The 72,089-nt window shown below is 33.1% G+C and overlaps 4 protein-coding genes across 5 annotated transcripts in view; 2 read left to right on the forward strand and 2 right to left on the reverse strand.

Annotated features, from left to right (window-relative positions):
- Positions 1-2,536: 2,536 nt before the first annotated feature.
- Positions 2,537-24,328, reverse strand: LOC124836451 (WAT1-related protein At4g19185-like). Of its 2 annotated transcripts, none has more exons than XM_088104497.1 (7): positions 24,136-24,328; positions 12,860-12,922; positions 12,642-12,758; positions 12,194-12,479; positions 4,766-4,921; positions 3,192-3,343; positions 2,537-2,858 (listed from the first exon to the last, which is right to left on the reverse strand). In XM_088104497.1, the coding sequence occupies exons 1-7, from the start codon at positions 24,324-24,326 to the stop codon at positions 2,696-2,698; spliced, it is 1,128 nt and encodes a 375-aa protein (XP_087960623.1). In that variant the 5' UTR covers positions 24,327-24,328; the 3' UTR covers positions 2,537-2,695. The 2 variants fall into 2 exon arrangements, with proteins under 2 accessions (XP_087960623.1, XP_087960622.1); XM_088104496.1 differs by lacking the exon at positions 24,136-24,328 and adding an exon at positions 13,699-14,104.
- Positions 24,329-42,963: 18,635 nt separating this feature from the next.
- On the forward strand, positions 42,964-46,404 carry LOC124842220 (ABC transporter G family member 14-like). The gene is made up of 5 exons (XM_047318661.2): positions 42,964-43,289; positions 43,418-44,210; positions 44,547-44,717; positions 44,829-45,016; positions 45,593-46,404. The coding sequence occupies exons 1-5, from the start codon at positions 43,140-43,142 to the stop codon at positions 46,235-46,237; spliced, it is 1,947 nt and encodes a 648-aa protein (XP_047174617.1). The 5' UTR covers positions 42,964-43,139; the 3' UTR covers positions 46,238-46,404.
- Positions 46,405-62,409: 16,005 nt separating this feature from the next.
- On the forward strand, positions 62,410-64,171 carry LOC124845844 (uncharacterized). The gene is made up of 3 exons (XM_088104498.1): positions 62,410-62,578; positions 62,886-63,157; positions 63,798-64,171. The coding sequence occupies exons 2-3, from the start codon at positions 62,905-62,907 to the stop codon at positions 64,049-64,051; spliced, it is 507 nt and encodes a 168-aa protein (XP_087960624.1). The 5' UTR covers positions 62,410-62,578; positions 62,886-62,904; the 3' UTR covers positions 64,052-64,171.
- A 1,785-nt stretch (positions 64,172-65,956) lies between these two features.
- Positions 65,957-72,089, reverse strand: part of LOC124845843 (arabinosyltransferase XEG113-like) — a 6,862-nt gene continuing 729 nt past the window's right edge. Inside the window, exons 2-13 of the mRNA XM_047323029.2 lie at positions 71,682-71,981; positions 71,353-71,558; positions 70,852-70,957; positions 69,952-70,208; positions 69,647-69,782; positions 69,287-69,381; positions 69,149-69,202; positions 67,856-67,969; positions 67,046-67,144; positions 66,826-66,948; positions 66,573-66,659; positions 65,957-66,483 (exon numbers count right to left, since the gene is read on the reverse strand). Coding sequence (XP_047178985.1) covers positions 66,316-66,483; positions 66,573-66,659; positions 66,826-66,948; positions 67,046-67,144; positions 67,856-67,969; positions 69,149-69,202; positions 69,287-69,381; positions 69,647-69,782; positions 69,952-70,208; positions 70,852-70,957; positions 71,353-71,558; positions 71,682-71,981 — 1,745 coding nt within the window. The 3' untranslated portion in view covers positions 65,957-66,315. The remainder of the gene's footprint in view (positions 66,484-66,572; positions 66,660-66,825; positions 66,949-67,045; positions 67,145-67,855; positions 67,970-69,148; positions 69,203-69,286; positions 69,382-69,646; positions 69,783-69,951; positions 70,209-70,851; positions 70,958-71,352; positions 71,559-71,681; positions 71,982-72,089) is intronic.

Genomic DNA, 72,089 nt, shown 5'->3' on the forward strand with positions numbered 1-72,089 from the left:
ATACGTTTAAAACATTAAATAAATTTAACTTTGATTTAAAAAACTAAATTTATATAGCTTTCTCTCAAACCAAATGTTGTTTCTTCGTGCATCTTATCATATTTTTTTCTTCCTTGTAATTTTCAAATTTTACTTTCCGGAACATACTGAACCAATTTCAGAAATATTTTTACAAAAAACACTCATCAAGTTTGGAAATATCACCACCCATGTCTATTTCGGATCAAAGTTTCCGGAAGTCTATATTTTGTGATGAGGTGCATAAAGAAATTAAGAAGAAAGTGCCAACAAAATGTGTATAAAGTACATTTCTTTTGTATGATGAAAAAAAAAGGGTTAAATATGATTTTCGTCCCTTAAGTATCACACGATTTTGGGTTTAGTCCCTACTCGAAACTTTGATGGCTTTTAGTCCTTATAGTTTTGAAACTCTTACTATTAGTCCTTAAAAATGAAGGGCGTTAACTTTTGTGTGATGTGGCAAACGACAAGGATACTCTTATGCTAGCTTCCATCTTCACTCTCTGCCACGTTGGTTGTTTAATTTTTGAAATGAGATTAAGTATGTTTAATTTGGAGGGATCAAGCTCTGGATCAACCAAAGGGGAGAGAAAACCAATCAAGAGATTGAGGAGGTAGATTCTGAGGCCGTAAGAGACAACGTAAAACCCCTACATGTAAATAATACGCAAGACGTAGATGGATGCCATGACCAATGTCCCAATCCATCTGTAGGCGGAATGGGGGGTAGATTTGTCGAGATAGTACTGAAACAGCTTAGAGAACTCCTGCAAATATTGCTTCACCGGCGCAGACGACGGAGCAGTGCCACCGCTACTGCCACTTCCCTGCATTCCAACGGATTCTGACGCTTCAAATTTAGAATCCCAACAAACGAAAGCAATCGTTCACTGTTAATGTTATTTATCAAGGTTTAGGAAATAAGGGGAAAGGAGATTTGGGAGGGTGGTGAGGTTCACGTTTCTATAATTGTTTCCAAATTGAAATAATAAAAAAATTAGGGTTTTCTGATGTTGAGATTATGAGTATTGCCTCTACCTTGACCGAGAATTCATGGATGGAATTTTCCGAGACTGATTCCGCAGCACCAAACCCTATATCCCCAATCCTTATATTCACACGAAGAAGAGCAAAACAAAACCTATCAACTTACCTCCTCAAGAAGACGACCTTCAGATGTACCTCCTCAACTTTCTTTGCCCCCAACTGCAATGATGAAGAAGAACCCAACTTCTTAAAATTTCATTTATAAGAGATGACGAAGTAAGGTTCCTCCAAATTAAACATACTTAATCTCATTTCAAAAGTTAAACAACCAACGTGTCAGAGAGTGAAGATGGAAGCTGGCATAAGAGTGTTCTCGCTGTTTGCCACATCACATGAAAGTTAACTCCGTTCATTTTTAAGAACTAATAGTAAGAGTTTCAAAACTATGAGGACTAAAAGCCTTCAAAATTTCGAGTAGGGACTAAATCCAAAATCGTGTGATACTTAAGGGACGAAAAACATATTTAACCCAAAAGAAAAACGTGTATAAAGTGTTTATGTAAAACTAATTGACAAAAGGTGGAAAAAAATGTAAAAATGAAATGTATTAATTAAAAGATATTTATTATAATTGCTAACATGTTTGAATGTTAAGAATAAATAAAAATTAAAAACATCTTAAAAATTGTTTATTTTGATATGCTACCGTAAATTGCTTATCGTGAAAAGTGATAAAATTTAATGACTTTTGTTTACGTAATCACCCTTATCTTTTAAGATTTATTTAGATTAATGTTTGGAAACGATAAAATAACTAACATATCCATAAACGAATTATATAACAGGATAAAACGAGAAAAAATGTATAAAAAAAATTAAAAGTTGATTTTAAGTAATACATAAAATATAAATAATTGATAATAGTTATGAGAATTTTTTGACACGTGTGTCGAGAAAAATTTATGACAAAGTGTTACAAACCATTAAAATAATTTGAGTAAAAAATGTTTTGAAAACATTACATTTAAATGATTTCTATCCAATGCATGGTAGTTTAAATATAAAAGTTCAATAGATATATTTATTATGAAAATAATGATTTAAAAGCTTAGTAGTTGACTGAAAATAATTACTATGAACAATTTATAAAATTGAAAATTATGATAATATTCCCGGAGATTCGTTAAAATAATGTAATTTTCATGTTGTAATATTAGTTTAGTAGAAAACTATTCCGAATATTATCATAATGGAAATCACTTTTTATTTCTGGATTGCACAATTAAAAAAGACATAATGGAAAACTTTTATATTTATGATAGTGCAGGACGAAGATATGCAGGAGCAAGAAAAATTTGCCTTAAACCCCAATTAGAAATCAGTCCACAAAGACCTAGAATTTAAGCCCAAAATAATAATTTGGTTTATTGAAATAAACTTATTTTAAACCTATTCTTACTAAAAACAATTATCCCGCCACTTCTACATCTTTTTTTCTTTCTAATTTGACCTCTAACGGTGATTTAAATTTATTGTTAAAAACAATTCTGATGAAATAATTTGAAGCTGTAACCCAGTCCAATTTGTGGACAAGTTTATAAAAAATTTAACGTTGATTCTCTCTGAATTCTTGAAAACATTACATATAAAAACAAGAAAGAATAATGAGACAACTTTTTACATACCGTTAATCTGAAGGCTTAGGGGACATGGTGGAGGGGCCTGAAAAAATGTTAATTCTATAAGAATTCTTATCATGAGAAATAACTGCAGCAGCTGCGTGTCTTTCTCTGTAAGACGCCCAAGTAACCGCATACAAACCAATAATGATCATAGATCCCCCTACGACGCTGTTGTCATCAATAAAGAAATAAAAACAGTAAGAGACTTATTTCAATAAACTACACAAAAAAGCTTACTGAAATGAACTAAAAACAGTTTATAAGAATCGTAAATCAATTTCATAAGTTTAAATAAGCTTCGTAAAAACTCTTTCACACACCACCAAATTAAATGACAACTATGCATAGAAAACAAAGACGTGTTGGTTAATGAAGACAACTATGCATCTTTTCTGGAAAATAAAGCATATCGTGCTGCTTTTTGGAAATAGCATAAAGAAGTTGAGTTGGCTTATATAGAATGTAAATTGCACCAATAACTAGGAATAATAGGAGATATACCTTCCCATGTAAATTGGAGTTCCTAGAAAAATTCTGGACAGGAGAGCCGAAGCTCCTGGTTGAAGTGGGTTATAAAGAGCAACCATGGCTGGCCCCAAGATCTTGTTGCACCATGTAATCAGTCCATAATTAAGGGCAGATGCGATAAATCCCTGAACAAACAATGGAAACATCTGTAAGACTCTACATGTTTAGTCACTCTCATTCTATTTTTCCATTGTTAGGCATGATTTTGGCTTTAGAAATCGAAGAAACTGAATTGAGAGAAAATGTTTCAGAACTTTGTATGTATTTCATATTCCGACCACACAAACAACGAGATCAGTTTATTTAGGGTACAAAAAAAAAGCCAGTCAGCTTACCACATAAAAAAGAACTTTGCTACTCTAATATTGGCTTGGCAATCATTTGCAGAACAGAATTCTGGTCACCATTTGGAACTTAAACTTTTGGTGTCATCTGAATCCTAATTCATTGGTTCTGTGATTTTTATTTTTTATTTAATATCTATATATAAACAAATGCAACGAAACCAAAAGAAAAAAAATATTATAGATCTATAAACAGCACAGCATAATTTTCTCTATATGTGAATTTTTTAATAGTGCCCTCATTTCTATGTATGATGTGTCAAATCAAAGATATAGTCAACTGCATATGACATAGTGTTTATGATATTAATTCGTAAAATATATACAAACACATATTTGAGCTACATTGATAAATAGTAAAAGTTCAAACTTTTTAATAAAAAGTAATCTATGGGAAATATTATTGCCCAGTGATAAATGCCACTAGATTTCAGAATACGCTGGAGGAGTATTATTTGAAGGTCTACTATGAATTCCCCACAAAAGCAGGCTCAGCATTCAAATCAGAATCAATAATTCAGGAGTTTGAATCTGATCCAAGATCAGCGTGAATTCTTCATAGTATTAACAGAAAATGCTATTTCAATTTAATAACCAAGGCTTTCGAGTTTTTCAAACAGTATATCCTGGCAGAGTTTCTCTCAGCGTGGAAGAGGAGAAATATAGGTTACAAATAGTGTAAAGTCGCTCAGCAAAATTCAATCCAAAATTAACGTAGAAAATTAAGGAAAACTTATAAAACTGCATGCATGAACAACGTCTTTTCATTTTCCTCAAATGCAAACTTGGATGCCTTGATAAAAAAATACACAAGTGAGTATGCTTCCATTTGTAAAGCTTCAAAGAGAAGCAAGATAAACTTATCAAGGAAGAAAACTAAATTCTGTTATTATTTGATGAATTTAAGGATACAACAGTTTTTATACACAGTTAGAATACAAGGTTCAAAGTATCCGGACACTAACCAATTGACTTGGCTAACTAACTAGAGAGAGGAAACGGTAACAGTGCTCATGATAGGAGCCTGTGAGCCCTTTCTAACCACATGCTCAAAACGTCATTCAATAAAAATAAAATTGGCATTTGAGGTGTTCAAGAATGATACCGCACAAATGACGAATAAAGAAGGTGAACTAAGGTTACCAAAGATAACTAGTAATGGCTCATAATATTGAAAGTTGATTTGAAGTTCTAGCGACTCACCGCATAAATAACAGCAATCGTTTCAGACTGTGTCAATCTCCAGTCAGTTGACTCGTTAGTTGCAAAGAATGATGTAGTTACCATCAGAACAGCTCCAAAGAAGTATGAATATGCCGTGACAGACAGGTTTGCAGGATACTTTTTTAATAGTGGAGCCTGGAAATATTTCACAACAATAATTAACACATTTTTCACATATAACAGAACCTAATACGTAAATTGTTAAAATTTTTAGCAGAGTAAGCAGGGCTGATCTAATCATTAAGAAATTTTAAATGACAACTTGAAGAGCGGCTTTTCAAGCAGTAAATCATTCAATGTGACAGAAAGAATCACAACTTTGGGAAGGCATCCAATAATGAAAAATATTGGTGAAATCACAATATTTTTAATCGAGATGGTGAAAGGGAAGTTTTTATTGAGACTGTTAAAGAAAAACTAGCAGTTCTAGTTGGAGAGCCCAAGATCTCGTAGACACCATAATAGAATTCCATAATTCCAATGTACGACTCAAGTTCAATAACTTGCAATGGATCCTAAATCCCACAATGTTTCTTACCCTGCCTGTGCACTAGCCCTTTGACTAGTCCTAGGCAACACTGCAATGGCAGTGTCATCATTTATGTGGCTCACTAGCAAATGAGAGACGTGTTGGAAGGATTTGATACAAATTGATCAGAACTTTGGAGAACCATACTTTACTCCAAAAGGTAGTTGTTGAGGTTAGAGATCCTGAGGCTTATAAACCCCATACTAGAATCCTGTACTTCAATGTAAGACTAAGTGTCATACCTGGACACTGGATCCTAACAAGTATCAATCCCATTTTGTTAGAGAGAAGAGCTGCCCACAATTTTATTTACAAGAGATTGTGGCATGCATGGGTTAGCAAGTTATGGATACCAAATATAAAAGGATTCAACTTGATGATGGTTATAAGACAGCTGTTCAAGGCTCAAGTAGCATGGTTAAACTTCATATGGAGAAATTTGAGGCGGTGGTAGCTCTTTTTTTTTTTTTTTTTCTGATATGCATGGTCTAGAAGTCCTACATTTTATTTTCTGATATGGTTGGCTACACTTGAGGAAACATTGGTTGATTGGGAATTTTCAAGTTAATGGGGAAGAGGGTCAACCTCTGCGGGGACGGGGGAGGTAAAGATATCATTTGATTACACTAAATAAGGAGATATGATATGATTTGATAGAGAAATGTCTAATTAAATATTTTTCATTATTAGATATTGATTTTGTTCCTTAGAATTGTATTTCTTCTTCATTATAAATAAGACTACTCACGTCTGTATAACACACATAATTCATTATTTTCCTTCTTAGTTTTTCTCTTCTTAACAACATGGTATTAGAATGATGCTATCATCTATTACTTGTTTTGCACACTAATCCTTTTGACACTATCCAACATGCAACTTTTCAAACATTTACTTCAGTTAGATATCTCATATCGCCATACAAGCTGACTCTATGAGATTGAATTAGGTTTAAAGTTCATTTTCTAATATGGTATTAGAGTCTATCCTAGCGAATTTTGTTGGGCCTATCGTATCACCTATTATCGCCTGCTATTGAACCACCTACAAATATCTAGTTCATGTTCAAGATGTCCATTCCTCGACTTAAAGTTCATTTTCTAATAACTTCGAAAGCCTAAATGAATGGTTGAATGAATATTCCTTTCAACAGAGGTGAACTTTGATAGTAATAGCCCAGGGTCTTGTTGCTAGGGAGATTAGTACATGTTAGATGTTAAGATGTGTGTTTCTGTTATTTGGGCTTAGTCTATTCTGTATTAAGGGCATTGGCCCATATCTTACAATATAAATAAACTACCCTATGTGTATGCTAAACACACAAGGGATATTTTCTCCCAATCTTCTCTATTTCTCATATGGTATCTAGAGCACAGGAATAGTTCCAGTCAACTCCACGGTCTCAGGCACCCATCACTGCCGCTGTCGTCGCAGTCGTCGCCGCTGCCGCTGCCGCCGTCGCCGCCGCCGCCACCGCTGCCGCCACCGTCACCGGAGTTCCAGAATTGACCGGCAACCACACCATCGGAATCGTCTCGGCCGGGCGACCACCGTGGTACGAAGATCGCGGCGAACGGACCACTCACGCGCCTCCACGCGCCGCCGAGCGTGCCGGCGCGTCGCCGGAGCTTTCCGCCGCCGATCAGCACCGCCGTGATCGCCTCCTCGCCCTCTTTCTGGATCTGTGGTCGTTGCGTCAATCGGAGCACTTTGAATTTTTAGGGTTTCTCCCTCTCTATGGCGTCTTCCTCGTCTACAAACACCTCTATTGGTGGCTCATCTTCTGATCCCTCAATATATATCAATTATGTGAATGTACACTTGTCCATTGACAAGTTAGATGGCACAAATTATGCAACATGGGCGTCCGACATCAAACTTTGGTTGAAGAGTCAGGGGTACTTAGATCATCTTACTCAAAATGTGACTACTGCTCCCATAGATGACACTTCCCGCTGGATGAAAATTGATGCTCAGTTATGCATTGTTATAAAGTCCACCATTCACTCCTCACTGAAACAAATGTTTCGATCCTATGAAACATGTTCAGAAGTATGGGCACAAGCGAAGTTGTTATACACAAATGACACTTAGCGTCTTTATGGTGTTTGTCAGGACCTATTAACTGTTATTGGTCCGCGCAATCCTGGTCCCATGGCAGAATATTTGGGTAAAATTCATGCCCTTCTTCATGACTTTAATGATATATTACCTCCTGCTTCCACTCCTGCTGAAGAATTGGAACAACGATCAAAGTTCTTCATGTTGTTGGCATTATACGAACCCTCTGATGATGTTTCTCATGTCCGTGATCAGATTTTGGGTTCTCCTGTCATACCCAACTTTACTTCTACTTGTTCTGCTCTTTTGCGTATACCGAGCAAACCCGTCACTGAGACATCCCCTCATACTGATGATTCCTCTGTTATGGCTGCTCAACGTGATGATCGAAGTCGGTCTCGCAAGCCAAGTAAAGGACGTCCAAAATGTGACAATTGTGGCAAGTTAGGCCACAAGATTGATAGATGTTACGCTCTCCATGGACGTCCTCCTCGACCTGTAGCAATGGCAAATTCTGATCCACCTCCCCGATCACCGTCTGCAGACCATCCTACTTCATGTAATACCGTAGACAAACCTACAATCTTTAACGAATTTCTCAGATGGTATGAGGATCATCAACACTCTGGTTCCACTACATCTGCATCTGTTGCACGTACAGGTACACCTTTTGTTGGTCTAACTCACTCCCTCGGACCTTGGGTCCTTGACTCAGGCGCCACCGATCATATCACTGGTAACAAGTCCTTGTTTTCTTCCTTGTCATGTCTGAATAATTTACCCTCAGTAACAATGACTGATGGGTCTAGAGTCTCATCTCATGGTATTGGTACTGTTAATATTTTTCCATCCATATCCATTGATCATGTACTTTATGTCCCTGGGTCTCCCTTCAACTTATTGTCCATTAGTCGTTTAACTCGTACTCTTAATTGTGTTATTTCATTTACTAAAGATTTTGTTTGGTTGCAGGACCGGAGTTCGAAACACATGATTGGCACAGGATGTGAGTCTCATGGCCTTTATCATCTCCGCCCTTCTCCACATGTTGGCATTGTCATGGAGTCACCATCCCTTCTTCATGCTCAGTTCGGTCATCTTAGTCTTGCCAAACTACAACAACTTGTCCCGAGGTTGTCCACATTATCAAGTTTGTCGTGTGAGTCTTGTCAGTTAGGGAAGCATACTCGTAGTTCCTTTCCTCGTAGTGTCTCACAACGGGCGCCGTCTCCTTTTTCATTGGTTCATTCTGACATTTGGGGACCTAGTCGTGTTAAGTCTATTTTAGGTTTTCAGTATTTTGTTACCTTTATTGATGACTATTCCAGATGTACTTGGTTGTTTTTAATGAAGAATCGTTCTGAGTTGTTTTCTATTTTCCAATCTTTTTTCAATGAAATAAAAACACAGTTTGGGGTTTCTATTCGAAATTTACGTAGTGATAATGGCCGTGAATACCTTTCTCAACCGTTTAAACAATTTATGGCTTCTCATGGCATTCTTCACCAAACCTCATGTGCTTATACCCCTCAACAAAATGGGGTGGCTGAGCGCAAGAATAGACACCTTATTGAAACAACTCGTACACTTCTTATTCATGGTCAAGTACCCTCACGTTTTTGGGGTGATGCAGTTCTCACAGCATGTTATCTTATCAACCGCATGCCATCTTCCGTCCTAGATAACAAAATCCCTCATTCTATCTTATTTCCTCAAGACCCTCTGCATCCATTACCTCTTCGAGTTTTTGGGTCTACATGTTTTGTTCATGATTTTAGTCCTGGTCTTGATAAGTTATCTCCTAGGTCTCACAAATGTGTCTTCTTAGGATTTCCACGGTCACAAAAGGGCTATAAGTGTTTTTCCCTTCCCTCAATCGTCATTTTATCTCTGCTGATGTCACTTTTGATGAGTCTTCTTTTTACTTTTCACATCTATCTTCTAGTTCTGTACCTCTCCCTGTTATTGTTGATATTCCTCTTATATGTGATCCTCCTGGTGATGCTCCACCCATTTTGTCTTCTCCTTCTTTAGACTCTCATTCACCACAGGATCATCCTTCACCTCCACCCCTTCAGGTTTATAGTCGCCGTAATTGTCTCCCTCATGACTCACTTCCGGTGCCGCCTCATGTGTCTCCTTCGGCTCCAGCAACTGAGTCTGACTTGCCTATTGCCCTCCGTAAAGGTATACGCTCTACCCGTAACCCTTCCCCCCATTATACTGTTCTTAATTACCACAGATTATCTCCATCTTTTTATACTTGTCTCTCATCCATTTCTTCTGTGTCAATTCCCAAATCTGTGAGTGATGCCTTAACTCATGCTGGTTGGCGTCAAGCTATGATGGATGAATTAAGTGCTTTACAGGAAAGTGGAACTTGGGAGCTTGTCCAATTACCATCTGGAAAGTCTGTTGTTGGTTGCAGGTGGGCGTATGCTATCAAGGTTGGTCCTGATGGCACAATTGATCGTCTGAAAGCTCGACTGGTTGCCAAAGGCTACACACAGATTTTTGGTTTGGATTATGGTGATACTTTTTCTCCAGTGGCAAAAATGACCTCTGTTCGCCTATTCATTGCCATGGCCGCTCTTCGACAATGGCCTCTTTACCAACTTGATGTCAAAAATGCTTTCCTCAATGGTGATTTGCATGAAGAAATTTATATGGAGCAACCGCCTGGCTTTGTTGCTCAGGGGGAGTCATCTGGATTGGTATGTCGTCTTCACAAATCCTTATATGGCCTAAAACAGTCTCCTCGGGCCTGGTTTGGTAAATTCAGTTGTGTTGTTCAACAATTTGGTATGTCTCGCAGTGAAGCGGATCATTCAGTGTTCTATCGCCACTCGAGTGCTGGATGTATCTACTTAATAGTGTATGTCGATGATATTGTTCTCACAGGAAGCGACTATCTTGGCATCTCTCAGATGAAACAACACCTTTGTCATCATTTTCAAACCAAAGATCTTGGCAAACTCCAGTACTTTTTGGGTATTGAAGTAGCACAATCCAATGATGGTATTGTCATATCTCAGAGAAAGTATGCGTTAGACATCTTGGAGGAAACAGGGTTAATGAACTGTAAATCTGTTGAGACACCTATGGACCCTAACATCAAACTCCTACCAAATCAAGGGGAGCCTTTCTCAGATCCTGAACGGTACAGAAGACTAGTTGGTAAATTAAACTATTTTACTGTTATGCGTCCTGACATTTCCTTCGCAGTTACTGTGGTGAGTCAATTTCTAAACTCCCTATGTGAAGACCATTGGGATGCAGTTGTTCGCATACTAAAGTATATTAAAAGATCACCTGGAAAAGGTTTGCTATATGGCCCTAACAACGATACAAAAATCGTTTGTTATTCAGATGCTGATTGGACTGGTTCCCCTTCTGATAGGAGGTCTACTTTTGGATATTGTGTCTCTATTGGTAGCAACCTGATATCTTGGAAAAGTAAGAAGCAAAGTGTTGTGGCAAGGTCTAGTGCAGAAGCAGAATATAGAGCTATGGCATCAGCTACTTGCGAGCTTGTGTGGCTTAAACAATTGCTTAGTGAATTGAAATTTGGAGATGTCACTCACATGATACTTATATGTGATAATCAAGCTGCTCTCCATATTAGCTCTAACCCTGTCTTCCATGAGAGAACCAAACACATTGAAGTTGATTGTCATTTCATTCGAGAAAAAATCATATCCGGAGATATCAAGACTGAGTTTGTTAACTCAAGCAACCGGTTGGCAGACATATTCACTAAGTCCTTACGAGGACCTAGAATTGATTATCTTTGTAACAAGCTTGGAACATATGATTTATATGCTCCATCTTGAGGGGGAGTGTTAGATGTTAAAATGTGTGTTTCTGTTATTTGGGCTTAGTCTATTGTGTATTAAGGGCATTGGCCCATATCTTACAATATAAATAAACTACCCTATGTGTATGCTAAACACACAAGGGATATTTTCTCCCAATCTTCTCTATTTCTCATAGTACAAAAAGCACTAGTTGTATAAGTTTCTGTTGACAATATATGCTGCCGTTTCCAAGAAACCCATGGGGTTACCACTTAAAAGAAACAAGGAACACTCAATCACCATTTTTCAAGGACAAGACAAGGCGTTGTAAGCATGACCCTACCACCACCCACATCTTCATAAAAATAAAATTCTATCCACCATTAGTATATTTACAAAATTCTAACAAAATTAATAAGTATTCTTTGTTCTTGTTTATGAAGAATCTAGTCACGTTGGTTCTTGTTCGTATCTTACTTTTCCAATAATTCAACCTCATTTTTTGCTTCACTTTTTTTTTTTCATCACATTACTCTACTATTTTGATTCATTCATTTACTTTCAAAAACCACTTTTTCAATTGTCATCCAAGCTTGATTTTCTTGTTCAAACTCGATTTTCACATCCGTTTCAAAGTTCTCAACGTAAGGAACCACTTTTCACCTGCAGTCTCCACAACTGTCGTGGTGTAGCTGCAAACAGCTTAATAAGATGTAAACATGTCTACAGGGTTGAAGCAAGTCAAGACAGTATCACTAGCTTAATCCTGAAAATTGGACCAGATCTCTAAACATAAATGGCTAAGAGGATCACTCACAGGTTTTCCAGATGAACCATCTGGTTCACTACATACACTATGATTATTAGAGAATAACGTCATGTGTATAATGCATGGAATTGGCACTTAACAAATAAATATCAGTTAATAGAGATAAGAAATGACAGTGATCACTACCAGTTTTTTTTCTTAATGCTTCCTGTAGTCAACAATCATTTGAAGAATATAAAAAGGAGATGAACCTGAATGGTTAGAAAAGCAGCCATGCACATGCAATTCCCTATGAAGCACAAAACTCCAAGATGAAATTGATCAAATCCGAGATCCAGTAAACCACCAATTAACCATCCAGAAGGCTCTGGTTGACCTTTGGCACTTATTTCACTGTGTGATACAAAGTCTGTTTCTGAATATCCTATCAATGCCGGACCACGATACAAAACCATCAGTACAGCACCTAAAACACAAGAGAAAGTTCCTCCAACCTTGGCCAAACCTTCATATCTTAGCAAGTTCACTCTTTCTGTACTGCATGAATAAGTTTATCAGGTGCACATTACTCTATGTCCTGTTGCGTCTTGATTTAATTAATGTATAAATTTCAGTGCAACAATAGTGAGGAATTGTGTGTCCTAGAAAAAGATAAACTGACAAAATACACGTGTAGAAATTGAAGCGAGAGAAACTGACCCCATCATCACAGCCAATAGAAAAGTAAAGACCGGAGTGGCTGGCTGAACCGCAGCAGCATAAGTTGGATTAGTATAGCTTAAGCCAATAAGAAACAAAAGATGGTTGCCAAATATCCTGATCATGAACAAAGAAGCCAAATTACTATTGCATCAATAAAACACTATAGTTCACGCATAAACAATACAGAGAATATGTCACTATATCCATAACCTTACCCAGTTAATCCAAGAAAGAAGAATGACATGAGAAGGCGTTTAGTTATCGGTGGCCTTGTACGCCTACAAACCAGACATGATTAGGAGAACGATGCATCAGAAGTAAAGCAATGACGATGAGAAATGGGTATAAAAGAGCGTAGCAAGTTAAAATTTCATTTCTAAAGTTTAAATATAAAGCAGTATAGCACAGTTAAATGAGCAAAGAAAGTACAATAAAATTAGCTGTAATCTAGGCAAAAATTGACCATAAGTATGAGCATTTTCAGAATCAAACTTGAGATGTTGACAAATAAACCTCGATCGTGATAACCCTTGGTTATTAGTTAATTACTGAAACATACTATAAACTATAACTCTAGATGGAAGATAGGCCTACATTTTAGGCATACATAACTGTATAATTTGATCAATTAAACACAGAGAGACACCACTAATACGGACATTTAGGTGGGGACACCAATAACACACCCTTTATTATTATCAGTATAAATTTATGAAAAATTAAAGTTTTTTGAGTTTCACTTCTTACTAATGAAATTCACGGGTAATTTTGTAGTTTCCAATGAGTTTTGACCAATAGTCGCAAGTGGGTTACAGAGATTATGTTAGAAAATGGTACTGCCGGCTCCCCTCCTAACAATCAAAGAAAGTAGAATTGATGACAGACGTATAAACGGGGGACCAATAGAACACACAACCAATGATAAATGCATTGCATAAAGCACATTGAAAACAAACAACCAAAACAATCAATTCACTTCCCCTTTCAGAGCAACGCGAACATTCAGATAGATAGATAGATAGAAATAGATAGATAGAGAGAGAAAGGGAGGTACTTTTCACGGATAAAAGCTAGGGGAGCGAGAATAGCGAGGGCAATGATATCGCGGAAGACGCAGAAGACGATTTGGTTGACGCCAACATTAAGGGCAACTTTGGTGATGACGTGATAGCCTCCGTTGAATAACTGCACCATTGCCATGGCAGTGTGGGCCTTCCATATCTCACCCCCTGACACTGCTGCCATTATTATTAGCTTAGATTTGATTAGATTACAATACAAATCTCTCTACAGAAGAAGGACACAGTTGACGTTCAAGATTGGGGTTTGATTGAAATTGAATTGAAAGCGTTGAAAATGGATGCCACAAAAGAAGTAAACTATGTTGCCATTGCTGATGCCAAAGGAAAGACCCCCAATCTCTAACTAATTCTGTTTCTGCCTCTTGGTCGGTCCAAGTGTTTCAACACCATGTTTTCTGTTATTCTTGTCTTAATCAATTTTCCATGACCAATAGTACAATTTTTTATGGTAATAAAAAATTAAAATTAATTATTATAATAATTATCAATTTATTATATTATTTATTATATTGATTTTAAATACAAATATTATTAAAATTATAATTTTTTTTCCAAAAAGTAATTGCAAAAATAAAGTATTTTATTGATAATATAGATTATTATTTTAAGTTGTAAAATGTAAAGTTTTAAAAGCGAAAAGAAAAGTTAATGAATTTTTAATATTTAATGTAAATAATTTAAATTTAAGGAAAAGTTATTTACATAAAATTAAATTTGTAACTGTCTATTTAATAAATTAATAAAATTAAAGAAATTAGAATAAAATTAAAGTAGAAGGTATATGGTATTCGTAAACAAGATGAAGTTTAAGGATGAATTAATCCAAAACTTAAATTTAAATATTTAAGGAGAAAAAGTTTTGAAAGATTAAATATATTTTTTTAGAAAAAGGAGTTTATAATTTTTTTACTGAATTTTCTATTATATTTTAAAATATATTAAAATTTTTAAATATATTTTAAAATGTCAAAATTAATATAATTTGAAAGTCTAACAATATAGAAATAAAAACTATAAAAATTCCAATACGATATTTAACTTTATTTTACACTTGTTATATGTTTATTAACCTCATAAATTATTATAATGTAAACATAAAATCTCTTCCTATCTACTGTACATTACTCATAAAAATGAAAATAGGAACAAACCTATTAAATTATTAAAACTAATGTTCATTAACAGTCAACCTAACATACGGGTTTAAATGATCAAAAGATTAAACATAAGTATTAAATTAGTAAAATTCAAAAAGATTCAATTTTAAAATATTGTTTAATAAGTTAAAGTTATATAATATAAATTGATATTATCTTGAATTATTGTGAAATTTTCAACAAATATATTTATGATAAAAACATCAAATATTGGTATGGACGAGATCCTCCAAAGAATAAAATATAAATGACTTTAATAATATATTAAAATAATAAATAATAAAATGAAATTTATTTATATAATATTTTTGTATTTATATTAAACTTGTAAAATACTAAAATGTAAACATAAAATCTCTTTCTATCTACATATACTTTACAAATCAAAGTAAAACTAAGAACAAACTATTTAAAGTAATGTCCACTAATAATGAACCTAACATACATTGTCTATAGTTTAAATTATCAACAGACACAAAAGTTAAGCAGAAGAGTTAGAGAAGCACACATCAAATATCTAATCTTCAGCTATATGCTTAAGATTTTCTCCACTGTCTACTCATTTTATAGCAAAATAATATCTTCACAAACAAGAATGTCCTACATAATTAATACCCATTGTCAACCAAAAAAGTTAAAAGGAATAAGACATCCTTATAATTAATAAAAGGAGAAAAAATAGTCACCAACTACTCTCAAGTGAAGGTAAGCACAACTTAGGGTTTCTTTAAAAAAACTAAAACGTATTTGATAATTGTGTTGGTAAAATAGTTTTCAAAATTTATTTTCATTTTATGTCTCTAAAAGTTAAAAAAAAAAGATAAATTGTGTTTTCTATTTTAGTTTTCCATTTTGTTTTTCAACATGCCATCAAAACTTGTTACGTTTTTTCAAAAATTCGAACAACACAAATCTCCTTATTCCCTTTCTTTTTTACATTTTCTCATCTCTCTGAAACAATTTTTAAACTAGATCTTCAAACACGTAACTTTTCAAACTTATTCTTAAGAGCCGTTCTTCAAATTGATTACCAGAACCTTTTTTTGAAAACTAAAAAAACACATACCTTAAAGTTCTTATATGATTTTAATTAATTCCACAAACATCTAAAATGTAGGTTACTGGTTTGAGACCTACATATTAAGAAATTTATATTAAAATATGTGGATGTGAAAGCATGTATGTTTTAAATTTTAAATTTGAGTTTTAGAGTAAAATATATTTAATTGTATAATCAAATTAGCTTTTTAAATTATAAAAAATTATAAAAGTAAGTCTTGTTATGATATCACTATTGGAACAAAATTTACACCTAAAATTAAATAACACGTATAGAATTGCACTATCATAGAATATGCTATAAAATCATTTCCATGACTCTCATTTATACATTTCATTTAGTTTTATTATTTCCAATTTAAAAACTTTCACCCTGAAAACAAATTCATTAACGATGTAAATTAAGTATAGGTTAGAAGTCACAAAAAAAGACAATGATAAATTTGTAAACATAATAATTTTGTTTTATGATGATTATGTGGAGACAGTTGTTAAAATCGAAAATAAAGAAAATAATAATAATTTTCTATTCAATTATCATTAAAATGAAAACAACAAATAGTTAATCAAGAAATCGTGATTAAAAGTAAAAAAGTAAGACTACTAAGAGAGTCATTAAAAAAAACAACGATAGTTAGTACTAGAGTTGTCATTGTTTGTGTTATTGTATGTTTTGTTTTCTATTTTCTCTTTCTATCTTGTGTTGTTTGTCTCTTTTCAACGAAATGTTTTTTCTTCATTTTCTTCTCTTTCCTTTGTTCTCTCATTTGTCTACCGTTCTTTGATCACCTTTGTTATTGTTTCATATTAACAAGAAAACATAGACGAAGATGTCAACAAAGAATTCACAAACTCACGCATCTCTATGTTGTCATTGTCTGTTTGCTAATTTCTATGACAATATTTTCACCTTCCCTTCATTGCCACCCTCATCAACTCTAGACACAGCCACCCCCCACGCCCCATGGCTGCCTCCTCCATCTAAAAATCGTTGTCCCATCTCCTTTTCATTGTGGGTTAGTTTTCTTTCTTAATTTTGGTTTATTTTTTTATTATATTTATTTGATTGTAAACTAGATAGAATGTCATCATTTAAAATACTTACAATAACAATTTTAATCTAAATTGTCATTATAAGTAGAAAATAAAAAAAATTAAAATTACCGTTATAAGTATTTCAAAGGATGATGATTGTAGTCGTCATTAATTATTTCTAATTTATAATAACAATTTTATTAATGACAAATTCTAAACCATTGTCAAAAACTTCTCTTAACCGTCATTAAAGGTTTCGTTTGTAATAGTGTTTAACAAGCGTTTTCCAATTGAGTATTTATTTCTTTTAAATTCCTAAACAAGTAAATAAATAGCTTACAAATTTACATTAAGTTACTTAATAAGTTATAACTATTGCATTTACACAATAAATGAAATATAAAAATAATATATTTATTTATACTATTATTTTCAAAAAAAATTTTAATAATACTAATTAAGTAAAAATAATTGTGCAAATGTTAAAAAAACTAAACTCAATTTTTAAGATTGTTACCTTATTAATGTTTGAATATTGAACTGTTGATATGAAAATGCACATTGATATTTATGATATGTTTGATAATATTATTTTTACTTTGTATATCAAATGGTGATCCTCGTACCATTTGAATGAGAAAAAACTATAAAGGATACTGAGATTGCAATTGAAAAAGGGGTATAAGCAAGGTAGGTTTGGATTTTAGTGACACTTAAGTGAGGCTTTGGGGACTATAACTTAATTGGATAGGGTAAGAAAGACTTAGTACATGTAGGTGCAATACCGGTAGACTTGAGTAACTCCAAGTCAAATGTTCATTGTCCCAATTTGGAATTGATTTATAGAAAATTTGTATCCCGTAGAAAAGGATTAGTGGTAGGGGAGCATGGAACTTTTAGGATCCAAAAATTCCTCATTTCTCCCACAATTAGAAGGACAATCCTTAACAACTTTTTTGAAAGATATGTTCAGTTCTCTTAATAGGGTCACCGTTGAGGCTTGCTCAATTGGCTTACATACTAAAGAAGCCTTTTTCGATGAAGAGAGGAGAATAAAAGAATCTGATCACATGCAACGATAAATGAATAGGAAAAAGGCTTATGTGGACAAGTTTAAACATCTTTGAATGCAAGTTAATGGACGAGAAGAAAAATATGCAATCTCAATTTTAATAGTTTTCTAATGAGATGAAACAACTCGAAAAGGACAATGCATATTGGGTTGACAAAAAGAAGAAATGGAAGGAGGTTGAGAATGTTCGAAATTCAAGTGTGAGTCTAAGTCTCACATTGGATAAAAATGAGAAAGTGGAGTAGTATATAAAGGTGAAGACTCATAATTGAATTTCTAATAGAAAAAGTCTTAGAAATTGCTAACACTTTTAGGATGATGGGTTTTGAATGAACAATTGAGGAGGTGTGATCTCTTCATCCAAGTATAGTTCTCTCATTCTTAAATCCATGTAAAATTATGGGTAATTGATAATTGGTAGACGAGTAATGCCCTAGTTTTTACAAGTTCTTATGACTTCTTTTTATCGTGGTATTTTTACTTCAATTTTGAATTTACCTCTATAGTTAATTCAATTACACTTTTATTATGTTAAGTTTTGGTGTCATGTTTATTCAAATCATAGTAAGATTTGATCCGCATGATAACTTGTAATTAATTTATTTTTGTTAATTATTCAAGTTGAAGTTTGACATGTAAAACACATAATGAGTAACCTATAATATTTCTTTTGTTAATTATTCAAGTTGAAGTCGAACATACAAAATGAAAAAAATAAATAACTTGTAGTTAGTTTTTGCTAATTACTCAAACTAAGAGTGGATATGTAAAATGCATGATGAATACCTTGTAATTATTTTTTTCTTAATTACTGAAGTTGAGGTCAAACATGTATAATGCATAATAAATAACTTATAATTACTTTTTCATTAATTACTTAAATTGAAATCGAACATGAAGAATGCATAATGAATAATTTGTAATAATTTTTTTATTAATTTGAGGTTAAATACACATATAATGAATAATATGTCATTATTTTTTGTTACATAAGTTGAGATTGAACGTGTAGAAGGCATGATGAATAACTATAGGCTTGTGCAATCATTAACTTTTTTTTTTCTATTACCATATAATGGATGTTGCCAACTAAAATCATTGCAGATTTTCTCGTTGATCTTAGTTTTTATATTGACTAAGATTATTGTATATTTCCTCGCTGACTTTAATTTTTCCAAAGTCATTGTAAATTTTCTTGTCAACTTTAGTTTTTATTTACTAAGATAATAGCAAATTTGCTCGTTGACCTTATATGTTTTTACAGTTGTGGTAGATTTCCTCATTAACCTTAGTTTTTATGTACTAAGACGGTTGTAAATTTCTTCATGACGTTAGTTTTTATTAACTAAAATCATTGTAGATTTCCTCATCAACCTTAGTTTTTCTAAGGCATTGTAGATTTCCTCATCAAGCGCAATTTTATGAATTAAGACTGTTGTAAATTTTCATGTCAGCCTTAACTAAGATCATTGTAGATTTTTTCGCTGACCTTAGCTTTCTAAGGTTGTTGCAAATCCTCTCAGCCTTATTTGTTACCAACACCATTGTATATTAATCGTAACTTTTTCTAACTACGATCGTTTGTAGATTTCCTCATCGGTTTACTTTTAATTTTATATTTTTTTGTTGCACTAGTAAAATGTATGAATATTAACTCGTGTATTTGGCATCGGTTTCGTTGCAATCGAAACATAAAATGACGCGATAACACTTTTGCAATTATCGCAAACATATATGTCTCGGTTCAAATAAAACCAAAGCCTAAATGGGTCTATGACTTCAGTTCTATAAACAACTGAAGTCAAATCCCACTGTAAATTTGACTTTTCAGTTGACTCGTTTTTAAATTAGATCTATGACTTTGGTTCTCTAAACAACTAAGGTCATAGAGTCTTAATGCTTTGGTTATGCCGTGAATCAAGGCATAAAATAACAGACCCATTTTTTTGTTTACTGCTTTGAGTTTTTTGAATCGAGACAAAATCATAACTTTTTCTACTTCGACTTTTGAACCGATGCCAAAAGTCGCATCTTTTCCAAAACAACCACTATTGTATCCCTTGGTTGCACTAATGTTAGTCTTAGATTTTACTAACTAAGATTGTTGGTTTGATGGTGCTTTGTTGAAGTGAAGATTTTTGTTGGTGTTGAGTGATTGTCACATATCTCTAGCTTATAGTTTAGCGAACTGTTTTTCGTTTCTGGAGATTAGTATCCTAGGGACAACCTACAAACAATGTTCTTCCAAATAAAATTTTAACCTTTGTCACAAATATCATGGCTAGTGGATTAACTTTTATCCACTTTTGTAAGTACTCAATGGCTTTTACTAGGAACTTCAACTGTTGAGCTACTTGTGAAAATGGGTCTGGTATGTCAAGTTCCTATGTATGGAAGGATCATGAGACATTGCTGGAATGCAGATTCTTGAAAAGGATGTACATGAAAATCAATGTGTTGGTGATACTTGTTATATATTTTCGCATATGTCATTCAATCTTCCTTCTAAGTTGAGCAATAATAGCTTGCTCATTTAATTTTACAAACCAATTATCATCTCTGAATGTGACTTCCACAAAGTCCTGAATGTAAGTCTATTGATACTTTTTGTGCTTTCTGCTTAGTAAGACATCTTAAAACAAACAATGAATGTCTTCACTGAAATAAACACCCATCTATTATCATGAATCAAGCAACACTCTTTCTGATCATTTTAACTTGCATTGAATCAACAAGTTCCATTCTAATTGTTAGGTATCATATATTGGGCTTGTTTGCTACTTGTAGCACCAACACCTCTTGTTCTTCAAGTAAGACGCATGATCACTAACCAATTTGAATGTGAGGCTGACATTATAATACATAAGCATGTATAAAAGTTTGAAATACCCAATTAGAAAGAACCTTTACACCTTTACATAACTCAACTACCAAGCTAATTGTGGACCCTTCACTTGGAATTCACCAAAAACTTTCCCGAAGACAAGTTGAAAGTCTTTACTTGCAACGAGACATTTGATGCCCATCCATGTAGTGAGAAACACTATAGCACCAATGTCTCATACTTAGCTTGAGGATTGTTTGCTCTAAATAGACTTGTTTAATGAGAACACCATTTAGTCCTTCTAAGATTATCTCTATCCTACTTTCCTTAAGATTGAAATTGTTATCTACTAATAAAATTCATCATGACTCCTCATTTTGCTTCGATGGAGGCGAGTAAGGTGAGTTTTGTATGCTATAAAATTTGATAGCACCTAGCCCATGATAGCTCCTTGTGGTTGATACTTCTAGTCATATTTTGATAACTCGTTTCATCTTTTAGTCATTTATCCTGGAACATTCTTTTAGCTTTTTCATAATTTGTCTAGTAGACAAATCAATCATCACCACTATTGTATAACTTTGGAAACAATGTCGTAACTGTTTGACTATGACAACCACAACAAGCACTGTCTTTTCTATCTTTTGATATTGGAATTTTGTCCCTTGTAATAGGTATAGAAAGTGAAAATTTTATACCTATTTTGACAATAATAGATATAAAAGTAACTTTTTATACTTGTTCTAGGAATATCAAGTATAAAAAGTCAACCTTTTTACACCACTTGTTCTAGAAAGAACTGGTATAAAAGGTTGAAAACTTTATATACTGCTTCTATACCTATTTAAAAACTGGTATAAAAGTCTTTTTTAACTGATATAAAAAGTTATTTTGGCATAGTGATTGTTGAGAAAAATAGATATCCCATCTTATTTTTTATACCAAAATCGAGCTAATGGTCTGGTCGACCACTGTGATGTAAAGGCGCAAATGATTGTCCATCTTGAGCTTTAACTAGACAAAGGAATTGGCCAAGTATTACTTTATTTTTTAAATGCCTCTTCACACTCCTTTGTCCAAGAAAACTAATCGCTCTATCAAAGACATTGAAAATATGAAAATACTTACCACATCCTCAAGACAAGAAATATGATGGGAAAGTCATACAACCTATTAATTGTTGCACCTATTTCACACTTGTAGAACTTTGCATATTCATGCTAGATGACTGCACGTTTACCCGAGCTTGTTTTACCCGAGCTTGTTTTGATTCTCCTTTATTTGAGTATAAATCCTAAAATATTTCCTCCCTTTACTTCAAAGACACATTGGTCAGTATTGAGTTTCAACACTACTATCAATTGATGGTAGTAAACAACTCCTACAAGTTGATCAGATTATCAAAGGAAGAATCTGACTTCACTGTATCATCAACATAGCTTTCTATATTTCTCCATAACATGAGTTTCCGGATCTTGTTCATTAAATATTTATATTTGTGGGTAGTCCTGACATTTTTTAACCCAAACAACATCACTTAATAATAATAGTTGTAGATAATCCTGACATTTTTTAACCCAAACAATATCACTTGATAACAATAATTAGTGATTTTCATCATGAAAAATATTTTATCCTAAAGATATATTTGGATTTGATTATACTCTCAATATGCATCTATAAAACTTATAAAATTTGGTATATTGTATTCCAAAACATTATCTACTAAATTGTATATGCGCGACTATGAATGCGAATAAATTGGACAAATATTGTTTTGATCACGCATACATCATTTGTCACTTGCTTTCTTCACCGTTATAATGTTAGCCAACCGTTTCAGAAAAAGAATTTCTTGAATATGTTCAAGAGCAAGGAGATTGGATGTTTATTTTGTTGCAACCTTTTTTTTTTCATTGAACTTTCATCTCTTTTGAATGATGGGCTTGGTTCGGGAATGCACATCAAACCATGACAAGGATCAAGATCTAATCGAAAGTTTATTTAACATTAAGTCAAAACCTCCTACATGGACCGAGCTGCCAAATTATTAGAAACAAGAGTATAAGACAATTTTATAGACTCTTTTTTTTCGAATAAAACTCCTTTTGAAAAGAAAACAAAACTTACACAAATATATTCAGTATCGAATAATTACGTGCCTACCTATTTTCTGCATCAGACTAAAAACATACTCATAAAGCTGATTTTGGAGGCACAATGGTTTTCTGACAAGATAAAACAGGTCGGAATTCGAAGTATATATAAAACTAATTAAAAATATTATATAAACTATTAAAGCATATTAATTTATATTATTAAAATTTTTGTATTATTATATTTAATCTAACAATTATTAATTAATTTTTATCAGTTTACATAAAATTTAAAAATTAATCATTATTAAATTAAATTGATGTTAAAAAATAATAAACATAAAGTATTAATATTAAATTTAAGTTTTTAAATTGAATTATTAGTAAAAAATTAATATTTTTCTTATTATTTTTAATGGTATAGTACAATTAAATATTTATTATTATTATTATTATTATTAATTGAAAAAAATTGTAAATGACAATTATTATTAATTAAAATTTATTATTGTTACCAACAGTATAAATTTAGCATTAATTAGAAAAAACAGTACATCATTAATATATGTTCATAAATATATTAAAAAAGCGAAATTATAAATTTATATTGTTATCAACAGAAAATTCCTTTTGAAAATAATTTATTCGGAAAAATAATTCTAAATTTATATTTCTTTTTCTGTGAATATAAGTGGATAGGGATTCTTCGTGAGTCAACTCATCTAACTGAATTTAAATATGCTAGAGCATTGGATTGATTGAATTTACTTTGACTAACCCAATTAAATTTTAGTTACAATAACGAGTTCTTAATTGGATTAGTCTTATTCAACCATACCTACAATTAGTAATAAAACAATTGATATTGTAATTCAAAAAATGTGTAATGCTATCTACGACGGACAATCCACTTAAAAAGAAATAGGCAACAGAATAGTCTAAAAAATTTCACTGGAGTTCGTGGAAACGGATCATCGCAGGTGTTATGATAATGCACGCATCTAAGACTCGATTTGAGAGAAGAATAATCGATGAACTTGTATTTATCGATCACTCCGAAATGAAAATTGAAGCAAAATAATGGAATATGAAAGCGCAATCAGTTACAGCACATGGTTGGATGTTGAAATGCATAAAAAAAAAAAGTGAGTGAGATGGAGAAGAACCTTTCGTGGATGTAAGCGATGGGAGCGAGAATGAGGAAGGCGATGAGATCGCGGAAGACGCAGTAGACAATTTGGTTGATCCCAACGTCAAGAGCCAATTTGGAGATAACGTGATAGCCTCCGCTCAATACCTGCACCATCACCAGCGACGTGTGTGCTTTCCATATTTTACTCCCTGAAACTGTTTCCATTATGACAAAATTCTGGGTTTGAAACTCCGTCGATACACAAATATCTATAAACAATAAACTAATTAAATAATTAAGTAAAAGTAAATAGGATTGTCATTTCTGATTATGAGCCGGCTGAAACATAACTCAGTTCCGTGTCTGCGCGGTTGAACCAACTATTCTTTTAACAACTTTTCTTTATCAGTATATTAAAATTATAGGGTTCAAATTACGTGAAAATAATAAAATTAAAAAATATAGTTGTTTTGACCAAAAATCGCAAAAAATAAATTAACTTAAACCGATACGATATGCATTCATAATGACCAAAAGGATATTTTTAATTTAATGAATATATGTTGACAATATATATGCATTTTAATTACACATATTTATTCACGAGGTTAAGTATAATAGTATCTAATATAATGTATATACATATTCTGTTGTTAGGAATATTAATTTGATTTTTTTTTAATAATCGAAAGATGAGAATAAAATTAGAAGTGAATTTTTTTTTATTCAAAGTTACTTTTAAAATACACTTGTTTTATTTTTATTATGTAATTTCATTTGTTTATACTTTAAACTATTTTTTATTTAAATTTATTTTAAGAATTAATTTTAGTTAGTCTTATTTACAATTTCAAAAATATAAATCAAGCATATTAATGGACATCCGTAAGTTTCAATTAATATAAAAAAATGTTGATACTTAATAAATAATAAATAACGAGATGAACTTTTTATTGAATGAGCAACGTAAATGGAAATATAATTAATGCTAATAAGTGTAGTGCCCACGAGCCTAACTTTTGTTGACTATTATTTAAACTTATTTATATATAGAATTAATATTATTTTTCAGTTGACTACTTATATATTTATATATGATTTTTCTTTTACTTTAGTTGTTCTTACAAGGTTAGATATTATAAAACTATTTACTAGAACAGTTGAAGTTTCAAATCTAATCTTGTTATTTTGGATTCCCAGTCTTCATGAATAAAATTCGTAGTCAAAACAGAAAAGAAACTTACGATAAGAGAATAACAAAAATGGGTGACACAATAATAAAAGCCTTTGCAAACTCAGTTCACATGGCATGTTAAAGGGTGTCACTCCCTCCACCACCACAACTTGCTTCCTCCATCATCCCATTCCCCTTTTACCCTTTTTTTTATTTTTTCATTCCTATTTTATCCTTATTAAAATTTTAGGGTTAATATTATTTAGGGTTAAATATGTTTTTAGTCCCTAAACTATTGACCGTTTCTGGTTTTCGTCCCTCTTCCAAAGTAAGGTACAATTTAGTCCTCAATCTTTAAAAAACGTTCGTTTTAGTCGAAAAAACGAACGTTTTGAAGACTAAAACGAGGACTAAAAACAAAATTTTGAGGACTAAAACGAACGTTTTTCTAAAGAATGAGGACCAAATTGTACCTTACTTTGGAAGAGGGACGAAAACCAGAAACGGCCAATAGTTTAGGGACTAAAAACATATTTAACCCTATTATTTAAAATCTCACGTGAACATTCATTCTCTTTATCATTTTTCCCTCTTTCTCTTTATTATTTTTCTCAGGTTCACTCTTAGGTTCTACTATCGTTGGTTGTCTCTCATGTTCCACTTCTTCTTCTCTTTTATAGAATTGTGACGTGAGAGTGTGGTGGACTTTGTGTTTAGTAAGATTGAAAGTGGGGAAAGCAATTCATCTTCAGCCGTGAGTGGGGTGATGCTTCAAGGTGCTGGTTCAAAGGCGTGAAGGTGCGTAATAAAACCCTAAAATATAAATCGTAATCATTATATTATTTATTATTTATATTTTACAGTTTTTTATATTAATTTTAAAGATATTTAAATAATATAATTTATATTTTTTGATATATTATTTTTGAATATATTTTGATGCATTTTAATAATGTATTTTTGAGGAGGAGGCATATCAGGCCTATGGAGAAAAAATGAAAGATGAGAAACGGATGTGATGGAGTTTGGGTGAGAATCTGAGAAGATTGGGAGGTGAGTGAGAAGGGGCAGAAAGATAGATTTTAGGGTTAAAATAAATAATTAGGATTAAAAAGTAAAAAGGTTATTTTTGTAATTATAAAAGGTTAGTTTTGTAATTCAAAAAATAAGTAATAGAATTGGGGAGGTGGAGGGAGAAAATGTGGTGGTGGAGGGAGTAACACCCCATGTTAAAAGCTCAAAGCCCAAACACTAATACAGAGTCTCGCAATTTTCATGAGTAAAATAATTGTGGCTTTTGCTTTCTGCAGTCTATCATTTTCTTCCTGCACCTTATCATTTTATTCCTGGAAAAAGTATGTCGAGAAAAGTTATTCTGAAATAGTTGTGAGTGGGAAACAAAATCCGGAAAACTGTTTCCAGTAGAGCAAATTACTATACCAGAATGATGCATCCGGAAGTGATTTACAAAGGATTCGAAAATGAATTCCGTAAAATACGACACCACTGTCGCTACCCTCTACTCTGATAGACAAATTCGTATGCAATTTGGCCGCTGGCCGTTGGCCTCTTCTCCGTTGCAAAAAGTGCAACTCACACCGTGGAAGCAGCTACCACCGTCAAGTCAACCTTCGAGGAGATGCATCTGCCACCGTCAAAACTTGGAGGAGATTCACGTTGCAACTGCAGGATTAAGATTAAATTGTTAGAAAATTAGGGTTAAAGTAAAAAATTTTAAAAAGTCATTTGTGATATTTCACATGTTTGATGGGTTACATGAAGAAAACAAAAGATTGGGTGTCCGAAGAAATACCCAATAATTGTGTATGAAATTTTAAAAATTGGGCCATTATGATCATATGGAAAATAAGGATGGTTTTGTAAGAATTCTAAAATCTGGTAAAGCGTGGTAAGAATGACTTTTTAAATTTGGTAAGTATGAATTGAATTTTGAAATTCAGTATTGTATGTGAGATTTGATGAGATGTTTATGGCCAATTTTTTTTTATGTTTGTTTAAAAAATCATAACACTGTTTTAGAGTGATGTGTGAAAACCAATTTGGTGCTTAATGGGAAAAAAGTCATTTCATTATAAAACAAGGTATTGTCATAGGCCATAAGACATCTGAGAAGGGAATTGAAGTGAATTCGACCGAGGTGGAAGTTATTTCTAAACTCTCTCCATCTAACAATGTCAAAGGAGTGAGAAACTTTTTAAGTCATGTTGGTTTGATAAGAACCTAATATGAGTTATTTTGATATCAATTTGACATTTGTTTTATTTTGATTTTGTTAAATATTTGTAGAAATCATCTTAATTTTACTTATTTTTGTAAATTCTGATGAACATAAAGACTCAAAGGAGAAAAATGAAAAAAATAAAAGAATTTTGGCAAACTGACTTTGGTATGGCTTAATTGTGATACTTAAGGCCTAAGCCACATGAGAAACCTATCTTGGAGGGAAACTTCAAATACCGGACCTGAGCTAAAGCCATAAAGAATCCTTTTTCTAGAAGTTCTCTCAGGAGTTACAACATAAGAATGAGATGCCTGAGTCATAAAGGAACCCCACATTGAAAAGAAATCTTGATTGTTGAAGCCATGATGTCATCGCTAAAGCCACATCTTGGAATGTTTATAAAAAGAGAGTTTGCTCCTCTCTTTAAGTAGGGACTTCTAAACAGATTTTGTAAAGAGACTTTAGAGAGTTTTTCATACACTTTCTTTGTACTTTAAAGATCATCATTAATGATAGGAAAGGATGTCTCTTTTTGATATTGAATTCTTATCATCCATCATGAGGAGCTAAATATCATAAGTGTTAAAGTGAGATGTAACCCTTTAAAATTCTCTTGTAATTGGTAATGTTTTACATTTGAAGAGAACTTTCAAGACATGAATAATTGCATATTTGTAAATAATAATTTATCAATACAATAAAGGGATATAGTGATTAAATCTAGCTTCAACACGTCTTTATTATATTGAAACCAACATTTTAGTCAAAATTGTTTTTAACACCTTTATATTACATTAAATCAATAATTTTATGTGTCAATTTGTCTTTTATTCGTCTTATACAACCCAGTCACTATTTTCTTAAAGTCAAACATGTCCAAACATCATATATTGTATCAAATTCTTATGAATACGATACTTGTTGTATTACAAATAATCTATTATACTTATTAAAAAAATTGATTATATTAAAAGTATTAACAATACCATCAATCAAAAGATGAGTCAGTAATATCTCCTTTTAAATATGATAATAGGTTGTTAATTTTCTTTCAAAAAAAAAAAAAAAAAAATATATATATATATATATATATATATATATATATATATATATATATATATATATATATATATATATATATATATAAAAGTTGACAACTATGTGACTTTTGCAATGATTGTTTTTGAAAGTTAATCTCCAATTTCTAGATTATAAGGGTGTTCTTCAAAAGATTGATGTAGATGTTAACCAAATATAAAGAATATCTATGAAATCAATGGAGTAGATTGTATATACCACTAGCAAAATATATCCTCAATATCATTAATATATTGATACCTTTTAATTGATTTGAGAGGGAAATTTCCAATGTATTAATTACACGGTAGTTCCAGCTTGCAAATGGATTCTCAACTCAATGCTGACATGAAGAAGATATGAAAATTCAAAACCTAGAAAACAATTTGATATTTTATGATAAGTTTTCTACTCAGTATTTGCTAATAACAGGACTATGGTTTCCTATCATCTTACAACTTATTCGTGTGGACAAGATGCTCTAATCAATATTAAAGAATTATGAAATTGTGATAAATCATAAAATAATGACAATGGTCAAGTCGAATAGTGTCTATTATCTTGATCCGAAAAAAAATCCACCCGCTATCTATACGAATAACTGTTTAAAAAATACTCGTAGATAGTTGTGATATTCGTGAATATCTGCAAATATTTGAAAAAAATATATATTTATAAATTATTAAAATAAAATTTAAATAAAATTACAAAAAATATATAAAATAATATAAACTAAATTAAATATGAATTAAAAATTAATTTTAATTAAATTTAACCTTATAAAATATAAATTAATTTTAATTTTAATTAAATTTAACTTAATAAAATATAAATTAAATTTTTATTTTTACTTTTTGTGGGTAGCGGATATTTATGAATACGGATAGTATAATATTATACTCGATCTGTTTATAAGCAGGTATTAAAATATTCACTACCCATAATCCGCAAGTAATAAATATTTGTGGATACCAACTATCCATTGTAGATTTTATTCACGAATATTTGCGGATGCGTATTTTTTTGTCATCCTATTTCTAAGTTAGTGGCCTTAATATAACATAGTCTATATTTATTATAAATTTATTTTCTAATAAAAACTATATTATACATCAATAGAAAAAATTTTAGTAATTATTATTTTTTTATTCCCTCTTTGTTAAAATAAGGTACGAAGGTTATTACCTTTACAATTACGATTCGAAAAATACAAACATATTGTAGATTTATATATCTATCTATCTATGCGTTCTTAAGTAAAATGAAACTATCGAGATAATAAAGTGAAAGGGAGAAGTGAATAAGCCACTTGTTAAAATTTGTAGAAATAATAAAATTACAAAAACATATATGTAAAGAGTGAAACTTACATAATTTGATGGTTTCAAATAAATTTGAATAAATGATGTTTGTATTGGTTTATTAGTCCCAGCTTAGACAATTAATCATAGGTTGGACAATTAATATTTAATTTGGAGAACAAACCAACGAACCTAACTAGTTATCAAATAATATCAAATAAGTTGGTCAACCGTACATCAGTTTGGATGGTCGACCATACATTAGTCCAGATGGTCAATCCTTAGTTCGAAAAGTCATCAATGAATCTGGTTGACATCAAACAAGTCGATCGATCATGCACTAGCTCGAATAATCAAGCACCAGTTGAAAGAACAAACTATTGAAAAAAATGATCACTTAACAAATTGTTTGGCCTTGAATTAAACCAATCAAAATGAAGGATATCATAGTAGATTAACCTTAAAATTGATTGATTAAAGTATTATTTCTCACAATTAGATCGTAATTAGACCAACATTAATCAAAAGTCCATCACGAAACTATAAATAAAGGTTTGAGTCAAGAAAGTAGGTTACATACATTAACTATTGTATTAATTGATATATGTCAAATGTTGAACTGACTTTAATATCAACATACCTTTTATATATTTTTACTCATTAAACTTCTAACAACATATTACAACTTAGACATTTGATCTCGACTCCACACCCGAAAAAAATATTGATAACAATTTTTTTAAAATGGTTACTTTTATTTATTAATTTATTTATTTTCATTGTTGAGCTGATTCAATAAAACAGTTTGAATACAAGCATTGAAAAGATCCAAAACCAAGGAAAAGGAAGATAATATACTTTTTCTCTGATGTACTAGGAGATGATATGAATTGTACCTAAAAACCATAACATGATAGAATCCACATGTAGGATAGGGTTTGTACGCGCCATGGATATATTTAAAGATAATTACACTGTTGAGAACAAAGCTAATAGCAAAATGAAATGATTTAAAGTGAGCTTTATTAAAATTGAGTAGAGAATGATGCAATGGTATTTAACTGTGTATAGGTTATTAGGGGCTGCGAATGCAATGATGGGGTGAATTAAGATATGGAAAGCTGCGAAATCTTTCTTTAGAATTGCTAAATATCGTGTCATGTGCCATCCCACTTATGAACTAGTTGCAAGTTTTGCTTTTTCAACAGCTAGGTAGCACACTGACATTCAATAATGCACGTTAACATCTGGAAGATTCGTGAGTGAAACGTTGTGCATGTTTGAGTAGATACCAATTGATTAATTGATCAATGATAGCCAAAATCAAAACATTCCCTTTGGCATGGGTGGTGGTGGAGGAGGACCATATCACCTCATTCCAACAGCAAAAAGAAAAGAAAAGAAAAGAAAAAGGAAAAGGAAAATCCGAGGAAGAAACATTTGAAGATGAAACAAAACGCACACGCGTGTTTCTGTGGGTTCTACTTTGTGAAACTTTTGCAGTGCTACCTGGGATTTGCCCCTCATTATTATTTGGTGTCAGTCCTTTTACTTATTATCTTCTCTCCTTCATTCCACACATGCATGGGCCAACTCAAGGTGTGCTAAACATGTGTAATACACGTTCAAAAAGAGGGAACACGTCTATCAAATATCTATTGCTCCAATATTACAGGGACCAAATGCCACAACATCTTCACATTTATCTAAGTACCATAATGCATCAGTTTCTGCCTCAATCGATTGCCTCTGTTGAACAAAACTCAACGCACTACACATACATACCACCATTTCCTCTCCTCAACTTTACCACTGTACGATAGTGCCCCATGTTCATCAACCTCCATTATAAAATACCAGTTTCTTTTCTCCTTTTTATATGCATCATTAATTGTTGAACTTTAAAACCTGACTAATTAATTTTAATACATGAAAATTCAAGTATTGATCTAAGTTTTACATTGAATAAAAGTAAGAAAGTTGAATAATATATAGAAAAGAAAACTTATAAATTTATTATCTTAAATTTTTTAGTTAAGTATAGTGTTGATTAAATATTTATCTCATTAATTTGTATCTTTCTAATTATTATCTTTCTCAAAAAAATCATTAATAGTATAGAACCAGTTCATGAAAAGCACTTTCAACACTTAAATTTCTCTGTAGAAAATCTTCTTGATGAAAGTTATTCTCACTTAAATTTATTTCTAATTGAACTGGAATCTCCCACTAATTCAACTTAAATTTCTTTATTTCATGAATAAATAATGAATGTTATGAAATTGTTAAGTGACATCTTGTCTTCTAATATTCTACAAATCTCATTGCCAATTAGTGATGTGTTGTCCTCACATAGCTGATTAACTTACTATCACATTAATTAATTATCTATATATATATATATATATATATATATATATATTGAAATTGAAATTGAGACTATTAATTAAATGAATTTAAAACTTCGAAAGAGTTTAGTGGTGGTGCAATGAGCTTGGGTTGGCCCCGTCATTTGCATTATTAAAGTGGGTTTTCTTTAGCCACTACATATATAAATTACTAGATCTCCACGAAACCTATCATAAGCGATGTAACCCCTTAAAAGGGACGCTTTCATTAATTTCACCCTAAGCATTGAACGATATTTTTCACAATAGATAACTCCACTTATATTTTTTATTATTATATTATTATAACATAGTTATTAAATGATTGTATTAGTTGTTAAAGTATATGCTTTTTCATATTTCAGAACTTTTACATGTCAAACATGTATGTGTGAAACTTGGACGAGCGTGCCAGCCGTATCGATTCAATTGGATGCACGTGCCAAGAGTCTTCGCTGAACTGGCACGGGTGTATTTTGACCATAGAAAAGACAAATATAAAGTATATATATTATGTGATAGGAATTTTAAAGATATATATTAAGATCGGATTGACGATAGATTTAATATGATTGAAGTAGATTCTGTGAAATTATCAAGAAGAAAAAATATCCACTTGTCACAATCATGGGCTTCAAGTTTAGATTGATTATTCAATTTCCACTAGAGGATTATACCATTGCTCTTAAAAGAATTTATCATCTTTCTATATAAAGCAATAGTGTGTAAGACCAATCTTTTTAAAAGTTAAATGAAAAAATATATAATAAATAAAGAATAAACGTTTTCATATTTTAAGTTGAGAAATCATATTATATATAACTAGTTATATTTATTTGTTTAAAAAAATTCATTTTTCTGAACTTAAATTTTATGTGACTTTTCTATAAGTTTCTTGATTTCTTTTTTTTTCTTTTTTCAATAGTTGTAAATATTACTAGGAGTTGGTTAAATATAGTCAATCCAAATTAATATAATGGATTGTGTTTGTCTATTGTGACTTGGATCATCTTGACCTATTGTGACATAGATCATCTCAACCTTATTATGTTGTAGCAATGATGAAAAACTAAAATATATTACATAGATCATAAAGAGATTAATCATATTAATTAATTGTATGCCCAAAGTCCAACCAAGTAAGAATCCATAAACAAGTTATAAATAGCATTGTTCATGAAGTAAATGACTTAGTATTAATTATTATAACATTTACTGCTATTTGACTTAGTTGCTAACTTGAGAATGAGAGTGTCTTATGTAAACATATCATTTCTTGGTCTTGAAGAGACATTGACCTAGAACATCTCGACTTGAAGACGTGAAGTTGGAAGTACACCCCTTTTTAGTTTGAGGCTACATCCAAGTCCTATGACATTTTGGTTTGAAGAGAAAGAAGTTTTTGCTAAAAGAAATTTGAAGGGTGTTTATAGGGTGATCTTAGCCTTGTAAGAACATTGATGTTGTTTGTAAAAATGAAAACTCCCATAATCCTCAATTGAGAGACAATAGTTCCACATTGCTTAGAAGTTGAGACTTAAGGTAGTTTAAATACTCCTTCCTCTTACAACCCTTTGATACACCTTTTAAAGATAAAATCACGACGGAGTCCAGACTAAAAAACGGACAATACCTTCGATGTAGTGATTAATTCTAACGATGTTGATAGATTTGAGGTTAGAACAAAGTTGAAATAGTAAATGCATAAAGGAAGAAGATGAATTTAGAATAGTTAAGGTTGTAGTGATATTTTTTACTTTTGAATGGAATATTTAGAAGCTAATTAGTTTGGACTTTTTTTAAACTTATACTTGTGTCTATAAATTTTGAAGTGAGTGGTAAATGGTAATAAATATTAATTAAATTAATAATTTTAAGTTGAATGGGTTGAAAATACTAAGTAAGATGCATGTAAATGAGTTAGTAGAACATTTATTATATTTTACCTTGTATTGTTTTTATTGAATTAAAATATCTATTCAAACCCTTGAATTTGATAAGAAAATTGAATTGAGTATATTGTAGTTATTGTTTATGAGTAAATATCTATACATGATTGTATTATTGATATTGAAGTATACATAATGTTACAAATGATAAAGTAATATTTTGTAGATGAGAAAAAATTAGGTCATGTCACTTAAGTGATGGAAATGTTGCTCAAACAATAACATTAAATACATGTACAACAATATCATGGTTGATAGAGTAAAGAAGAGATCAAGTTAATTCTCTATCGTGTAAGAGTTTAAGTAAGAAAGATATTGAAATCGATCACTTCCAATAGTTTGGATTTCCAAATGCTCATTTGAAAAATTAAAAGATTTGGAGGTGATTGAGAGTAAATTTTGAAGTAAAGTTTGTGAGAGATTAAATGATGTGATAGATTAAAAAAAAATTTCATAAGATTTATCAAATTGTTCTTAATGGTAAAAATAATATGAAATGATATTTATGAGTAATATATTTTTTGGTAAAAAATATTTAAAATAGTAGAATTTAAAAAATAACAAATAATTAATACAATACATTTTTTAGGATTTTTTTAAAATAAATAACTATTATTTATTTATAATTATTTAATAATATTATTATTATTTATTATTATTATTATTATTATTATTTATTAACCGAGGGACGAAATTGGTTGAAATACTAAAAAGTACCAGTTGCCAAGAGCACCTCCTGAAATTGAAGGATACATAAGTAAAAGCATAAACAATATTCTCAAATCCCCTCCCTCATGACATAATACGCAAATGGATGGATTTCTTTGTAAATCTGCGCACCCCCTCCATCATAACATAATACGCGAATGGATGGATTTTCTTAATCCATGTTTGCAAATATGCATAATTCATTAACATTAAACTTAGCAAATCTTTGAAAACTCTCGCTCTACTATCTCTAATAACAGTAGCATAACATGAGTATTCATATCTTTTCTATTAAAAAATTCAAGTGATTATATATCTCACTCAAGTTTTTAAAACTTTATATATGATGAAACTATATTTTATTTTGGGTTAATAATAATGATAATATATTATATATTTATTGTGGTGACTAAGATATATATATATTCTTATCAATATACAACGAACGATGTGATGATTGAATTTGATGAGAAACACGTATCTTGAATGAGAAATGACGTATAGATGAGATAATATTATTGCTCAAATATGTCCTTATTGAATATTGAAAATCATGACTTTATTAATAATAATGAGAATATTGCAATGAAGTATTGTAATTGCATTGAGTTAATAAAATGTGATATTAAATTTTAATACGAGGTTAATTTTTGGTCAATTATGTGTTTTCGAGAATATGTCATAGTTTCACAATTCTTAGATTAAGCAACTAAGTGTGTAAATATTATTGTCCTTTTCAAATGTTGTAAATATAATTTATGAATCTATGTAGAATTAAAAAAGATACCCATTACATATGTTGTATATACCTATTAATTTAAGTTGTAGTTTATTGAACTTAAATTAATTTACTGTGACCTATTTTATATAAGAGCGGGGTAATGCTAATTTTATGGAACATTTTATAACTGCTTATAAGATAAGATAAAAAAAGGTTTTAATGTTTTCAAAACATAATGGACATACGTGTATGGAATAAGAAGGGGATATGCATGGATATTAATATTTCTAGAGTAAGAATTTTTTTTAATCATAGTTTTTATTTCAGGTCACTTTTTTTTTTCAAACAGGTCCTTTACTTTTTTTTAATTGAATTCTCATTGAAAAAATGAAACAATTGAGTTAGTTCCGTACTATTAAAGAAATAGGTAAGTTTGTGATTTTTTTAAATATTTTTTAAATATTATTTTAATTTTTAAAATTTTTGAAAAAAAAAATTATTACGTGTCAAGTTGACATTGTATCGTATAACCATGACAGTATGATGTGGTACTGACAGTGTCACATGTCATTGTTATACCACTCTCATTATATTATTCTCAATTTGATTCTTATATTTTTATTTTATTTTAATTTGATCCTGTTTTTTTTATTTTGTCTTAATTTTGTTTTATTTTAAAAAAAAAATTTCCTCTCTAAATTAAAATAAAATTTAATTTGTGTATAAATTTTTATAAATATTTTATTAAAATTAATATTTTTATTAAATATTTTTAACAAAATTAAATTTATTTATACTTTTAACAGGTTTAAGATAAGAATTGACTCACACCATTCACTTTTTAGTAAGTGAACAATTATGTATCCTGCTCCACCAGAGATTAATATAGATCAACTCTGTTGACTAATTTGATTTGTTATTGCAATGAAATTTATATATTTATCTATAATATCATCAAAGTAAATTGATTTGACTAGTCTATTAGCAATATAATTAAAATGAACAACGTTATCATCAAATTAACATGATTAAAATTAGTATAAAAAACAATAAAAGATTTTTATTGATGAATTATGGATCAACTTTGGTATAAAGAATAATAAAATATTTTTATTGGTAAATTTTGGATCAACTTGCTTCCAATCTGCCCAAACATATTTAACTTTTGAATTAAATGAATAAGATTTAATTTGATCCGTATACAAAAAAATTTAATTTCTTTTTTACAACTCAAACATGTGATGAGTAGGTTAATTTACGGATTGAAACTCATTTTAACACCTATATTCTTTTAATATAATTTTTTGAAACTCTACTTTATTAAACCAAAAAGTTATCAAGAAAGCATAAGTTTATATATTTTAAATCATCAAGAGAAAGAAAGAAATAAACTTTTAAAAAAATTCAACAACAAGAAATAAAGTTGCATTTTATAGCTTAAAACATCATCACTCAATGTTATTGTAAAATAAAATTTATATAGAATACAGAATATTCGTCCATACAAATAAAAATTAAAAGACAAGCTTTGGTTGCCTATCTTATGAAATGAATGTGGGTATGTTTGGGAAGAGTCAAGCTGAAGGGAAATAATGATAAATAAATGAAAGTTCTCTCTTATCATTTGAGGGAGTTTGGGAGGTGTTGGTGAGGGGGCAAAACATCAACTCTCTTATATTTTTATAGTTGTGATTAACGTGTGTATATATATGTTTATAAACTAAATGAAATGAGTTGAATTTGATGAGAATACTTGAAATCAGAAACCACAAATAAATGACATGTTATTCTTGTTCAAATATGTTTTGCTTATCTTTAGTATTGATGTCCATTACTGAAAAAATATATATTATAGATATATTTTCATTATACACTCTTATTAGGTTAATTAAATTAATAAAATAAAATTTAATTAAATAGTATCTTCCAACCCACATTCAAATGACCTCATTTAGTTCATACTCACTTAATCATTCAATCATAATTAGCTAATTATTTACATAATATATATTAATGAGTAATTGATTTTAAAATAATTCAATTAATTCCATAAATTTGACATGTGGGTTTTGATCAGTATGCCTTCTTTTTCGACATTGACACGTATAGTGTACTACACACGCTGTGCGTTTTTCACAGGGCAAACAAAATCTGGTGGTGAAACATGATAGCTATTATCTGAAATCCCCAAAAATCTCAGTGAAAGCTGCAACACATTTATCCATATTCTTCCACTCAAGTAGAGTCTTAATCTATGTCAGGGATATTAGACCTAGTTAAATGCCACAATGAACCAATTTAGTTATCCATCATATTGAAACAAAAGAATAATATTACTTTCTAGAATTTAACAACTATTAACTGATACTTTTTCTGAGAGAGGATTTACAAACTAAATATAATACTAATGATATATCAAATCATCACATAAAAAATTAACATCATTTTCAATATAAAACCATAAGATAATAGGTTTTTATAGTTTTTTTTTCCTTCAGATCAAATATATTTTTAGTTATTTTTAGTTTCTAAATGCAAAGAGTTCATCCATGTTTTATAACATAATTGGTTACCGAAACTTAAAAAATGAATAAATATAGTCTTTCTAATAATAACATGAAATTTTTTGTGTTAATAGTGTTTTAAGTTTACTTTAAGTCGTTTACACAATCTGAAACATTTTAATTCAAATACGAACCCAAAATACAGTTTAATATGTAAAAAGAACAAGTTAAAGAATAATTAATTTTTAGAGTTTGAAGATGAATATATCAAAGTTTGAAACAAAAACAAAATTCTAATTTCATGTCTAAATTTAAAAATTAAAAATATATTTAACTATTTTTTTTATATTCAACTTTTTCATTTAAACACGTGTAACTTAACTCACTCATTCTTTAACACGAATCTTATCAATAAACTAACCCCTTTTGAAATCTTGAAGTAAAAGGAATTACACATTGAAAATAATCCGTATTCCACATTATATGGTTATCAACATTTATTTGTTTAAGGTTCAAAATTCATGGCTGGTGTGATCTTCCCTATATTATAGGTTAGGATATTACATATACCCTAAACCCAAAAGAAACAAAGAGAATCCGTGGGTGTGGAGGTTGAATATGGAAGTAAGAGGGAATGCATAAGAATATGACGAAAAGTTCAGGGTTCTTGAATAGTGGAAGAAAAAGGAAAGCGGCTCTAATGATGCATCTATAATTAATACACAAGTTTGATAATGGGAAATACATCATCAATAACCAAATACTCACAGTGCCCTACAAAAGGTAAAGAGATATTAATTAATTAATTTTATGGACAGAAATGGGAATCTTATTCATAAGTTTATGCCTTTAAACATTTTTTCTTCCCCTATTCAGCTTCCTTCCATACTAAAAATGTTAAAAGAGGGAATGAAAAAGGGTGGAAGAAAGGAATAGTACAGTGTACGTGTACAGCAGCTTGGGCGGTGTAGAATCTTATTTACTTCCCTTTTGGGTTTGGAAGGAATGTTGAAAATTATAGATCATAGCACGTAACTCTTAAGGAGATATAATAAGAATCGCATATCTATATCAGAGAAAACAGCATCATTAAGTTCTTCTTCCCATCTTACAAAGTTTCTATACATTATTAGTATATAATATCCACGGATCCGGCCACTAGTTTACGGTTGGAAAGCTTTTGCATATCAAGCTTTTCACAAATAATCAAATTGTTTATGTCGTAACTCAAAATGGAAATGCTGTGTTAAACATGTGCTTTTTTCCTGTCTTCTTCTCTCTTTCCAATTTCTCTTCCTCTCTTTTATATGTTATGAGCTCTTAAATTAATTTCCTAGTTATATACGTATAAAAATTGATTTAGTAAAAGTCTTAATATGATGTAGCTTGTCATGTTTGTTTGGAAAATCATTATTAGGGAAGGGAGTATAAATTTAATTCAATTTTTAAATTAACTTAGTAAAACGAGGTTTATCTCTTCTTATATATTAAATATGAAAATTGAGAAATGTTTACGGGATACAATAGATTATCAACTTCGATGAAGGATAGATTTTTAATGATACATATGACAAGCTTGAAAATTGAAAAAGGTTTAAATGATACAAAGCAAACTCGATTAAGATAGATTTGTAATGACTAATAATATACTATATATTATTTTGATACTATTTGTCTTAATTTATTTACGTATATAGAAACATGTAACGATAATTATAAATTAAATTTAAAGTTATTGTTCAATTACTATACCGTGTAATTGAATCTACGTAAATTGATATCCGTTAACATTGAATGACGTTTTAGGTGATAATTCTTTATTATTTTTTTTTATTTTATATACACTTGTATCAGTTATACATAATTTCTTTTTCATTAATTGCGTGGGCCAGACGATATTGAACCAATTTATTTTATTTATTTTGTTCAAATTTTTTCGTCGATTAAAGATAAAATCAATTTAAAATATATAAGTGTGTACAAACCTCATTTTACAAGCCGATTTTTTAAGGTTTGATTAGGCTTGTCACTTCTTAACATGATATTAGAGTCATTGTTAAAGCCTATCATAGCGATATTAGTTGTTTGTTGGACATATTGTTCTCACTCTCTATCGAATCATCCATTAATATTTACTTCCACGCTTGAGATGTATATATTTCGAACATGAGAAGATGTGTTCGACTAAATATAATACCCTAATTGAGTGTGAACCTCACCTTACGATTTTATAGAGTTAATTTGAACTTAATGTTTATTTCTTAACATATTTTATCAACAATATAAAAAAATCATATATATATATATATATTAGGCGTGTTTTTATTTAAAAAGAACTCCCGATCCAACATTTGAAATAAAATTTTGGAGAGAAAACTTGTGGATCAAAGAAGAGGTCAATAGTCATAAGAAGGAGGAATAGGAGAAAGTATGTGGTCTCTTTTATCTTTCTCGAAAGCGCCGCGATTACCTATCTTTGATTTTATAAAATTTCGTACTATTAAAAGTTTTGGTACCTACCTAATAATACATATTAAAGCTGTTTAATTTTTATTATTTTTTATTTTTCAATGGATGGCCACCACACACAGAAAAGAGGGAGAGAGAATATAGCGCTTTTAGTTTGGGCTTGGACGGTTCTTTAGTTACTGTTTGGCCATATTAGCAGCTCAAAAGCACAAAGGAAAAGACAAAATCATGGTATGTAGTAAGACATAACGAATCATCATCACCATCTCCATGTGTGAGAGAATTCAAAATCTAGTTTCTTAAACATTGGTTTTTCAAAAAGTTCAGTACTTTAGTTCCATTACTGTTCATATGCAACTGTGGTGGTGTAGCAGTGGCAAATGACAAACCAACCACACACCTCCGACTCTCCAATTAAAATTTTCTCTCCCTCAATTTGCTATTATCCTCTTTGCATCTCTGTGCCTATTCCACCACAGAAAAACCTCACAATGGTTAAGGAATAATTAAGCAAGATACCAAATGCATAATTGTAATTATTCAAATGCAATAGGTATCAAGAATAACAAAGGTAATTTCACCCTACTTTATTTCGAACCAGAATGAATTCAATAATATTTGACATTCTTCTCATACAAAAAAGTCTTAGTAGTCAATTTCTACAACCATATATTTTCCTTTAACTAAAACTTAATCCAGATTCTACTTCTAACATCTTTAACTGTTACCAATTTTTTTATTCCGACTCATTGTAATCTTCACCTCTGAATTAAGTTGTCAAGTTTCATAACTTTCTCATAACTTTATTCCAACTAACATGCAATACTTTATAGTGACATTTTTTTCCCCTTTTGTTTTCTTTATTCAGAAAACAAGTTTTTTTAGTCTTTATATTTTAAAAGTAATTAAACAGATGAAGAAGTGTAATTTTTTAGTTATTAGACGTATATTCTTATATTTACTGGATCGTGTGTGATTTATACTCACTGAACAACAAATGAAGATTGAAAGAGAAGGAAGTGGTGAATAAAGAAAAGAAGACTTATCCTCAGAAGAGATATTATGTCTTGTTAAGATAAATTCGATTATTGGAAGAAGATAATATGTGTTTAATTTGGACTCCAAAGTGATGATATAATAGTGGAATAGCCAAAAGTTTTAATGCAGAAGATATTTAAAGTTTCGCCCCACTTACTACATTATAAAATCTTATTTATAAGAAAAATTAAATATGAAGGTAGTTTGCATGCATGTCTCTGAACTATTATGTTAATACTCAAAACTATTTTAAAAGGAAATATTATAATTAAAAAAAATTGTGATATTAATTTGACCGCAGTCAACTCCATTACGAAATGTAAAAAAGTGATTAAAAGACCATTATGATGATTTCAGTCTGCATCCTAAAGTATTTAAAAATTTTATCTGCGGGGCATGTCACTAAAGAAGCATTTAAGACAGGTATAGTGCTGTGTTTCCGTTTTTATGGTTTCGTATTTAAAATCACAAACTATAACAACCACTATCATTATTGCATGACATACTGTGTTAGAAGTATCTGGGGCAAAAAAAAAAAAGACACAGTAGAAGAAACGCTGTTGTATTTTCGTGAAGTCGTATTCGTACCCTACACATATTCCCGTCGTTTTATCTCACCAGTTTCTTTTTTAATAATAATTTAAATCCCAAATACAACATGCAGATTTGAGTCTCCATTTGTTTTCTTTTCTGACAGTAGAAAAATGTAAATACTTCTTCTGTAGATATATCATCTCTTCCCCAAAAAATAACATTTAAAATATGCATATTTCTGTGTTTCTGTCATATTTATCATGTGTTATATGGGTGCTTTTAAATCATTAATAGTTGATGATATTTATGTAGTCTCCAAATTACTGTTTGTTTTTCTGTGTGTTTAGTAAGACTTTTCCTTAGGCACCTTGCCACTGTACGTATAAACGATGTCGTTAGTATCAATGGAGTATCTTGTGCCAAAGTGGTAGTTATAATAATACTCAGCGACTTGTCTTGGTTTCGGATCAGCTTCAGAAATATTTTGTGCACCCTTGCTCAGCAAGGAAAGGAAAGCAGATTAAAAGAATACTGTGATACGATGTAATAAAGGTGATGACTTGAGGAAAAACGTTTGGTTATTGGTACACACTCCCTCTCTTTAGAAAAGATAAAACGAGAAAAAGTAAACAAGACCGAGATCATAAGCAATGGTTCAGAATTCATAGTTTTTAGGTGTGAATTAATGGTTCTGTTGGAATAATTCTGAGATTAAATGATGGTGGACTCCACCATTCATGCGAGTCCTGAAACAGTATCTTAGTGCACAGTAACATCTTAGCTTCTGCTATATATATATATATAGAGATGTGTTCTTCTCATCCACAACGGGAAGCAAAGTTAAAAGGAGCTTCTTGACTTCTCTCACACACACCTCAGTTGTGACTACTATCACCACCACCAAAACATTACAAACCTCTCGCTTTCATTAGCCATGACAGAAAACTGCATAGCACTCAAACCAGACCACAGCAACAGTCACCCTCAGGAAGGACCCCCCAAGATCACGACTCAGACTGTCCTTCCCATACAAACAAACGACCAATCTTTTCTTAAACTAGCTATGTACCCCATAACTTTGAAGGTCATTCCCTTGTCATTATTTTGTAGTATATTCCATTACATTGATTCTTCACCATCATATATTTCGTTCATGTGGGGCATTATTATTTAACTTCTTTTTGGCATTTTCTCCGTTGTTTCCATTTCCAGTTTGAAGAGTTGGTGTACAAAGTTAAACTGGAGCAGAAGGGTCTGTGTTGGGGGAGCACAAGGAGTTCCACAGAGAAGACCATACTGAAAGGAATCACTGGTATGGTTTGTCCGGGAGAAATAATGGCTATGTTGGGGCCATCTGGGAGTGGCAAAACCACACTTCTCACAGCCCTTGGAGGAAGGCTTAGTGGCAAACTATCTGGAAAGGTCACGTACAACAACCAGCCTTTTTCAGGAGCCATGAAAAGAAGAACAGGTTTTGTGGCTCAGGATGATGTGTTATACCCCCATCTCACTGTGACCGAAACACTACTCTTCACTGCACTTCTCAGGCTTCCCAACATCTTGACCAAGGAAGAAAAAGCTCAGCATGTTGAGCATGTAATCAGTGAGCTAGGCCTGAGCAGGTGCAGGGGTAGCATGATTGGAGGCCCTCTATTCAGAGGGATATCAGGAGGGGAGAGAAAAAGGGTGAGCATAGGCCAGGAAATGTTAATCAATCCAAGCCTGTTGCTGCTGGATGAACCCACTTCTGGCTTGGACTCTACAACAGCACAAAGGATCATAACCACAATCAAACGCTTGGCCAGTGGAGGGAGAACTGTTGTCACCACCATTCATCAACCCTCTAGTCGCCTCTATCACATGTTTGATAAACTGGTCTTGCTCTGTGAAGGATGTCCCATCTATTATGGCCCCGCTTCAACTGCAATGGCCTACTTTTCTTCTGTTGGTTTTTCCACATCCATGATTGTCAATCCAGCTGACTTGTTGCTTGATCTTGCCAATGGTAATATTCTTTCTTTTTAATTCAATCCAATCACTGTTTTACATTTTATTGTGGATAAAATTATTAGTAGTAGTATTAGGAAGTCATGATTCCGTATAACTAAATTTTATATAGGTATATATTCCTGAAGATTTGAGTTTAAAGTGTGTCAAATGATAAGGCTTTGTTATTGTATTATGGAATCATGGCCCGGCCTACTGGAATTATATTTTTGCCCGAGATGAATTATGAGACCCCCACTTTCAACTATCTAAGTTTACTGAATTGACTTGTTTAAAAGAACCATATTTGTGTGTTGTTAAATACAGACAGAGTTTTGACAATGAGAAACTGCAGGAATTGCTCCGGACTCCTCCAAGCTTGCAACTGAACAAAGTGAAAGCCAGGAGGCAGAAAATAAGTTGGTTAGAGAAGCCTTAATCTCTGCTTATGAAAAAAATATAGCTACTAAGCTGAAAGAAGAATTATGCAGCTTGGAATGCGAAGTCTTTAGGAATGCTTCCACAAGTAAGTGTACTAACTTTTCAGTGAAAAACATTCAGAGGCATATGCTTCAAAAGTTACTTTGGTTAGATGAGTATTACAGGTCTGAATAAATTTGTTGCTCAATTGATGCAGGAAATCACATAAAACCGGAGCGATGGTGCACAAGTTGGTGGCATCAGTTCAAAGTGCTGTTGCAAAGGGGGCTGAAGGAGAGAAGGTTTGAAGCCTTCAACAAGCTGAGAATTTTCCAAGTCATAAGTGTCGCTTTCCTTGGAGGACTTCTGTGGTGGCACACCCCAGAATCCCACATTGGAGACCGGGTAAGAGTTTTTTTAAGTTCAGTAACTTGATCATTATTGATCAGTAAGAACAGAACATCATCAACTAACCCAAGTGCTGTTAACGTATCATTGGCCCTTTACTTTCAGAGTAATATTTCCTTTTCACATTCAGTAAACATTGTATTAATGTCCAAATCACATAATTTCAGACCTTCTTTCCTCTAACACCAATAATAAAATGTTTCTTCCCCTCAAGTTTAAAAAATGATTTTGAGTTCTTTTGTCTTTACGTTGACGTTTAGCATCAAATTTCATCACGTTTGTTGTTGGAAGAAAATTCTAACTCTGACGGAAGAGTAACGTAAATATCTCAGCTACTTTATCTAACTTTTACCTTTCATTTATTTATTAAGAGAGCACACTTTCTTTTGGTTTTTATTGTTATCTAAAAGGGAATTGTTGTTAAAAAGAATCTTGTAATAAACAATATCTTTGAAGTTTTGATCTTTAATAATTGGGTCATTAGGAAGGTGGAATAAGACTATTGTTATTGAGCTGTTATAGTTGTTACCTAAAATCATTGTATCTGAAATGGAGGTGTATTTGAGAATGCAGATAGCCCTTCTGTTTTTCTTCTCTGTCTTCTGGGGATTCTACCCTCTCTACAATGCTGTTTTCACATTCCCACAAGAGAGAAGAATGCTGATCAAGGAACGTTCATCTGGGATGTACCGTCTCTCATCCTACTTTCTAGCAAGAACAGTAGGAGACTTGCCAATAGAGCTTGCACTTCCAACTGCATTTGTCTTCATAATCTATTGGATGGGAGGGCTTAATCCTCATCCACTGACCTTTCTCCTTTCCCTCCTAGTGGTCCTTTACAGTGTCCTTGTCTCTCAAAGCCTAGGCTTAGCACTTGGTGCCATTTTGATGGAGGTCAAACAGGCCACTACTTTAGCTTCTGTCACAACCCTTGTGTTCCTCATTGCCGGAGGGTACTATATACAGCAGATTCCTCCCTTCATAGAGTGGCTCAAGTACATAAGCTATAGCTACTACTGTTACAAGCTTCTTGTTGGTGTGCAGTACATGGATGATGATTATTATGAGTGCTCAAAAGGGGTCTTGTGCAAGGTTGCAGAATTTCCTCCAATCAAATCAGTGGGTTTGAATCACTTGTGGGTGGATGTGTCTATAATGGCCATGATGTTGGTAGGTTACAGACTAGTTGCTTATTTAGCACTGCAGAGAGTGAGGTAGAGTTAAAATTTGGCCGAGCTACTATTATACACATAACAACAGAACTTGGAAGAGTTTTGTCCTAATTCAACTAAGCCAGGAATAACACTAGAATATTGTACTTCTGATGGGACTTGTGTAATGAAATTTTGATCAGCTTTTATGAATTGGAGTCTATTTTCTGTTCACCGATGGTGTAAAAGAATTAGAAAGTGAATGAATCAGAAATCATGATCAATAGGACTGTTATCTTACATGCCAAATTGAGATCAGATAACTACTTTAGAATAAAACTTAGTGCCTGAAAACAAGGGATAAGTCACAAGATAAGAGGCAAAAGATAAGAAGAACATATGCATTTAATCTGCAGGATAGGTCAAGGATTGCGACCAGACGCTAAGGTTCAGCAACTCAACTGTTGATCATTATTAGGCTTTTGAAACCAAACTGTTGTTTCATATTTTCCTGCATAAACTACAAGAGAGAATAATTATCAGCATAATATTTCTCCCCAAAAGGCACTAGTGACTTGACAAACACATATTTCTAATTTGTAATTTGTAATGGAACCAAAACCTTCAAACAGATCAGAACCATTTTCTGCTGAAGATTTCTGTGGTGAGAAAGTTGGAAGTATGAGTATAGCTACGAAAATTGAGGCAGCCAATCCAAATATGTGGAAATCATATGAAGATTTGGAGCATGATAATTTTTATGATTAAGCCTAGTTAATGCACATTATGAAAAGTCAAATTAAAATAATTGGTGATTGAGTCTGAAAGTGGGAGCATGACCACGTTTTAAGAATCTAAATACCCTAGCATAGTGCACTTTCCACTCTAATATCGTATTAATGTCCTTTTCTCAATAGAATTAACAAAATATAATTAAAATGTTTTTTATTTGTAATTAATTTTCCTGTCACTTCAATATTTTGCCACGTGGGCAATCACATTGATAAATCAAATATTTAGTCGGCAATAGCAATGTCATATTGAATAAAAAAAAGGTACAATCATTATATTTGGAAGTGTTTGTATAATACTCATAAACATTTGTTAATATAATTTAGTTAAAATGATAATATCATGAGTTAGTTTCTGCTCAAGTGTTATAAACAAAAAGTAGAAAAAATAATTTATTTATTTATCATCCATATAATCTACCTGTAAGTAAATCTATTCAATCTATTCATTTTAAAATAAAATAAAAGAATGAGTTGATTAAATACATTCATTTGATTTCATGGATGATCAATGATCCCTTTGTTATTACTTATAATTTAGTACGCTGTTTTATGAATACTTATAGAACCATTTTTCTTAATTAAGTATTTTTAAAATTTATCTTATAATTTTTTTCAATAATTTATAAAGTATTTCAAAAAGTAAAATGACATGAAAAAAAAAGATATATTTCAATAAAACATGAAACTTAATGTTAGGTAAAAGAATAATTCTTTCATATACGGTCTGCTAAGATTACTTCAAGAATAACTTTAAAATATTTCGTTACTTTACCTTATATTTTGGTGTAATCTAACCACTACATGTGAATCATGTTATAACTATATATATAAAGATAATTTCATTATTTTGTTTAAACAAATAAGATGTGCTAAGAAAGTTGGAAACATGATTATATCCACGAAAGTTTAAACCAACCATCCAATGGAGAATAATGGATTGGAAGCTTAATTATTATTATGATGATTAAGCTTTGTTAATGCACATAATAAAAATTCAAACTCAAATAATTAGTGAATAAGTTGAAAAGTGGGTGGATGGCCAATATGTTATAAGAATCTAAGTACGGAAGAATAGTACATTTTCCACTATAAATTACTTTTCAAAGATATATATATAGTTCATTGTATTCATTTCTTTTTATTAAATTTATTTCCAAAAATTTAGTGTTAAAAATGGTTTTGAACTTTTGTCACATCAGTTCAAAAGGATTATAAGAGCTATTTGTTTTTATAGTTTTAGTTTCCTAATAAAGAATGGAAGTTATAATAGAGGCTAAAAATAAATTATGTCAGATGTAATTTACTCAACCCGTGAATAAAAAGTGTAAAAATGTAAAATTATATAACTCTCTTAGAAATGAAACATACATGAAAAAAAAAATACTTTTTTAACCTTATAATTAATAAATAATAGAATACATATTTTTAATCAGTAATATAAATACATATTCTTAGTTTTATATTAATTAATTCCTGAAAATATGAAAAGAAAAACAATTGTCTTCACTTACCATCTTGATATCTTATCATTTTTTACTAAGAAAATTATCTAAATAAAAACAAACCATTTTTAAAGTGGAGAGTATAAAAGATACAGTATTTTAATTTTATCACAATCCATACTGCCAGAAAAAAAAAATTATCCTACGTGTTATCCACCAATGCACTGGAAAGAGGATAACAACAATTAAGACTGGATAAAACATTTTTATGAATTTGAAAGTACATTTTTTAATTTATTTTATATAAAATAAAGAATAAACTTCTGATTGGTTCCATTATTAAAATGTTAGTTTATTGTGTGAAAAGATTTCTATTTTGGTCCAGAATTTTTTTTTGGCGTCTCAATTGGATCTTTATTTGTGTAAAATTAAATCAAATAGGATATTTTCGTCAAATTAATTAGACTATGTTAAGTATTGTGTCACCTGGCATATTGACAGTGTTGTTTTGACACAAACGTGGGTGAATTCTATTATTTTAAATTTTGAATTAAAAAATAAAGTTAAAAGAGTAGAAATTCAATTACAGAAAAGGCAAAGTTGGCAAAGTTGAAAATTCAATTACAGAAAGCTTCATCCTCTTTGCAATTGCGATATAAAAATGGAAATGGAGAAATTTTGAGTTTTAGGATTCGTCACTCATTCACAAAATTGTTCAAGTAGAAGACGACGAAGACGATGAAGAGCACCGCCACCTCCACTTGCAACTCCGCCACCTTCTTCAACGAGATTTATGGAATGAGACATTAAACCTAAAATGTTTCAACCGAAATTTGAAAGTGATACATATGTTAAGGTTCTTCCATTTGACTCTCGCAGCTCCATCTTTGCTCCTCCGTCCAAAATGAAGGTAAAAGAAAGCATAAAAGAACTTTTATATTCTCAGGAATGTTGACTTTTTGCTGTTCACTTTTAAAATGTCACACATACAAGAAAACTCATCATCTGCAATATCCATGTAGCATTTTTTTTCAGATACTTCCAAAGCTTATTCCTCAGGATTATTTTGCTTCCTTATAATACTCACAAGTTCTATTCAGGATTTTTTTAGAACTTAGAAAATTTACGAAGAAAATATCTCAGAACGAAACTAACGTATCCATCATCATCTCAGTTAGATAATATCATATATGTTTTGGGATCTTTGATTCAAGTTTGTTGAGATATCATTATTAGAATTTAAGATATTGATTGAAGTATAAATAAACCATACCGATATTCCAACTCTAGATTCGTTGAAATAACATATTTAAGATTTAAGTCTAAAGTTTGGTTACAGTTTTATTTTTAAAAAGTATTACATTTTAGAAAAGCAAAAATGTATTCGTAAATTATGTTTGAAATTATTGGATCATGTTGTTGTAAAATAGTTTAAAGAAAGTCGTAGAATGTTCGTCGTTTAGTGTAATAACGGAAAAAACTTATGAAATGTGGATGGAATGAGTGAAAGGACATACAACCTCCCATCCCAACCATAAGACGAATGGACAGTGACTGAAAAGATAAATAACAAAAAACCGAAATAATTAGGAAGCAGATGCCATGAATGTTGGCAGAAAATGTTGGTGGGAATTTAGTTCATAGGTTGTCGAACACATGAAAGCAAAGAAGAAAGCATTGAATAATTTGGGATGGTTTGAGAGGGACCTGAATGGGAGGAGTTTGATGTATGTGAGTCTGGGACTGAATGTTAATGATGTTACGCATTCGTACGAATGAACCTCTTCAGAAATAATTGACATATAGTTACTCAGAGGGGCGTATATAGTATGATCGCTGTTCTATCCATCAAAACAAAAATTATATTCTTTTCACAAATTCCTAACACCTACACCACTCCTCTATCTTTTTACACCTTTTTATAAATTCATTTCAAATAATAACCTCATCAACAATTTTCTGAATTAGTTTAGAAGTTTTATTTTACTAATAATTAAAAAAAATGTGTACGTAAGATTGCTCGCCAGTATCTTTTTATTTAACTAGAAAAAGAAATATTATTTTCAATGATCGAACAAAAATATGTATACTTTTAGTTTAATGATTAAACTATGAAATAAACTTTTAATTTTAATGTAAAACATATTAAAAATCTCGACTAAAAATAAAATTAATTCAAAATATATATATATATATATATATATATATATATATATATATATATATATATATATATATATATGTAACATCCCAAAAATACAGTAAACACCATATAGTAGAATTAATTACATTTAATGATGAACAAATCAGTCTTAAAGAACGGAAACAACGTTTAGGCCGAACGGCCTTACGAAAAGTTAAATACCAAACCACGCTCGACCTAAGCGTACCCCAACCAACCAATTTACAAAACAAAGACATAAACTGGACCACCAATTTATATCAAAGTCGCTCCCAAAAATCAATTATAATGAAATATCTAGTCTAAACCTATAACCGAACGTCTACTGTTCGGACTTCACTTCAATTTCCACCAGGTTCGCGTCCTCCAAAACTCCTTCTTCTAGTGTTTCCTCAAGTAACGCCTCCCCATCTGCTCACATCCACACGGATGATCATCGCACAGACAGGACGGACATACAATCGACAACACAAGGAAAAGAACACAGGGTAAGCTTATTGAATTTAATTCAAGTAAAATACACATTTCATAAACATAACAATCATGTCGATACTTCACACCATATAATTTAACTCATTCAATTACTCAACCAATTCCTGATACTAGACTGACTGTCCGGACTGTATGAATCTTGTGTAGCTACTACGTTTCTTGCACCCGGGTGATGAGATAACTGAATTTCTCCTCAGCTGCCACCCGAGGTTAGTCCGTTCCGTCCAAAGTAACCCTAAGGACTAGGACCTCCTGCCGTTCCCACACATGATGTACCCCCTCTACGTGAGGACGAGTACTCACGGAACATCAGGATGAAACGTCGGCCAAGCTTTGTCCACATTCATACATTACAATTCACAACTTTCATTCTAGAGTCGTTCCTCCCTGGAACGCTCGTTCCAATTCTACAACCGTTTATTCATCACATATACTGTTCATCATTCATAATCTTTTAGTCCAAGTACATAAAATCACAAACGTTCAACCCTCTTTATAGCGGGGACAACCGTGAGGAACGAGACCGAAGAATTTACCCCGTTCCAAAACAAAGTAATACCCACTACCAGATAGATGGGCGACCTGTATTAACACGGGTGCTCGACACTGTCGGTCGACACCGATGAAGGATCTGTATTATCAAGGACGCTCGACACTGTTGGTCGACACAGATGAATGATCTGTATTATCAAGGACACTCGACACTGTTGGTCGACACAGATGAAGGATCTGCATTATCAAGGACGCTCGACATTGTTGGTCGACACAGATGAAGGATCTGCATTATCAAGGACGCTCGACATTGTTGGTCGACACAGATGAAGGATCTGCATTAGCAAGGACGCTCGACACTGTTGGTCGACACAGATGAAGGATCTGCATTATCAAGGAAGCTCGACACTGTTGGTCGACACAGATGAAGGATCTGCATTAGCAAGGACGCTCGACACTGTTGGTCGACACAGATGAAGGATCTGCATTATCAAGGAAGCTCGACACTGTTGGTCGACACAGATGAAGGATCTGCATTAGCAAGGACGCTCGACACTGTTGGTCGACACAGATGAAGGATCTGCATTATCAAGGAAGCTCGACACTGTTGGTCGACACAGATGAAGGATCTGTATTATCAAGGATTTTTCCAGAAAAGAGTAAGAGCGCTTGGTGTAAGACCGAGCACTACCCAATACGATTGCTATGTGTAAGATCGACACTGCTCATTATGAGCTCTAAGTAGAAGACCTACATAACTCATGCTCGACCAGAATTCTTCCCAAATGAAAGTATTCCAATTCAAAGAAATTTATTGGAACGCCAAACGGTCGAGAACCGTTTAATATCGGAAATATGTTATCATAAGGAAGTTGATATTCAAGTTTCACTTACGTTCACTACTTCTAAACATGTATATTTCCTATTCACACGTATCACCCATATCATACATTTCAACCAACCTATATCCTATTCATTCAGTACAGCAACGTTCGATCATGCATACTCGACCAATATACACCTCATACTTATGATCATATACCAACAATCAAATAACACCGTGCATACTTCATGCGACACACATAATGTTCATACAGTACAAGACAAACATACGAATTAAATTTAATAAGCTTCCCTTACCTGGATAGCAGTGTACGACTAATAGTATAACTTTCACACGTTCAACTACAGCTCTTCTATACTCGACAGTCACTTAAGTTCTTCCACTAAATCTAACCAAAGAGAAACTCAGAAACTCAGTTTATATCCTTGCATGCAACTGAAACAGAGTTCGTAGTAACTCCAGAACTAGGGTATGGTTTGAAAACTTACCGTTTACAGAATCTAAAAGGATTCGGATCAAAATGAAGCTCACTGCTGGACGATCGTTCCTACGGTTCTGAAATGGAATTCGGAGAAAAGCTTGGTGAGTTACAGTAGAAAGAAGTTTGGGAGTTCTAGAGAGAAGTTGGAGAAGATGAAGGGTTTGGGTTCTGAGGAAGAGGAAGAGTGCATGCAAAGAGTGATGCGGACTTCAGAAAACTCATTTTTTGTTTAAAAACCAACGTCCGTTCTCTTGCTGCCACTTGTCTTCCACTACTGGTTTAGGAACATTCCATCACGACACCTGACAGGAAGGCAGTGAGTCTGGAAATGCGTTTTTAATGCACGGCAGAAGGGTTTCTAGGCAATTAATGAGGATGAGACAGGGATTAATGGCGCTCGTTTTTCTAGGTTCTTACATTCTCCCTATCTACAAAATTTTCGTCCTCGAAAATTAAGACTTACCCGAGAATAAGTGAGGGTACAAATCCTTTATGGCACTCTCGACTTCCCACGTAGTGTCGCCCGTCTTTTCATTCCACACTACCTTCACCATTCGGACAGCTTTCCGCTTGTAATATCTGGTATTACTCTCTACAATGCGCACCGGCTGCATCTCCAATTTTCGGTCTGGACGCAGTTGAACGTCTTCCAACTCCAGTACGTGGGATGGGTTCGCTATGTATTTCCGAAGTTGGGAAACGTGGAAAACTGGGTGAATGTTCGACAGTTGAGGAGGCAATGCCAGCTCGTACGCTACTGGGCCAATCTTCCTTAGTATTTGATAGGGTCCGACGAACTTCGGGGATAATTTCTTTGATCGCATAGCTCTGCCGACTCCCGTGGTTGGATTCTGTCTAAGGAATACGTGATCGCCAGCTTGGAACTCCAACGGTCTTCTTCTCTTGTCGGCATAGGACTTCTGCCTGCTCCTCGACGTTTTCAACCTCTCCTGGATTAACTTTACTTTCTCTGTCGTCTGCTGGATAAGTTCGGGCCCAGTTAGCACGTTCTCTCCTTCCTGGAACCAACAGAGTGGCGTTCGACATCTTCTACCATAGAGAGCTTCAAACGGTGCCATTCCAATGCTAGCCTGAAAGATATTATTATACGTGAATTCCACCAGTGGCAAGACTTCATCCCAAACGCTTAAGTGATCTAGGACACACGTTCTCAGTAAGTCTTCAAGCGTCTGGATGGTCCTCTCCGATTGGCCGTCCGTCTGAGGGTGATAAGCTGAACTCATCTGCAACTTGCTTCCCAACTCACCTTGCAAGGATTGCCAAAACCGAGATGTGAACCTCGTGTCTCGGTCGGAAATGATGCTCGACGGCACTCCATGCAGACGAACAATTTCCTGAATGTAGAGTTTGGCCAGATTGGTCATCGACATCTTCAAGTTTACTGCCAGGAAATGGGCGCTCTTCGTCAGACGATCCACGATCACCCAAATTGAGTCATGATTTCTGATCGTACGTGGTAGGTGAGTCACGAAATCCATGGATATGCTATCCCACTTCCATTCGGGAATCTCCAGCTGCTGAAGTAATCCGCCAGGTCTTTGGTGTTCAGCCTTTGCACGTTGACAAGTTAAGCAGGATGCCACAAAACGAGCGACATCACTCTTCATTCCAGGCCACCAGAAAGACTTCCTAAGGTCTTGATACATTTTGGTCATGCCAGGATGCATGCTAAGACGACTATGATGCCCTTCCTCCAAGATAATCCTCTTCAGCTCGCCATCATTAGGTATGCACGTCCGACCCATGTAACGTAGCATGCCGTCCGTTCCAGTGTTGAAAAATCTAGTCTGATCAGTACCGAGTGCGCTTAAAATCTTCACCAACTCTTCATCCTCTCGTTGCTTGATCTTGATCCGGTCGAACACGTCACTTGCTATTCTGAGATTGCAGCATTTGATACTGTTCGGCTCCAATTCAAACTGCAATCTCAGATCTCTAAAGCTCTCCACCAGATTGAGTTCTCTCACCATCATAACTGAAATGTGAACAGATTTCCTGCTCAAGGCGTCTGCCACTACATTAGCCTTCCCTGGATGGTAGAGTAACTCAAACTCAGAATCCTTTAGAAACTCAAGCCACCTCCTCTGCCTCATGTTTAACTCCTTTTGTTCGAAGAGGTACTTGAGACTCTTGTGATCGCTGAACACTTGAAAGGTGGCTCCGTACAGATGATGTCTCCAAATCTTCAAAGCAAAGACGACCGCCGCCAGTTCCAGGTCGTGTGTCGGATAGTTTCTCTCGTGAATCTTCAATTGCCGAAAAGCGTACGCCACTGCTCGTCTCTCTTGCATCAACACACAACCCAACCCTTGATGCGAGGCATCACAGTAGACTTCAAACGGTTTGGCCGTGTCTGGAATGATTAATACTGGAGCGCTCGTCAACTTCTTCTTTAACTCCTGGAAGCTCGACTCACACTTATCAGTCCAAGCGAACGGGTGATCCTTGCGCGTTAGCTGCGTCAACGGTGCTACTATCTTAGAAAACCCTTCAATGAAACGCCTATAGTAGCCCGCGAGTCCCACGAAACTCCTCACTTCCGTGACCGAATGCGGACTCTCCCATTCTAACACCGCTCGCACCTTGGCTGGGTCGACTGATATACCTTCTGCCGAGACTACGTGCCCCAAAAACTGCACGCTCTCCATCCAAAAATCGCACTTAGATAACTTGGCGTACAACTCCTTTTCTCTTAATATGCCCAGTACCATCCTCAAATGTTCTTCGTGTTCTTCTATGCTCTTGGAGTAGACTAGGATGTCGTCAATGAACACCACCACAAACTTATCTAGATAAGGCTTGAATATCCGATTCATATATTCCATAAAAACTGCTGGGGCGTTCGTCACTCCGAACGGCATCACCACGTACTCATAATGTCCATAACGGGACCGAAAGGCCGTCTTCTGAATGTCCCCTTCCTTCACCCAAATCTGATGATAGCCCGAGCGTAAGTCAATCTTCGAAAATACGCGCGCACCCTGCAACTGATCCAGCAGGTCGTCAATCCGAGGTAGTGGGTACTTGTTTTTTATGGTCAGCTTGTTTAGTTGTCGGTAATCAATGCAGAGCCGAGAGCTGCCGTCTTTCTTCTTTACCAACAACACTGGCGCTCCCCACGGTGATACGCTCGGCCTAATAAATCTCTTGTCCATCAGATCTTCAATTTGCTGTTTGAGTTCGGCCAACTCAGCTGGCGCCATTCTATAAGGTTGAACCGAGATGGGTGCTGCTGTAGTCACCAAATCAATCGTGAATTCCACTTCACGCACGGGAGGCAATCCGGGCACCTCATCCGGAAAGACATCCGGGAATTCGTCCACAACCGATCGTTCTTTACTGTGCTTATTGTCGGACGATCGCTCAAAATTTCCTCCTCCTAACTCCCTGTCTTCGTGCGTCATGATAAGAAAACAACTAGCGCCCTCCATGATGTCTTCTTTCAGCTGCCCGAGCGTCACGGACAACTCTTCTTCATCTTCTTCAGGAAAAATTAACTCCTTAGCACCACAGTCTATGAGAATGTGATTGGTAGTCAGCCAATCCATTCCCAAAATTACTTCTAACTCCTTCAAAGGTAAACAGATCAAGTTCACCTTATAACTACGCCCCTCAACCACAATAGGACATCTAATGCATACGGTAGATGTCCTAAGCTCTCCAGCTGTTGGGGTTGATACCACCAAGTCGAACTGCATATCTCTCACAGCTATTCCCAGTTTTTCAACACACGCCTTCGAGATGAAGGAGTGAGTCGCCCCCGAATCATACAGTACACGACATGGCATTCCATACAGCAAGCATTCGCTAGTTATAAGATTACCTGAGCTTGCTGCCTCCGCGCCTGTTATAGCGTACACACGTCCGATTGCTTGAGCTCTGCCACCTCTCGGTTGATTTCTTCCAACATTTGGTGGCCTCATCACTGCTCGACCTCCAATATTGCACTCGTTCTCCAAGTGACCATTTCTTCTGCAACGATTGCAATACTTCCCTCCAACCAATTGAGGGCATGAAGACTTGTAGTGAGGTCCCCCACACCTAAAACACATGACCGCCCCCTGTTGCTCAGACTGTCCGGCAACCACCATAGATTGTGACCCACTGAGAGGTTGATTTGGACGATCGTAAGGGGACTTTCTCAGATTAGCATTATTTCTGGTCATGGTCGACCCCCTAACCCCTTGTTGTTGTTTCTTCTGTCGTTCTACTTCTGCCATATTCTTCTCCAGAACCTTAGCCCTCTCGACCATTGAAGGGAAAGATTTAATGCAGTGGCTGGATATCAGCACCTTCAATTCACTCCTCAATCCATTCTCAAATTTCCGGCACTGCCATTCTTCATTAGCGGCCACGGTATTGAACCTCAACAGATGCTTGAACGTGCTGGTATACTCCGACACAGACTTCCCTCCTTACCAGTTGAAGAAATTCAACTTCCTTGGCGTAACGAACGCTATCTGGGAAATACTCATCATAAAATTTGTTCCTAAAAACTTCCCAAGTGATGGGAGCATGATCGTCTGTCAGGATAGTCTTCACGCTCGCCCACCAGTGGCTGGCCTCACCAGTCAACAGGTATTCAGTAAACGCCAATCTGTTGTCGTCAGGGCACCTCTTTGCATTATAGATCTTCTCCATGTCCCGTAGCCATTGATCTGCCTCATCAGGAAGGCATTTTCCATTAAACTTAGCGGGATGATGTTGGAGAAAGCTCTCCAAACTCCATTCAGCATGTTGGGTAGCGTTAGAAGAGGACGCTCCCGGTGTACTTCTGGTAGCGGCAAGGATATCCATTAACTGCCTCTGTGTCGCTTCCGAGTTGATGCGAGAAGCTTCCAAACTCTGCAACGCACTCTGGTTCTGCTGCATCAGAGTGGCGTTCTGCTCCATCAGTGTGTTATTCTGTTGTTGCAGTCTTTCAATCACCGTTTCCAACAACCTAGCGTTGTTGGACGCATCAGGGTCAGTGGCTTGCGGTGGAGGAGGGAGTCTAGGTGCCATTTGTTCTCTGTGCACAGAGAAAAATGAGGGTTAGTAATGTTCAGAGAGTTGAAAAATTAACTCATTAAACGCGCAGTAAGCACACAGCAAAAACACGGTGCACTCATAACCTACAGTGTCCTTAAAAGAACAAAACTGCTCTGATACCACTAATGTAACATCCCAAAAATACAGTAAACACCATATAGTAGAATTAATTACATTTAATGATGAACAAATCAGTCTTAAAGAACGGAAACAACGTTTAGGCCGAACGGCCTTACGAAAAGTTAAATACCAAACCACGCTCGACCTAAGCGTACCCCAACCAACCAATTTACAAAACAAAGACATAAACTGGACCACCAATTTATATCAAGGTCGCTCCCAAAAATCAATTATAATGAAATATCTAGTCTAAACCTATAACCGAACGTCTACTGTTCGGACTTCACTTCAATTTTCACCAGGTTCGCGTCCTCCAAAACTCCTTCTTCTAGTGTTTCCTCAAGTAACGCCTCCCCATCTGCTCACATCCACACGGATGATCATCGCACAGACAGGACGGACATACAATCGACAACACAAGGAAAAGAACACAGGGTAAGCTTATTGAATTTAATTCAAGTAAAATACACATTTCATAAACATAACAATCATGTCGATACTTCACACCATATAATTTAACTCATTCAATTACTCAACCAATTCCTGATACTAGACTGACTGTCCGGACTGTATGAATCTTGTGTAGCTACTACGTTTCTTGCACCCGGGTGATGAGATAACTGAATTTCTCCTCAGCTGCCACCCGAGGTTAGTCCGTTCCGTCCAAAGTAACCCTAAGGACTAGGACCTCCTGCCGTTCCCACACATGATGTACCCCCTCTACGTGAGGACGAGTACTCACGGAACATCAGGATGAAACGTCGGCCAAGCTTTGTCCACATTCATACATTACAATTCACAACTTTCATTCTAGAGTCGTTCCTCCCTGGAACGCTCGTTCCAATTCTACAACCGTTTATTCATCACATATACTGTTCATCATTCATAATCTTTTAGTCCAAGTACATAAAATCACAAACGTTCAACCCTCTTTATAGCGGGGACAACCGTGAGGAACGGGACCGAAGAATTTACCCCGTTCCAAAACAAAGTAATACCCACTACCAGATAGATGGGCGACCTGTACTAACACGGGTGCTCGACACTGTCGGTCGACACCGATGAAGGATCTGTATTATCAAGGACGCTCGACACTGTTGGTCGACACAGATGAATGATCTGTATTATCAAGGACACTCGACACTGTTGGTCGACACAGATGAAGGATCTGCATTATCAAGGACGCTCGACATTGTTGGTCGACACAGATGAAGGATCTGCATTATCAAGGACGCTCGACATTGTTGGTCGACACAGATGAAGGATCTGCATTAGCAAGGACGCTCGACACTGTTGGTCGACACAGATGAAGGATCTGCATTATCAAGGAAGCTCGACACTGTTGGTCGACACAGATGAAGGATCTGCATTAGCAAGGACGCTCGACACTGTTGGTCGACACAGATGAAGGATCTGCATTATCAAGGAAGCTCGACACTGTTGGTCGACACAGATGAAGGATCTGTATTATCAAGGATTTTTCCAGAAAAGAGTAAGAGCGCTTGGTGTAAGACCGAGCACTACCCAATACGATTGCTATGTGTAAGATCGACACTGCTCATTATGAGCTCTAAGTAGAAGACCTACATAACTCATGCTCGACCAGAATTCTTCCCAAATGAAAGTATTCCAATTCAAAGAAATTTATTGGAACGCCAAACGGTCGAGAACCGTTTAATATCGGAAATATGTTATCATAAGGAAGTTGATATTCAAGTTTCACTTACGTTCACTACTTCTAAACATGTATATTTCCTATTCACACGTATCACCCATATCATACATTTCAACCAACCTATATCCTATTCATTCAGTACAGCAACGTTCGATCATGCATACTCGACCAATATACACCTCATACTTATGATCATATACCAACAATCAAATAACACCGTGCATACTTCATGCGACACACATAATGTTCATACAGTACAAGACAAACATACGAATTAAATTTAATAAGCTTCCCTTACCTGGATAGCAGTGTACGACTAATAGTATAACTTTCACACGTTCAACTACAACTCTTCTATACTCGACAGTCACTTAAGTTCTTCCACTAAATCTAACCAAAGAGAAACTCAGAAACTCAGTTTATATCCTTGCATGCAACTGAAACAGAGTTCGTAGTAAGTCCAGAACTAGGGTATGGTTTGAAAACTTACCGTTTACAGAATCTAAAAGGATTCGGATCAAAATGAAGCTCACTGCTGGACGATCGTTCCTACGGTTCTGAAATGGAATTCGGAGAAAAGCTTGGTGAGTTACAGTAGAAAGAAGTTTGGGAGTTCTAGAGAGAAGTTGGAGAAGATGAAGGGTTTGGGTTCTGAGGAAGAGGAAGAGTGCATGCAAAGAGTGATGCGGACTTCAGAAAACTCATTTTTTGTTTAAAAACCAACATCCATTCTCTTGCTGCCACTTGTCTTCCACTACTGGTTTAGGAACATTCCATCACGACACCTGACAGGAAGGCAGTGAGTCTGGAAGTGCGTTTTTAATGCACGGCAGAAGGGTTTCTAGGCAATTAATGAGGATGAGACAGGGATTAATGGCGCTCGTTTTTCTAGGTTCTTACAATATATATATATATATATATATATATATATATATATATATATATATATATATATATATATATATATATATATATATATATATATGGGATTTGTTAATTTATGTATATTTTTTTTAATTGGTATATTTTAGTAAAATATATCAAGTTTTATTTAGTAAAAAAATTCTCATTCATAAAAAAGACATATTTTAAATATATGGATATTTTAATTTAAACAAATAAATGAATAAGTGAGAAATATGAATTATGGTTAGATTTCTGATTTTTTTTAATTTATATTAAAAATAAAAATTATTAAAATATTTTTGTTTTTTTTTCGTTTAAAATTTGATACACTTTGTTAAAATGTACCAAGTTAGTAAACCCGTGTGTGTTTTGTGTGTGTGTGAATTTTATCTTACAAACCAGTTTTATAAGATTAAAGTTTATTGTAACGAGACTTGTGTTTCTAAGACATATCATTTGATCGAACTATTCATTAATGTCTAATCTCATACATAAAATATATATCTTGATGTAAGGAAGTGTATTGGAAATCTCAATCAACTAGAAATAAAACCAATTTAAAGTGTCTATATAGGTGGAAACCTCATCTCCTACTTATTATCAAACTATTTATTAATGTTTAGAGTGAGTTGGAAGTCCAAATTTAAAGTTTACTTTCTTTTAACACAAAATACATTTTAATATTTGTCATGTACTTTGAACTTATGTTTCTTTTTTTCTCGCTTCACAATTGTACAATGCCTCACTCGGAGGTTTTTTATTTCATCTTTTTAATTTGAAAGGTATTCACAGCTTTTATCAAATCTTCTTTCAACTTTAAAACATAGTTTCTTTCAATTTTCTTCAATATAGATATTTCGAACCATGTGGTTTTTGGACCTTTATATTGAACATTCGCTACTTTTGAATTTTTATCTCAAATTGAGTTATGCAAACTTGAATGTCACTAACTAAATATAATTTCTTTAAACATCTGACTATTTATTCTAACGTATTAACATACATAGTTCTTATACTTCACTTGTGATGACCTATATCGATATGCTCGAATAATTTCCCACAAAGACTCAGTATAATTTTTGTTCCTTATATATTTTATTAAGTTCATAACTTTAGTTTCTCATTGTTTTTCCACAATTTTATCCCTTAATTTTTTTAATTATCGGTAATTTTGTTTCTTAATTTTCTTCTCACAATTTTAGTATCTCAATTTTAAGTTATTTAAAATTCAATTCAATATTTTTAACTTTATCTACTCTATCTCTATCTCTCTCTCTCTCTCTATATATATATATATATATATATATATATATATATATGATATTTAAATAAAAGCTATATAAATATAATATGGTGTATCTCTTAGCCGCGATAAAAAAAAATTGACGTATCTCTTAATTTATTATAGTTGTGACCTTAGCTACATTTGATCAAATCAAATTATTGAAGTTTCTGGCCAACAACAATATATATATATATATATTATATATTTTTGTACTTCTTTATCTTAATCAGAAACAGTCCATGAAAGTAAAAGAAACTGCGTGGTGGTAGGAAAATATATATATCTAATTATTATTCTGCATATAACATCTTCAAATGAAAATTAATTGTTATTTTCTTAAGATCTAAGGCAGGCTCCAAGTTTGAAGAAGAAAAAATGAAAAATATCTGCGAAGCAACCGAGAAGATAAAAACATAATACCTTGAGCATTTAGGGTCTTCCACGTGGCATTCCGCACTGATGACAATATCCCTGTTAACGACGCGTGAGAAAACGTTACGCGTTTCTCGGTTCCCCTTTGGCTAAGCATTCAATTGTCAATACAAAAGGCACTACTAGTACAAGATCCCCAATTTCTCACATTTTTCATCCATTTCCGTAGATATTTCTCAAGTACTACATCGTATTCTGCAAATTCAAAGAGGTGAGTTCCCTAATTGTTCACAATCATCAATTTTCAGTTCTGTAGCTTTCTTAATCTCTAGATGTAACTCTTCATGATGAAATCCTTGAATTATGTTAAGGTGATGATATGTAGTCCTCTACTTCTCAGTGTTTTCATGTTTGATTACTTCAATCACTGATGCTGACCAACACAATTTTCATCATTGATTTTCATCCAAGTTTTTGAAACTTTAGTGCTGGATGGTTTGGATTGGAGATTCCGATTTTGTGTTTCTTTGATTTGACCTGACTTTGTTAGCATGATTTCTAATCATCATCATCATCAGGGTCTTGGATTCTCAAAAGATGGGAGGTGGCAAGGACAAGCATGATGAATCTGACAAAGGAATTTTTTCAAACCTTGTTCATGGGGTAGCTAATGCATCACATGGTGGACATGGGTACCCACCAGGGGCTTACCCACCCCCACCTGGGGCATACCCTCCACATCAAGGGTACCCTCCACAACAAGGCTATCCTCCAGCAGGGTACCCTCCTGGTGCCTACCCTCCTGCTGGTTACCCACCAGCTGGTTATCCTGCTTCGTCACATGCTCCAGGTACACTGCCTTTTCCATTATTGTTTTCTCTTTATCACGTCTTTAACCTGCTGATCATTATTTATTACAATGTATTTGTAAAACTTGTGATGATTCCTACACAGAAGTGGTGTCTTTTAGAGTAACATATTCCACCCTCAAATATGAATGTTCTACCATGTTTTAAGTGAAAAAGTAAGGATATACTTACTTTCTGTCTTCTAAATTGCATATTCCACCATCAAATATACTTACTATCGATTTTTAATCCAAGAGTCACCTAAATTTAACTTACTTTAAATGAAGGGTAGATTACATTCTTTTTTCTTACTTTGATATATCTTCTCTATAACAAAAGAGACATATCCATACAAAGTTACTGATTGTTAGGCTAAGAAGCAAACTCATGGGTTGAGAAATACTTAGTTTGGTCGTTTAACTAAAGTGTGAGTGTCTTCTTGTTTGGATTTTAAACACTAATTGAGAAACTTTTTTATTTAATGTATGGTTTGGCTGTTTATTACTGTATTTCAAGCTTTTTGAAGTTATCTTCAATTGTAATTTGATTACTGCATTGGCTATTGGAGAAGTTTTGTGCTGGTTGAGACCATTTTTGCTGTCCTTGGAAGTTTTCAATGAACTTGTGTATTTATGTGAGCAGGGCAACATGGGCACGGGCATGGCGGTATGGGAGCAATGCTTGCTGGGGGTGTTGCCGCTGCTGGTGCTGCCTACGGTGCTCACCATGTCTCTCATGGCTCTCATGGTCACTATGCACATGGTGCTCACATGCCCCACGGGAAGTTCAAGCAGCATGGACATGGCAAGTTCAAGCATGGAAAACATGGTAAGTTCAAGCATGGAAAGCATGGAAAGTTTGGAAAGCATGGTGGTGGGTTCAAGAAGTGGAAGTGAGGATTGTATATGCTAAACCATGACTCTAGAATGCTCCTCTGTGTAGAGCTTTTATCTTTTGCTTTATAATAAACCATACTTTGATGATGTAATCAATCAATCTACGAAACTATGATGATACCTGCTTTCTTGTTTTCTTTTCTTTTTTACTCTTATTAATACTTTTGGCATTTTATGACTTAATTGGCTTATATTGTGTAAGAGTTTTGGATTTGACGTTAACAATTTAAATGCTGTGATGGACCTTAGCTGTTAATCAATTAACATAGTTTAGATGGGTTAATTTTTGTATTCTAAGTAAAATATGAAATTGATCAAATAAACAATTGAATTAAAGATATTTTATAGATTTAGGTAAATTAAAAATTAATTGTCAGATTTCCATCGTTGATTAAGAGCACGGAATTGAAAATATAAAGAAACGTAACTTTAAAAATTAGAGGAGTGGAATAATATAATTTATGTATTTCCCTAAAAGGAGTATAATTTATCCTACTTACCAGATTTTTCAAGCTAAAGGTGACATCTAAATAGTTGAGAAAATCAAGTAACTTTTTTATCTTAATCTTTTATTATTATTACATAAGAGCTTTCAAGATTTAGTCCCGTCGCTTTTAAATAGAAAATGTCTCCGCCGCGCGTACTTAACCGATTAATATTTTTACAAAATAAAAAATAAAAATTTAAATGTCCGTAGCACAATAATATTAGTATTTGTTTCAAATAATAATAAAAAATATTTAAATAGAATTCAAACTAAATATATTTTTTAAAAACTTAAAATTAATCATGTTAATTAGAGAAATATTTTATTAATCATGTTGAATAAAATGAATTTTATTGCTCACTAAACAATATATTTTTAAATTGTGTCACGACAATAGTCACACTACAAAAACATATAACAAGTATTAAGTGTATTTTTTATACGTTTTTTTTCTTATACGTGTAAAATTTTAACAAGTATTAAGAACAATTTACAATAAATAATGTAAATAAAATAAAAGAAAATAAAATAAAAGAGTGAAAGATGAAAAAAAATCTGCATTCACGGATAAAATTCATGGGTACCCGCATATATTTACTATCCGTGAGTTGCGAATAGCGGGGATTTTTTAATATCCGCTTATAAATGAGTCGGGTATGAATATTATACTATTTATATCCGTAGATATCTGCTACCGAAAAAAAAAATAATTTATATTTATCAAGTTAAATTTAATTAAAATTAACATTAATTTATATTTATAAAGTTAAATATAATTAAAATTAAATTTTAATTTATATTAATTTAATATATATTATATTTTTTGTAATTTTATTTAAGTTTTATTATAATATTTTATAAAAATATATCTTTTTAAATATTTGCGGGTATATGCGGTATCACAAATATCCGTAAATTTTAAAATATCTACGAGTATCAGTGCGGATATGGATCGAGTAGCGGGTGGATTTTCTTTTGTCGGATCGAGTTGTAGATAGACACTATCCATGCTCTACGCGACCCGTTGTCATCCCTAGTGAAAACAGGAGAAAAGAGTTGTTAGTATATTTTATACATTATATACTGTTCATAAATATTATTAAGTTATAAATCATTTGCAATCAAGTTAATAAAAAAGAAAGAATGTTGTAAACTTCTTACTTTTGCTTCTATTGGCACCTCCCGTAGAGACCATTTGAAGATCTGATAAAAGTATATTTTTTTCATAACGTTTTTCAATTCTTCCACTATCTGATAAAAGTTGTCGCAGAAAGAAAAATACATAGACAAATTAATGCCTAGTCTGTTCTGTTCAATGACAGGAGAATACGAATTAACAAAAACAAAATTACTAAGCACTGTTCATTGGACAGCAGAAAAACAAACATTACTTATTTCAGTTCAGAAATAAAATAATGTAGAAAAGAACAACAACAATACAATTGAATGTCTCCAGTATTTACTTACAGCCAATACAATGATAACAACAAGAACATCACAGACCAAAATGTGAAAGCCTCTGAGAAATTTATGGGCCTCCATTTCTCCAGGTGCAATATTAGTATCATTGTACAAACCAAAAAATTCTTAAATGTTACAAGAACCAATTGTCTAGTCTCTGAATATCTTACATCCTCAGTATGGATACAGATTCCTCACTTGTATGCATTCTATCTTGGTTTTCACAATTAGCTGGAAACTAAATCTCCTTTGGATTTATGTCTCTTATTTCCCCCATCCATTGTAGTGGCATAATAAACATAACCATATGTTAATCTTACCAAGGGGGATGATCATCCTGGGAAGTTTGAGGAGGAATTGCTTTCCATCCTGGTTTCTCATCCCAGTACATATCATAATATATGTGGCCAAGGCTTTGATCTGGCACACAGCACCATATGCCCACATACCGCTTAACACGATTTCTGAATTTATCTTCCCTTTCCTGGAAAATCAATGCATGGTATCAGTTTTGTTACTTTGGGTTAACTCAAAAAAGTAAAACTTCACGTGGAAAAAGAAAAATTTCCTTGCCTTGTCAGTGAAACCTTGGAAAGCATCTTGAACTGAAGAGAACTTGATTACTTTTATATCCTTGAATGATGAGAATACTTTCATAAACTGTAAGTGCATGTAGAAACAACCGTGTTAAATGGATAGATATGATAATATGACATGATCATTTGGACATTCTATATAATCATATCAGTGTAGTTTATGGGGTTGATTTAGAAAAATGTTAACATAAGTGGGTATTAAATAGATGTAATGACATATAATCAGATACCGTTTCTTCATTGCTGTGCTTTGGAAATTTAAGTATTCCCCCTACACTGGTGGTATCATTTGAGACATCACAGCCTACTGTTCCTTCTTTACAGAGCTGAACATCAAGCCATGACCTTTCTACCTGAACTCAAGAAGCAAGGTAAATAAGTTTAAACAAAGTGACATAGATCAAGGAACAAGAATCATGGCTTAAAATGGATGTAATTGACTTTTATTACCTCTGATGGCAGAGAGGGGTTATCAAGTATTGAGTACTCTCTAAAATCTATTTGAGGACCAAACTCTTCTTCAGAGAGCTTTTTCAGCATGACATTGACCTACAGTAGAATGCATTTACATAGTAGCATTAGGAAGTAACGTATAAAATGTTCTACTCCCACCAGAGGCTATTCGCGTTTATTCAATATCATACAGCAGAAACTGACACTAATTATAATATCTCTGTCAATTGAATTTCAATTAATTTTAGGTTCAACTATTCTTCTTAAGTTACTTCCTGTGCGATTTGAGGGCTACTTTCAAAACATTACTAGAAGGAAAATAACAAAAAAACTTTTGCACAGATATTAAATGAAATACTAGTTTGAACTTCAATCATTATCTTTCACTTCCACCTGTGTTTATGTTTCTTATATTTTTAATTACTACAGCTGCAACTATGACAATCTTCAATTATCTCTCATTGACCAGCAGATCAACAGAACAGTCCATAAACCCTATGAATTTTTACCTTTCTATTTGTGTTTTGTTGATGAAGTCTATTGGTGGTACCAATTATCCCCATTTCCCAACGGTTTGAGGCCTCAATAATAAGAAACATGTTGCTCATTGTGTACAACATTCACAGCTGAAGAAAGTATAGTCACTTATGCCATAGACCTTTCTAATTTACTTTAAATGATACTATTAAAATTTGTAAAACCATTGCTCTGAGGACCCAAATGTATTTAGATGATTTAATCTTCCAGTTCCAAATCCATTTGACAATTGAACAATAAAATAATAAGGAATCACTTAACAGTAAATACCTCAAATACATGGTCCAAAGGACAGAGAAAAGGTTGTCTAGTCATGGACCCTTCCAATATACCAGGATGGCCATACCATAGCCGATCAATCCTGCACCATAGTGGAGGCATCACCTAAACAAAAAGAATCTAATTTAAGATACAAATATAGAATATATCAAGTAAAAATAGCAACAAAAAAAGAAACATCGATTATAAAAACTAAGAATACCCACAGTAGCTAATTCACCTTAGCCAGGTGCATATTTCAATTAAAACAGTCTTATCAGAAAACATTTTCAACCAAAACTGAAATGCAAAACCAGTTATATAAACCATGCAACATGTTAGCTCATAGTGTAATGTATTTCAATATTATATTTTGGATAGCAGCTTTTCCAGGAATGTTACTAATTAGAAGGGGGAGAGAAGAATCTAGTAACAGAATGATGCTAGCAGTTATTTTCCACTCACTGAATAATTGGAAAGAAAAATATTAACAAACGGAAAGGAAAAGCACCTAGGAATCATGGAAAAGATATGATATTAAATGCTGTAATAATAGTTATAAATTATACTCACGACTTTACCAATAATGGCAATAAGAATGGAGCACCTTCAACTCAATCAAAGTATGACAAAATACAGTTATAATCTAAGTTGAAGACTAGATTTTGGCAAAATGCTATCAGCATCTTTGTTTATAATTTTTCAACTAACATTTGAGAGCAATAATCAGAAAATGTAACTCCCTAGGATAGAGACGAGATACCAAACAAGCCTGCCTTCTTAGCTATCATAAACACAATTCCCCATGAATAAAAACAATTTTCCAGAATCTAGAACAGTATAACATGAATACCTATGCAAAAATATAATGGGACATGTAGGACACTAAGTAGAAACTAGTGCTCATCACAATAATGATTGTATGTGAAATGAATGTATGCTTTCAATATGCAACACATCTTAAATTTGTGGAAGTATACAACATAAATCTGATTTACACGTTTTTTGTTTATATTAAACAACAACAATCTTATCGCACTAGGTGAGGTTAGTTACATAAATCACATGATGCCACACTTTTGGTCTATATTAAGCAAATAACGAAATTACACTGCCCAGCATATTAAAGTAACAAGCTATTTCTTTAGTCTAATATAAACAAGATTCTTTTGGACTGTAAAACATATTTATTAAGAACTAGCCCAAAAAAACAGAGTGCAGTCCATCTTTCATCTAAATGTTAGTGGTTTATAACTTAATAGGATTCATAAAGAAGTGTGTAGGAACCCAAAAATTAGTTCTTACCAGTGTTCTGTTCAAAAGGGAAGCAATTGCAAGTGCTGTCCTAATCTGTTTAATCTGGAAAAATAATGCGCAACACATATTAAAACACAAATAATTTGCATAACTGTAGAAAACATGTTCAGGTGGATACATACATACTTGGTAATTGACAAGAGTAAAATGTGATTCAACATTATGCTCCCCACTTAGCATCAAGCGTTTTGGAATATAAGGCTTAAATGACAAGAACCCCCCTGCAAAAGTTCTTTTAAAAATTATGTTGCAGTAATTTCATGAAACAGAGTTGACTAATCAATCAGAAGGGGAAACTGTAACAATTCCTTCATATGTCAAAGCATAACACTTTCCAAATTCAGCATCATAGTGTGATGTTAACTTAAATGCAGATAGAGTAGAGACAAATAGTGAAATGAGTATATTTTACACAAGTGCATTCAAAAAATATTATTTAAGTGAACGTCTGCATGCAAAATGGAATGAGGAACAACAACTAATCACCAGGAGGATTATAGTATTCTGGTGGATCAAGGAAGAGCATGGCTTCTCGTAGACGATGGCGCTTTCCTTCAGTTCCACCATATTGAAATGTTGTGTGCACTGCATATGGCTCCAACCTTAGTTGCTGGTACATAGCCTGTAACCGTAATATGTAAATTAAATAGAAAGGTATACAAATTTTTCTCTAGTCCTATCTAGACTCCTCAATGTATTTAGATGTGAAGATGAAAACAACGCTATACCACATAAAAAATCAGAACTAAGTACTTCAAACAGTTGAAAATTGTTAGCATAACAAACCCTACCTGGACAAAATATGTATGTCCACTACAGAAGATACTCGCAGGCAAAATCCCCATCTTCAGTTTTCCATCAAAAACAAAAACAAGTCTACTTTCATCATCAACAGATGGACCTAACTGTTTGTGAAGAATATCATTAAACCCATTCTGATCCCATATCTTGTCATCAGCTAAAAGCATTTCCTTCCATTGCTTTGCCAATTTTTTGGCAGACTCTGTTGGTCTCCAATGGAAAATTCCAATGTTGTAGGCACCACTAACTATTAAAAGTGATAAAAATATCATCAACACAGTCAAAATAACAAGTGAAACATGTATAATACATCAGAGATAGAGAATAGCAATAAGTAATGGCAATGGATCAGTTACACTGATTCTAAAACAACATAACCAGGGAGAGAAAAACTTGCTTCAAACTATGCAATTTAATTTTATAAGTTGGTTAAGAGGAAGAACAAGTTACACAACGTGAGCTTCCATCAAAATGATTTTATCTTTATGAACAGGAAAGATCAATAACAATAACAAGGGGAAAGAATCCATGTTGTGACTTGCCAATAGTTGTGTTAAATTCAATTTGCTTACTTCAAATCTAAAGCCATGCCAAACTTATGAAAAACAAGGCACTCTAATGTCTAAAGTGATGCCTCAGAACTGTTTTTATTGAAATAAAAGGTGACTATCAATCAAAAAAGAATAATTTGTATGTCTATAGATGCCATTTTACTGGCAAATGCTTGGTTACATGATCAATACAACAAAAACAATAAAGCCTTATCCACCAGGTGAGGTCGGCAATATAGAGCACACGACACCATTAAACATAGTTACATTGAAGCGAAAAACTATGCTAAAGAAACAACATAACTACAGTAGAAATAATAGCAGTAAGTTAATATTCACCTTCTTGCCAAACTTCCAAACTATCATCAACAACTGTTGGTATAACTTGATCACTTGAAGTCAAAATGTCTGCTTCTGGATAACGAGCAAGATATGGAAGCGGGTTCTGTTTAACAATAACACAATTGAACATACGTAATGGGAATAAATTACAACAATCACATCATTGGCTTGGAGATATTGTAAAAGATGGTTGTGCTTAATGAATGTAAAAGGTTATAAGAAAACATAATAATTACATGGAAAAATAGAGGTAGATGGTAAAAGCAAATGATGCTATGGGAATTATTGAATTTAAATACCGTAAGCCAGCTCCACAAGAAACTGAACAAAATCTCTGATAACTATATTTCATTCACTATGGAGAATGAAAGTGTCATAACTAATAGAAATTTACGGCTTATCTTGGATCATTAATCAAAATCTAAGCTAGAATATGAACCATTATTATAATTAAAACAAATTGACTCATGAAAGAGTATATATAAAAATGAATGTCACCTTCAACCAAACCATGTCAGTATCACACATCAACAGCTCGAATCCAAAAGGAAGAATTGAGTCGATCAGAATAACTTTTTCTCTCCCCATTTTGTGAAATGTTGGAGACCCCCATCCAACATCTACTGTGCTCATATGGCTGCCCATGTCAAAAACCGGTATCCCTTTCCAATACAGTGCCTCCAATAATTTGGTATCCATTGCACCTAAGCAGCAGGTTTCAAAACTCAAACAATCAATGGTACAAAATAGTGGAAATGCGTTTGTATCAAGACATCACCAGTGCATTTACAAGACAGAAAAAACAAGGCTTAAACATAGCTGCTCACCAACAAGAAAATTAGAAACTTCCAGATTTCTCAATTGTTTAACCCACGTCAGAATAAAATCCATGAACGCGTAGTTTCCAAAGGTCACAATTACCACATTATCTTTCACCCTTTGCTGAACCAGCGCCTTCGTCAGCCGGAAATCTGACAATGGTGGCATCCTTTTATTGGTCGGTGGAATATCCCATATAGACCTTGGCCTTTCATTTTGTGCCCCTGAGAAAGGCGTGGGCACAATAGGCACCGTAGCTGACCGAGAAACATTTTGTGTTTGATCCGTAACACGAGTAGTATCCTCACCTGCAAAGCCATTATCAACTAGGTTTCAATTTATCTAGCACACACATATAATAGAAGAAATCACGGCTTTAAATACATAAAAAGTGTCCTACACAGGCACTACCATTA

The sequence above is a fragment of the Vigna umbellata genome, chromosome 1 (assembly GCF_029865625.1).
Source record: "Vigna umbellata cultivar VRB3 chromosome 1, Vumbellata_1.0, whole genome shotgun sequence".
NCBI lineage: Eukaryota > Viridiplantae > Streptophyta > Magnoliopsida > Fabales > Fabaceae > Vigna > Vigna umbellata.

Excerpts from the sequence above, each read along its gene's own strand:
- LOC124836451 (XM_088104497.1), bottom strand. The coding sequence starts at position 24,326 with ATGGAAACAGTTTCAGGGAGTAAAATATGGAAAGCACACACGTCGCTG. Across the intron at positions 12,923-24,135 it reads ATCGCTTACATCCACGAAAG|GCGTACAAGGCCACCGATAA; the intron begins GTTCTTCTCCAT and ends TCTGGTTTGTAG. Across the intron at positions 12,480-12,641 it reads CTATTGGCTGTGATGATGGG|TACAGAAAGAGTGAACTTGC; the intron begins GTCAGTTTCTCT and ends TTATTCATGCAG.
- LOC124842220 (XM_047318661.2), top strand. The coding sequence starts at position 43,140 with ATGACAGAAAACTGCATAGCACTCAAACCAGACCACAGCAACAGTCAC. Across the intron at positions 44,211-44,546 it reads GTTGCTTGATCTTGCCAATG|GAATTGCTCCGGACTCCTCC; the intron begins GTAATATTCTTT and ends GAGAAACTGCAG. Across the intron at positions 44,718-44,828 it reads CTTTAGGAATGCTTCCACAA|GAAATCACATAAAACCGGAG; the intron begins GTAAGTGTACTA and ends CAATTGATGCAG.
- LOC124845844 (XM_088104498.1), top strand. The coding sequence starts at position 62,905 with ATGGGAGGTGGCAAGGACAAGCATGATGAATCTGACAAAGGAATTTTT. Across the intron at positions 63,158-63,797 it reads TGCTTCGTCACATGCTCCAG|GGCAACATGGGCACGGGCAT; the intron begins GTACACTGCCTT and ends TTATGTGAGCAG.